This window comes from Euprymna scolopes, chromosome 9 (genome assembly GCF_053919585.1).
Source record: "Euprymna scolopes isolate OS-2025 chromosome 9, ASM5391958v1, whole genome shotgun sequence".
Taxonomy (NCBI): Eukaryota; Metazoa; Mollusca; class Cephalopoda; order Sepiida; family Sepiolidae; genus Euprymna; species Euprymna scolopes.
Window position 1 is genome coordinate 13,992,950 of NC_136490.1, and position 72,089 is coordinate 14,065,038.

The window sequence follows — 72,089 nt, forward strand, 5'->3', positions numbered from 1 at the left end:
AACTACGACCGGAATTTTTTACTTTTTGTTTTTTTTACACAAGCATTACCACATTATAAAGGCCAAGAGGCCACTCGAGAATTAGTGTTAAAGAGTGTACAGTAGAAATTGGACAATATAGTAATCATTAGTAATGGAAATTCGGTAAATTTATTAACTTATATGGAACGGCTCATCAAGAACTTGTTTACGTTAGACTTGAACACAACCATATTGTAGACAGCCGGAAAGCAGGAAAACGGAAGACAATTCCACAGGCGTGCAGTTCTAAGAAAGAAGCTTTGTTTATGGAATCTACGTTTAGGTTTAGGCACAGATAAAAAGTGGGAGGAATTATTGATAGTGTTTTCAGCTAGACGAGTGTATCTCGTGAAAGTTTGGCGAGGGGGGACCATAGACTGAAGCTCAGTCGAACACTTTCAATGAAAATAACGATACATCAGAGACAAACTCGCAACATCTCTTCTGTGAGATAGAGGTTGCAGAGAAGAGAAAAGGACATCTCCTACTAGGCTACGAAGTCTATTTTGAACTCTATCAAGGCAGGACAAGTCCTTTCTAGCAGATCCTGCCCAGATATGGCAACAGTATTCCATCCTTGGACATACTTGGCTTTTATATAAATAGAGAATTGCATCAGCAGTGAGATATCTACTGGATCGATAGAAAGATACCACCATTTTTCCAGCGGCCTTGGCAACAGATTTGATGTACGTGTTCCATTTATGATCAGGTGTAACGGTCATGCCCAGAAGCTTGTCAAAACTTGAGGCCTCTTGAAGACGAGAGTCATTCATTTCGATTAATGCCAGATGTGGATCAGAACGTTGATGATGTAAAGAGAGAAGCTTGGTTTTAGATGCATAAAAAGTAACCAGCCACTCCTTTCCTCATTGTACCACGTGCTCAAGATCAGAGGAAAGAGAATCGGAAAGAACTTGGTCGTTTACTCTCTTAGATGTGCTACCATAAATGGTAGTGTCATCAGCTTAAATGGCTACAAATGATGTAAGGATGTGATGTGGAAGATCATTAATGTAGATCAGGAAAAGAGTTGGGCCCAGGATGAACCCCTGAGGGACTGCAGTATTAGTACTGTGAGCTTCTGATTTTTGCCCCTCAACTTCTACTCTTATGAACCTATCAGGATTATTTGTGTTTTAACCCCGTGTATACGCCTTATCTCCAAGGCCAATGGAGGATAATTGTTCCACTTCTCATTCTCCTTCTCTCTCACATTCCTGTCCCAGGGTACTGAAATGTCTATAATCTGCCAGTTTTTTGAGACCTTGTCAATGACGACCAAATCCGGACGATTATGTTCCAATTGCTTGGTTGTTATGACACTTTTGTCCAACCATACCTCTACCTTGCCATCCTCGCTTGTTCTCACTTCATCAGGAACCTCCTCAAACCATTTTCTAGCACACTTCACCCTAACCCTCTTACACACCTCCCAATATATCCAGAGTCCCATGCGATTGTGTCTTTTGCGGTACTCTCTCTGGGCCAGTCCACTACACCCTGCTGCAAGGTGAGCAATTGACTCTGAAGTTGTACCACAAATCCGGCATTTTGCAGCAACTTCCTCTCCTAGAACCACTTTATTTAACAATCGTGTTCCTAATGCTCTTGTGCTGCACAAACAAAAACTGCAGTACTCTTAGCCAGATACCCAGCTCTAAGCCTTTGCCATTATCTTTCATCAGCTACTTCTGCTATATCCTGGAAGAACATGCATTTTCTTCCTAGCTAGTTCCTCTGCACTTTCTCTATCCATACGCTTCACATAATCAGCCTTGGTCTCACATACCTAATAATAATAATAATAATAATAATAATAATAATAATAATAATAATAATAATAATAATAATAATATTTGTCGTTTTATTATTCATAATTAATGGTTATCTTATTGCGTTAAATTCTATATTAGGCCTGCTTAATAGGTGATTGTTGCCCTGCATAAGCGCTGTTCTTTGGGTCCTCTTACTCTACCGTTCTTCTCAAACTATATATTTTTTACTTCGTTCCATAAGAATAGATGGTTTCCCCTTTTCCTTCCTATGTGGCCAGCAATACACGGCATTTCAATTTCTCCACGTATTATATTTTTGTATGTTTTTCTAATCTTACTTTTTGTGGGCGCCATGCCTCACCTTTGTATAGTTTTCCACAGTTGAATTTTCCGGGTGGTGTTCTATTGGTTTTGCGTCTAGATTTCATGGAGCTCTTGTAAAATATTGTTGTTCCTACATATTGGCTTTGTTCAGTGTTGTAGGAAACGGACACTTCTTTCTTTAGATTATATGGATGGTAGGAATTTGTCTTGTTAAAAACTGAGTCGTTTTGTTTTTTAAATATTTTATCAATCATCTCGTCCATGACCGATAAGTGCACCTTAAAGTTTGCTAGTTTTTGATTACTTGGCAATCGCATTTGCGTACACCTACGAGAAAGTCTAAACATATACACACTGTGACCTGGTCGTTTGCCGGGGAGTGTTTCTTTGTGTGTTCGTGTCGTGGGGACGTTTTTGCAACGATTTGTTCTGTTCTGGCACGGCACCAGTTCATCGGGTTAATAAAACTAATGAAACGATAGGCACATCCTCATGTACCAAAGGGTTGATATGGCGTCGACTATAATCGATTGGCAGCTATGGTCTTCAAATTTTCTTTGCGTCGTTACGGGCAGCATTTGCATCGTTGGTATTCTTCATCATAGGAACCGCTTCTCTTAAAATTGAACGCTTCACAAAATAGCGAACAAAGTAATTTTTATAAATAAAAAAAATTACTTTAATACGGGAGGAGCATATTAAAACAGACTTGACGCGTGCGTCACACTCTGCGTCCGACCTACTCGGCTCCCAATGTTTAACTGTTTTTCAATACAATTCAATTTTCCTCTCTTTCTACATTGAAAGGGAGAGAAAGAGAGAAAGACAGAGCGAGACATGCACACATAACACTAGAACTTTGTTTTGTTTTTGTAGGTTTCGATGAAGATTTCTTTTGGTTTTGACCATTCGAATTCTGGGGGCTCGGATCGTTTTGACACAATCGAGTTTCGTAAACAACTATCAGTCAAACCTGGTTGATATATTCTGACATTTTGAAAATCACACAGCATCTGCATGACATGTGCGTGCTTCTCCACTAGAGCAAGTTTGGCGCAAGGGCCGAAAATGTAGGGGGCTCAAAAGCTTCCCTGAAAGGTCTTTTACCACAGTGTTAACGGGGTGTTTTCGAGGGCAAGATAATTAGATCAGAGAGAGAGAGAGAGAGAGAGAGAGAGAGAGAGAGAGAGAGAGGGAGAGAGGAGGTAGAGAAAGAGGAAGAGAGGGAAAGAGGTAAAGGTAGAGAGAGAAAGATATGTCGAGGTAAACAGAGAAAGAGGTAGAGAGAACGATTGCAATTTATTGGATGAAAAATAAGACATGTCGATATTCTCATGAGATAGCCGTGAATTCAATTCTTAAAACTGTGCTTAGTATTCTTTATCGATTCAGGTCTCATTTTATTAATGAACAGAAAATATTCACCTATTATTCATGTACCTCTATAAAAATAGGGTAAATGTTATTTAAGAAGAAGAAGAAAACGTATTCATTGCAACGCAGTATTTCATCATTTCAATTTGTCTCCTTTTCTTAGAACAAAACAATTCGATCGCTTATGCCGTGATAATAAACACACCCATATTAACACGCATCGATCACCATTTCTTATTAAAAGATTATTGTCCTATCCGCGTCGTCGTCGTCGTCGTCTTCTTCTTCTTCTTCTTCTTCTTCTTCTTCTTCTTCTTCTTCTTCTTCTTCTTCTTCAAATGCACTCAATCAACCTCCGCACAAAAAAGGTGTATCATTGTCCGATTCGTGATCAAGGTATGGGGGGGGGTATAGCAAACACGATTGATCTGATAATTTATTGATGTACTAAAAGTTATCACCTATTCATTGTGTGAAGCTAAAAAGTCTCAGTAATCGTTGTGCAACAGTGACAAAATGGATACTAATTCGAACTATGGAATCGTCTATTCCTAGTTCGAATCTTATCGAGTTTAGTGTGGTCATTTAAATTCTAATATTCTTGCTATTGACTTTTAAGTCATGATAAAGACATGGAATTCGTGATGTACGGGAATGCATAGCGAAAATATTCTGGCTATTACACATGAGTTGCAGGCGGAGGGGAACAAAGAAAAAAGATAGGTGCATGGACTTTCTTCTCCAACGCCCGATAGAAAAAGTCACCCCTCTCCAATCTTTCATAAAAAACACTCATCTAGCCAAAATCACTATCAACACTGTCAGTGCATAAACCTAAACGTGGATTTCATCCGTGAAACTCTGTTCCGGTTGTCTGATTTCTAACTGACTACAATATTGTTGTCTTCAAGTCCAACGTAAACACGTTCTTATTGAACCGTCCTCGTAAATAATCCAATTATACCAAATTTCCACTACAAATGATTACAACGCTACTGCCCAAGGCTACAATGCACACATTAACCTTTATCCTTGAGTGGCCTCCGGGGCTTGATATGTAGTAACCCCTTTGTAAAAAGAAACAGAATAGACATGAAACAGCAAGACACCGCGTTTACAGATTAGCTTGAAGCAGCAAAACGAAATACTCAAAGAAGCAATAAAAATCAAAATTATTACAAAGTCTGCAATTTTTCTTCGATTAAATGTATACAATCAATGATTTATAATAGGTGTTGTATTTCTGGTATAAAATTGCGCCAAAAAGTTAATCTCTTCATGCGTTTTCGGGAAGCCACAAAACGACTAAATAAATATCATTGAAAATTCAACCATTAAGTTGGCTTGTAATGCTGATATAATCAACTAATTCATACTGACCAGATGATATAACACGGACAGTCTTAAACAATGCAAATTTGGGTATAATATCATAGTCTAAGCTTAATATCAAGTGCTTAATTCCATTTGAGTATTGATATAGTTTTACTGTCATGGAAATATCTGTAATCAAAACAAATTCACGTTTATTCAAAATTATTACGTCATATTTACAAAGATTTTATTTCTATAATAAATTAATATCAATATTGTATGCATTAAACATTCAATTTATGTTCATTAATTGTCGACGTTTTGCTTAACAAAACATCTAAGATAATGCATAGATCGCGCAAATAAAACATCTCACAATAATGCATGCATGGCACAATTAAAACATCTGAAATATTACATAAATGGCACAAATATTTGATATAATGCATAAATGGCACAAAACATTTGATATAATGCATAAATGGCACAAAACATTTGATATAATGCATAAATAGCGCAATCAATACATCTGAGATGATGCATAAATGGTACAATTAAGACAGCTGAGATAATGCATAAATGGCACAATTAAAACATCTGCGATAATTCATAAATGGCACAATTAAAATATCTGCGATAATTCATAAATGGCACAATTAAAACATCTGCGATAATATCTAAATAGCAAAATTAGATTATCTGAGGTAATTCATAAATGGCACAATTAAATTATCTGAGATCATGCATAAATGGCACATTTAAAGCATCTGCGATAAGGTATGATGAGCATAATTCAACGAACAAGTTTTTTTTTGTTTTTTTTACATAGGCATCACCACATTATCAAGGCCAAGAGGCCACTCAAGGATAAGGGTTAAAGAGTGTACAGTAGAAATTGGACAATATAGTAATCATTAGTAATGAAAATTTGGTAAATTTGTTAACTTATATGGAACGGCTCATCAAGAACTTGTTTACGTTAGACTTGAAGACAACCATATTGTAGTCAGCCGGAAAGCAGGAAAACGGAAGACAATTCCACAGGCGTGCAGTTCTAAGAAAGAAGCTTTGTTAATGAAATCTACTTTTAGGTTTAGGCACAGATAAAGAGTGGGGGGAATTATTGATAGTGTTTACAGCTAGACGAGTGTTTCTTGTGAAAGTTTGGCGAGGGGGGACCATAGACTGAAGCTCAGTCGAACACTTTCCATGAAAATAACGATACATCAGAAACAAACTCGCAACATCTCTTCTGTGAGATAGAGGTTGCAGGGAAGAGAAAAGGACATCTCCTACGAGGCTACGAAATCTATTTTGAACTCTATCAAGGCAGGACAAGTCCTTTCTAGCAGCTCCTGCCCAGATGTGGCAACAGTATTCCATCCTTGGACAGTATTCCATGCCGTTTTCTCAAAAAAGCTTTACAATAAAATAAAGCTTAACTTGAATCTTTTTATTATCGAATTTTATTTTCTAAATAAAATTTTTCAGCTATAAATTAAACTAGCAGGCCGCTCGGCGTTGCCTGATCGTAAAATATGCTTTTAAAAAAAATCAAGATTCTCAAATAATTGAAATTTGCCCAAATATTTGGAATCTGGATAATTCTGTGTTCATCCGTTATTCACTAATAAACTTTTTGAAAAAGGTAACCACCGAAACATTTGTTACTATATATAACCAACTCAGGTGATCCTACATTTGCTTTGAGGTGTTTCAGAAACGTCTTCAGAATGTTTCCTTTGTTTACTGTGTTTTATTTTTACTTAAAATGTTATCGGAATAATTTAAAAAAAACATTACTGTTAAAACTTACATTTTTTTAAGCTCGTTATGACGTTAAATTTGAAACTTTGTTTTGCTTTCAAAAAAAATTTATCTCTTTGGTTTAGCCATGTTGTTTGTGCTCGAGAGTTGATCAGAGACACCCTCTTTCTGTTATCACTAACCAATTAGCGCAAACGTGGACAACTATCATCAAACGGGACTTTGGCAAAATCTCTGGCAAGACACTTGTTGGTCTATGTCGTAGGAATCGGGACTGAGCTGTTATCTCAGTGAAGTTTGCGCAAGACCGCCGTAGTGTACTGCTATGATCAAAGATGCTGTGCGAACAAATAAAAGGGGTGGTCTAATTCAATGTATTCTCTGCTTATTATGCTATGAAACCCACGTGGAAAGGCGAAAACTGTGTTGACTTAATTATTAATTCGTCACGTGATTATTTAAAGTTGAAAGAACACACAGAATACCAGCATTATTCACATGTACTGCCGGATTATTTTCTTCCCTTCAGCAACAATAGCGACAACGTCAGTTCTTGATCTCGTCATCAGTCGTAGTTATCCTTTCTTCTCTTCACCGACAACCAAGACGTTCGCTCTTAGCATTAACAGTAACAATAATACTTATCTCTTCTTCTCATCGATAGAACTCCGAAAACAAGAGGTAACCGAAACCTGTTCAAAACACACGCGAACGACATGGCGTCCAAACACTGATTTTCAAATCAAATCAAGCAAAAAAACAAAAACAAAACAAACAAAACAAAAACAAAAACAAAAAACACAAAAAAACTAAAAAAACTAATTTCTTTTATTTAACTAGTTTAAACGGACAAATGCGATACATCTACATAATCACGACTATCGCCTTGAAATCAAATAGTTCTAGGTTCGCGCCTTCGTGCGGCTACTCTTTCATTGCAGCGGGCGCATGCTAATCTTGGCCGCTTATCTCTCGGTCTCTCTTCGCCGTCACCAAGCACACGAACTGACAGCTTGGGTGTCACAAATTAAAATCCATTTTGTTCTACAGAAAAAAAAGCAACTTTCACTGAAGGACGTTGATAACCTTCACGTTGTCCCTGCCAATATCTTTCTAGAAAGAATCCTTAATAGAAAGATATCGGGGAAACGAAGGCCAACAATATCATCATATATGATGTTCAACAACAACAAGAAGAGCAGCAGCATCGTGACCACTAACTTTTCAAAAGATCATAACTCATTTCATAATAAACTTTATTAATAGAAATAAAAACCATTAGAACTGACACAGTTTTGCCAACAAGAAACAAGTTTATTTTTCCCATTAGCAATCCGGAGTTCTCGAAGCGATGAAGACCGATTCGGCATCATCTCGGCTTTTGAAGGCCGATTCGGCATCATCTCGGTATTTGAAGCATTTTTCGCGCAGGAAGTTGTCGAGATGCTTGAAAAAGTGATAATCGGTGGGCGAGAGGTCTGGTGAATATGGCGGATGAGGCAGAGTCTCGTAGCCCAATTCATTCAGTTTATGCAGGATCAGTTGAGCAACATGCGGGCGAGCGTTGTCATAGAGGAGAATTGGTCTCTTCATATTGACCAATCTCGGGCACATACGTTGGAGCTTCTGATGCATTTCGTCAATTTGCAGATATTTTAATGGTCATCTCTGACTGCATATACCATGCATTGGATAAGGCAGAGCAAGCCAGGGCTGTAACCCTTGATATATCCAAAGCCTTTGACAAACTCCAGCATTAAGCTCCTAATTAAATATAGATCATAGGGTATTGCTAGACGAATGCTAAATATAATTAAATCAATCTTGAAAAAAAAAAAGGAAAATCTGGGTTGTTCTTGATGAAAGTTCATCCAAACAACATAATAATTATGCAGTAATGTCTCAGGTGTTGATTTTTGGACCAATATAATTCCTGATATTCATAAACCACTTCCTTGATAACGTTGTGCCTGGTATTGATATATTTGCCGATGATACAATGCTCTATAAGAGGCATGGAGGAAAACATATGTACGCATATCTAATGCAATTGTAGAATCCTTAAAAAACGACCTCCACTCGGTAGTGGAATGCAGGTGTAAATGGATGGTAACATTAAATTCTATTAAGACTACGCTTCTTTTCTTTAACAAGTACAAGAAGCCTTGTTAATCACCGACAGATATGGCTGCCCTATCTTAGAGCTCTTTTTTAAATTTCTCGGCTTAAGATTCACAGGCAACATGATTTGGAACAAATATATTGAGAACATTGCAAAGGCTGTTGCAAAGAATATGTGTTCCCTCTACCAAGCTAGAAAATTACTTTAGCTTATTACACATGGGGAACATGCGAAGAAAACAGAAGAGAAGAACAAATTAAAGCTTTCTCTTTCTTCTTCATAACCCGACAGAAGACATGGAACACTTTGCGATTTCAACTTAGCTTTTTTATTATTTATAAAGGAGTCACCACTTATCAAGGCTCATAAGCCACTCGAGGATAAGGATTAATGAGTGTACAGGGGTCAAAGGAAACATGTCGTAGTAATCGTTAGTAATGGAAATTTGGTAAATTGGATCACTTAAGGGGATGACTCATCAAGAATTTGTTTACGTTGGACTTGAAGACAACCATATTGTAGTCAGTTGGAAAGCAGAAAAATGGAACAGAGTTCTACAGGCGTGTACTTCTAAGAAATAAACTTTGTTCATGGAATCTACGTTTAGGTTTACGCACAGATAAAGAGTAGAGGAAATTATTGGTAGTGTTTTCAGCTAGACGAGTGTTTTACGTGAAGGTCAGGGCATGGGGACCATAGATTGGAGCTCAGACAAGCACCTGCCATAAAAAACGATAAAGCAGAGGGAGGCTCGCATCATCTCGTCTGAGGGAAAGAGGTTGCAAGGAAGAGAAAAGGGCATTTACTAGGCTACAAAGTCTATTTTGAACTCTGTCAAGGCAGGATAAGCTATTTCTAGCGGCTACTGCGTAGATGTGGCAACAATACGCCATCCTTGGACGTACCTGGTTCTTATATAAGTAGAGAATTACATCAGCAGTTAGATATCTGGAACGGTAGAACGATCTCAACATTTTTCCAGCAGTCTTGGCAACACATTTGAATTGCATGTTCCATCTCAGATCAGGAGTAAAGATCAGACCTAAAAGCTTATCAAAATATGGTGCCTCCCCAAGACTGTAGCCATTCATTACGATTGATGCCGGACGGGGATCAAAGCGTTGATGATAGAAAGATAAAAGCTTTGCGCAAGTCCAGCAGACAAACTAAAAAAACAAAAAAAAACAAACAAAAAAAAAACAATAGAAATTAAACCTATTTGTTATTGTTTTAATATATATATATATATATACATATATATATATATATATATATATATATATATATATATATATATATATATATATATATATATATATATTTCAAGTTCATCACGAGCAGAGAGTGCCGATTCAACAATTAAAAGTATATATTTCTATGATCGTCAGTGTTGAAATAAATATAAGCACGTTGGTCTTGTGTAATATAGTGAATATGATCACGTGGGAAAGTAGCAGTGAAGAATAGCTGGTTTGCGGGGAGATTAGCAGCAGCGTCACTAGCCGAAAAACGCGCATATACAAATTGGGAAGTGCGAGCGAGAAGGAGAACGAAAAAAGAAGAGAAAAATATAATACGCGCTCGAGATAGAAACAAAGTGAACGTCGAAGAAAATGGACATTTAAAGCGAAGGCGAGAAATGGCTGGCTGTGTCGGTGAGGAAAAGTATACACCGAGTGAGATGAACGATGGCGGGTGACTTTTAAGTGATATCGAAGCAATTAGAATGATAGTAAAAAAAACAAACTTTGTTTTAAAAAGAAAAAAAATACCGACCCGGATTTTATTTATTTATTTCCAGTGTTATTTTTTATGAATTGTAAGTAAAATGTAACGCCATGCAACGTTGCACTTGTATAGAAAGAGTTCCTATTTACAATGCCTCCCCACGGGACAGAGTTAGACACCAGGGTCGTTTTTTAAAGTGGAGAAAAGGAACAAAATTAAAAACTGTCTCAGTCGTGAAGGACTTCTCTTCCACTGACAGAGAACAAGAAATTGAAGTGCAGCATCTGAAGAACAGATACTACACTATGATAGCGTGAGCGAGTATCACAGAGTTGAGCGTCCTAAAGTTGATAGGATAGAGAATAAAGTTTTCATCACGTTATTATCGTGCGTCGATATTAGTTATCAGCTTTACGTATTATTTCATTGTGTGTTGTGTTGCTCGTGTCGATCCCGAATATTGTGATTCTGCTTGTCAAAAAGGACATTCCGCTCCAAACTTTCAGCTTCATTGAATAAACAACACGCTTGTAATTGTCCAAACTCAATCATAAAGTTCAGTTCATTTCCGACATCTAAAGTTAATGCGTTAAAAACTGCTTTGAAAATGACGTGATTTATAAAAACGTTATTTTATCTGTATTTTCATGCTGCTGTTGTTGTTGTTGTTGTTGTTGTTGTTTTTGTTAGAGTAACACATATTTTAGATTAAGTTACTGTGTTGGAGGTATGTGAAGCTTTTCCCAGGCGATTTCATGGATTTCGATGACAATAAAAATGCAAGAGTGTGAAATATTCGTTGATCATCATTCAATCCCGGGCAACGTCGAGTCTCCCCGCTAGCACTATATAGTTTTAGAGATCCGAGTAATGCTGTAAAAGATTTTATTAAAAAAAAAAATGAAAAAGTCATTTTTATTTTCTGAGACTTTCATAGATTTTGTAATTTGTATTGTTTCTCACTTTTTCATGATTCTCATTTTGTTTGTGATATTAAGTCCAAAGGTGATGCGCCTTATAATATAAAATTGCACGTTTAATCTTGTTGACACTTGTATCAAAGTCAATTTTAGTTTGATCTATTAAACCTTACGAAATAATGTTTTTAAAAGATGTGATTAATTTCTATATAATTTAGTTTTAAAGAGTTTTCTCGTTCTTGTTTTCTATTTTAATCCTCTATTTATGTTTATTTGATGACGCCAGCTTCTAGAACACCTAAATGTTCATAGATATGTTTGTCAAACGTCCTTATCGCACATACTTGCTAGCTTATAGCTTTCACTTCGCCATCTTAAGAAATACCTGCTATTCCTTTCCGAATTCCATTCGTATTTCCTAACTAAAGATTCTGAATATATTAAATTTTATAGCCTCATATTGTTTTGCAGATAGTTTTAGGTGGTTTGACATAGTTTATTTGTTACATCTGTAACATATGTTTGACATAGTTTATTTGTTGTATTATTACATCTGTAACTTTTTATCCGAGATTGCATCTACTGATTATGCTCTTGGGCAGCATCATTTCTATGCGAAAATGTAGTGATGATAAAATAGTCTCGTTGGAAAATGCCCCATCTCCCCCCCCCCGTATTCTAATCTCTGACAAGTGTTGTTCTCCAGCTGCCTGTTCCATATCCATGTTTCCCTTGCTTTCTCGAAAGGATGAATAATCTCATCAGATATCTCATACATCATTAAGAATTCACCATCTCTGCATGGAGGATTCTATGTAGGTTTCCTTACAAAGGGACACTCCGAATTTGGGACAAAATTAAAAAGTTGCCTTAGTCTTAGAAGGATTTCTCATCGAATGTTTGAGAACAGAACAGATAGTACACCTTGCTGATATGTGCGTGATTCTCCTCTTCCTTCTTCCCCTCCTCCTATTACTAATACTACTATTATTACTACTCCTACTGCTACTGTTCTACACTTATCTTCCTCAGCGTACCCTTTCTAATTCCCAACTTTTTTTACATAGGCATCACAAATTATCAAAGCCAAAAGGCCACTCGAGTACAAGGTTTAAGGAGTGTACAGTAGTCAATTGGACAATATAGTAATCGTTAGTAATGGAAATTCGGTTAATTTGTTAACTTATGTGGAACTTGTTTACGTTGGACTTGAAGACAACCATATTGTAGTTAGCTGGAAAGCAGGCAAACGGAAGACAGTTCCACAGGCGTGCGGTTCTAAGAAAGAAGCTTTGTTCATGGAATCCATGTTTAGGTTTAGGCACAGATAAAGAGTGGGGGAAATTGTTGATAGTGTTTTCAGCTAGACGAGTGTATCTCGTGAAAGTTTGGCGAAGGGGGAACATAGATTGGAGTTCAGACGATTACTTGCCATGAAAATAACGATAAAACAGAGACAGAGTCGTAACAAGAGAAAAAGACATCTCCTACGAGGCTACGAAGTCTATTTTGAACTCTATCAAGGCAGAACAAGTCCTTTCTAGCAGCCCCTACCCAAATGTGGCAACAGTACTTCATCCATGGCCGTACCTTGCTGTTATATAGGTAGAGAATTGCATCAGCAGTGAGATATCTACTGGATCGATGGAAGGATCCCATCATTTTTCCAGCGACCTTGGCAACGGATTTGATGTATGTGTTCCATTTAAGATCAAGAGTAAATATCAAGTTCAGAAGCTTGTCAAAACATGGGGCCTCCCCAAGACTAGAGCCATTCATTTCAATTGATGCCAGATGGAGATCGGAGCGTTGATGATGTAAAGATAGAAGCTTGGTTTTAGATGCATCAAAAGTAACCAGCCGCTTCTTTCCCCATTGTACCGCTTACTCAAGATCAGAGGAGAATCAGAGAGAACTTGGTCGTTTACGGTCTTAGATGTGCCACCATAGATGGTAGGGTCATCAGCATAATTTGTTTTAATTTGTACTACCAGAGGAGATTGCAACGATGCCTACCATCACATCCCCGTTTAAAGCGGCCTTGGACAAACATTCAGACTGTACGTGGATGTAGTTTCCACTTGTCTGCTTTTTTTATATGGCTTGTTGTACTTTGTTATTGGTTTTTATTTTACTTGGACTTTTACTGACTATGAAGTCTAACATGATTTATTACACATGATAGCTCACTCATAACAACACTTGTCCATGTTTCTGCTCCATCGAACAACCTGCCAGAGAAGGTCGTTGCAATGACTATTATATCCATGTTGAAAGCGGCATTTGGCTGTATTTGAACATCATCTTCATCCGTCTATTTACAAGGCTTGTTGCACTTTGCTTTTTTGTGGGAAGGGGGAGGGGGTAAATAAATTTAAGTTGATATTTTACTGCTATTCATTTTTTATCTATTATTTTGTTTACCTTCTTCCCATGAGGTTAAACACAAAATCATGTGTTGATTTTTGAAGAAAGTGTTTCTGTGGAACGACCTGGATTCAAACTGCGCACACCCGGGTTTCCAGTCCGTGTTTTTAGCCATCGTTACCCTATTTATTATTATTCAGTATTTCTTCCTTTTTTTCTTCCTTTTTTCTTCCTTTTTTTCTTTCTTTTTTTCTTTCTTTTTTTCTTCCTTTTTTTCTTTTTTTGATCTTCTTTTTGTTCGAACTCGTTTTCTGTTTTTCTGTCAATTTTTATGAATTAATATTTTTCTTTCTTTATCTTCCTTTTCTTCTTCTTTTTCTTTCCTCCTCTCTTTCCTCTTCTTCTTTCCTCTGGCTAGTCTTCTTCTTCTTCTTCTTCTTCTTCTTCTTCTTCTTCTTCTTCTTCTTATCCCATCTCTCTTTGTTTGTTTCTTTCTCTTTCAGAAATCTGTTCATCCTCCTCCGTTCTTTCCCCTCCCCTTCTCCTTCTTCGCGTAAAAGAACAAACATTATTTTCAGAGATATACGAACGATCAATTAATCTTTCTTAACAGCGATCGCACTGTTAACAAAGCGATTATGTAGCCCTGTGCCTTTTCCGCTAATGCCCTTATTGTCCCTTTGAATAACAACAACAATAATAACAATAGTCATAACAATAATAATGATATTAATACTAATAATAACGACATTACAGACAACAACAACAACAACAACAACAACAACAACAACAACAGCAGCAGCAGCAACAACAATAATAACAACAACAACAACAACAACGACAATAATAATAATAATAATAATAATAATAATAATAATAATAATAAAGAAGATCATTAAGATGTAGCGGAAAACCTTTGACTGTGTTATTGTATACGTTCATAGATCAATAACAACTCTGCAATGTTTGCTTTTATTGTGTGCCCCAGTCCATTAAGACGCGCCTCTCGTTTGTACAGTTTACATAGACCAGCCGCTGTAGCAAAACAGCAAAAATATACACTTCATTAAGAAAGAAAACAAAACAAAATCGAAAAAAGCGTAGACGAAACGTTAGTTTGGCCATTACGTTCGCTTCTAAATCACGATCGAAGTCCATCGATAAAAAAATACATCAGTTTTTTTTTGTTTATTTTTTGTTAAAGAAAAAAAATAAAAGTTCAAGTTCGATGTGCAGGGGACGGGGGTATAGAAGGCTAACAAAACTAGCGTAGAAAGACAAGTTACTGTGCGAGGTGATTCCGGGGGGAAGGAGATTGACAATTGTTTCCACACAGGTGAGATGTCGTGACAGCGTCTGATCTACAACAATATTTATTTGACGGATTTGTGCGCGCCATGAAAGCAAATTACGCTCCTCATTATTAGAGAGGTCACCCGGGAGGGAAGAATAGACGAAGAAGAAGAAGAAGAAGAAGAAGAAGAAGAAGAAGAAGAAGAAGAAGAAAAAAAAAAAGGATTAATTCAAGAATAATATTAATGCTATTTGTTAGTACGGATACAAGTATTTATTTTGTGAGATTACCATGTATTTTAGTCCAGCTTTAAATAGAAAAAAAATCGGGAGGGCGTTCAACGCCCTCCCGATTTTTTGTAACGCCGTTACACACACACACACACACACACACACACACACACACACACACACACACACACACAGAAGGAGAGAGAGAGAGAGAGAGAGAGAGAGAGAGAGAGAGAGAGAGAGAGAGAGAGAGAGAGAGAGGGGGGGTTAAAATAGCAAAGGACTAGAGCTGTAAGTGGAGGGGAATCTATCACAGTGAACAATACATAGATATAAGTAGGGAAAGAGGCGCTGTTACGTACGGTTATAGTCAAGATTGCCTGCGCTTTTTGACTTCCAGTTTCTGCTTCGCTGACGGGACGACAGTGATAAGCGAGATATCCGAGAGGTTCCTTCTAATTGATGATTATTGTCTCAGATAACGTGAAATTTTCCTCCTTTTGCCACGTTTAGAGTTGCTTTCTTGTTCGTTTTATCATTGCCAACCAAAATGGGCAGCAGAAACCGGAATTCAGAAAGAGACGATAATCTTGCCTATAAGCTTAAATACTATAACACGTTTATAAAAAGAAGAAGAAGAAGGTGAAGGAGAAGAGGAGAACGAAGACGAGGAAGAGGAGGAAGAATGGTAGTGGTGGGAGGAGAATAGATCATTATTATTTACTTACTAGGATTTCTCTGGTCTCATCAGTGATTACTCATTGACAATATTTACGGCATGATCACGTTGACACACCGGTTCCCGTCAGATCACCGAAGTTAAGCAACGTTGAGCCTGGTCATTGCTAAAATGGGTGACCAATTTGGGAAATCCAGGTGCTGTATGTAGGAGGACGTCGACACCTCCCTGCAAAAAACTTGCAAAAACCTAACATCGTCATCTCCCCTAACGGGGATATACATGCGACTGGGGACCGCTTGTGAATTTCATACTCCCATGAAACTTCCTCCTTCGGAGGAAGCCGGTTAAACCCTGAATAGGGTTGGTGCTGACTGCACACACACTCACTGACAATGATCGACGAGATTCTCCGAAGTCTGAGTGACAACAAGTCGACTCAGAGTTCCAGTACTCTCCATCCTTTTCGATAACTTTTGCAAATAAATTTAAGTCATCATTTGCACTCACTAAAAGTTCTCAAACAGGCCATCTTAAAAGATTGCTTACTAACAACAACCGGCGGCGTTCTTGGAGTCTTAGTGACAACAAGTCTCCCTATATTTCCAGTACTCTCCACCTCTTTCGATAAACATTGCAAATGAATTTGCGCTATCGCAACCACCGATTGCTATTGACTTCACCTGGCAATGAGCATTCGTCATCATTGAGATTTGGGTGGCAATAAACCTCCCCAAGTCTCGGTATTCTTCGCACTCCTCTAGTCGATGTCTAGTTAATACTTTCTCTCCTTGATCTTTCCACCCCCTTAACCATTCTCGACTATTTGGTATGATGCCTGTCAATGCCGACAATACACTATTATTATTATTATTATTATTATTATTATTATTATTATTATTTACTCACTAGGAGTAGTCACACACTTCTCTTTGGGAACAACTTTTAGTGTTCGCTAGAGTCTGAGTGACAGCAAGTATCCTCAGATTTCCAATACTCCACACCTCTTTTGATAGCCTTAGCAAAAGAATTTGCGTTATCGCAACAGCCACTTATTGATTTCTCCCCAGGGTCCCAGTCCTCTTTGCACTCATTCAGTGGAGGTCTGGCTAGTGTTATTTCTCCTCAGTCTTTCCATCCTCCTTGACCCACTTCACTTTTTTAATGTGGTACCAGTTTATAGTGACATACACACAAAAAGGGGCGGATCGCAGGGCCGTATGAGGGTACCTTACAATTATACCGTTTCACTTTTCATGATCCTATGTTATGTTCTTTTGTGTTTCGCATCTATAACCGTTTCTATGTTCAGTTTGTGTCTGTAGTTCAAGTGGGGTGTTAGTCTCCACAATAAAGAGTTTTCCTTAAATTTCTTCAGTTTTCATTACTGTTATCTGTCATACTTTCTCAGCCATCCCTCTGAATCCAATCTCTCCCATTTTGTGTCAAAGTTTGTCGGTGTTATTCCTAGCACTCCTACTGTTAGTTGTATTATCTTGACTTTTTTCATTTTTCAGATCTCTTTGAGTTCTCTGGCCAGTTCCGTGTATTTGTTCTGCTTCTCAGTCTCCTTGATCTTCATTCTGTAGACTGCTTGAATGGCAAAATCTACAGTCATTATTATTATTATGTACCCACTAGGAGTAGTCACAAAAGCCATCATCAAAGATTGCTTTTTGATAATAAATTGTGGTGTATCTTAGAGGCTGAGTGACAACAAGTCTCCTTTGACTTCCACTACTCTTAATTTCTTTCGATAACCTTTGCTAAATAATTGACGTTATCGTAACAGCCGCTTAGCATTGATTTCTTGTTGGCGGAGACAATTGGTATTCACTGGAATTTGGGTGGCAATTGTAACGGGACCCGAGCAACTCCAAGAGTCCTGCTGAGAGAGGAGGAGGTAGAGTTAAGGGGGTTCATCCTGACACTTATGTAAGAAAAACAGATGTCCATAAAATTTAGTCCATCAGGAAGATTTAGGCGAGCTTTGAGTTGATAAATGTAGAAATGATATCAGTTTGTTTTGGCAACAGGGTGACCCAGAAAAAACGGGCCCCAAACTCTAATTAGGTCCCGTTTCTTGGTTTTGCCCGAATGAAATGAAACTTTGGTCATAACTAGTTTATTACATTCAAAACATCACATCAAAACATTAGGGTCTTTGGACTTTATTTTCTCCGTTCTACAGCATTATTTCTAGATTGCCTCCATTTAGCTTTTGTTTTTTTGGGGCCACCCTGTAGAATTTCTTTAAAACAAGAGAAATAAGGGAAAAGATAGTTTTTTTCTGAGAGTGTTTGTAAAAGTGCATTTGAAGATAATTAATAAAATCAGACAGTTACAACAACTTGGATACAAAGATGTCGTCAAAGTGGTCTGTAGAGGACGATAAATCAAGAGAGCGGGTGACTTCGGTTTCCTAACTGTTGCATATCTAGACGGTTGGCTACCCAGACAGTTATGGACGGCGATGAATATCAATCGGGGAAGAATCAGTATTGATTTCACAAAAAAACTTTTTTTTTAACAAGGTGATCACCACTTATCAAAGCCTGGAAGCCACCCGGGGATAAGGGTGATTGTGTGTACAGTACGTTAGTATTGGAGATTTGATAAAGTGTCTTACTTAAGGGGGCGGTTCATCAGAAATGTGTGTATGTTGGACTTGAAGACTTCCAGGTTGTAGTCAGGTGGAAAACAGGCAAACGGAGGTGGGTGGACAGATAAATAAATTGACTTAGTATATATTTGGAGAGAAAAGAGAGTAAAGGTACAGGTATATATATATATATATATATATAGAGAGAGAGAGAGAGAGAGAGACAGAGAGAGAGAGAGAGAGAGAGAGAGAGAGAGAGAGAGAGAGAGAGAGGAGAAGAATAGAGAGGAAAACAGAATGATCCCGAAATGATGGGAGAGGATGAAACTAATTTCATAAAAAAAAAAAAACATGCTCTGGCCAAATCGGAGTTCTTTTTCCTCTGGTCAGCTGAGATACATGTACAAAATGCATAACGATTTTTTTTCAATTTTGATCTCGTTTTGACTCTTTTAAAAACTATTTTAACCAGCTAAAGACCCATAAAAGAACGGCACATAAAAATCCAACCATTTGAGGCGCCTAGCACTGCCCTGCGACTTTTAGTTTCGGAGGAGATAGAGTTTGAAAATATGGAGACAGACAGACAGACATAGTGAGTTCTATAAATTGGATTATTTACATATTTCCGACTATTGTCTTTATTATGTTTTTCAAAATGAGTTGTCCGTTATATATATATATACTTTTATTTATATTCAAATAAACATTTTACATGGTCACTACTTATTTGAATATAAATAAAGTCATGAGCGATGGAACGCTGAGTTGATTAAATAAAGGATTCCCAAGTTCGACAAGATACACCTGAAGAAGGTTGGAGGTTACATCGGCCAAAATTGTTTGTGAATAACATTCGAGATGAGAACGGTAGTCTGAATAATCCAAATAATGCAAATTATCAACCTCATCTAAAAATTCAGAAACATAATGTTCAAGTGGACAAACGTAAACTTGCGTGAACAGACATACCAACATTTAAAATTTATATATAACGAGATTTCTGTCAGTTTCAAATATTTCAGAAATCTTTCGAAAAGATTTCTGACAATTGTTCAGAAACAAGTGTATTTATCCTGTCACGAATGATGGAGCAAACTACAAAATATTTTTCGAACAAATCATGTGATACTATACGCATAAACAAGATTGGATTTAAAACTCGCAAAAAAATACAAAAGATAATATGTAATATATATTCTCTACATATCCGAATTATCGAATGAAATCGCCATTTTTCTTGGCTTCTGGATGCTCTAAAGAGAGTCGTCTCTTGCGCTAAACTTATAAGCTTCTAAATGTTTTAGTCTGACATTTAAATGCATGTAGAAGGGGGGGGCAAAAATAAATTATAATCATTTATCGAATATGTTTTTCATTGATTATTTTTAACCTTATATTGCAATAAATAGATTGTTACGGTTCTTTTGTTTTGCGGCATATGAATCTGTTGTATAGCTACGCACAGACACACGTGTATCTATATATAGATGTTCATTTACGAGACGCCAGAGATCTTTTTAAATATAGATGTCACATATCTGTACATTATGGCAATATTGTCTAGTGCATGTATACTAATCCTTATAATACATGTACAAATATACCACCGTCGTCTTTGTGTGATATACGGTGTTTAATAAACGTCTAAACAGACACCAAACGTGTTTCATCACATGTACGTATAAAAATCCTCGGTCTAACATTCACGGGCAATATGAATTGGAACAAATGCATTGACGACATTGCGAAGACTGCTGCAAGGGAGGTGTGTTCCCTCTATCGTACTACAAAACTGCTCACATCTAAGAGTATCCTATGCCTCTACAAGGCCAACATTCGCCCATGTATGGAGTATTGTGTTCACATATGGACTGGCGAATCTACCACTAGTCTCGCCCTCTTTGATAGTGTCCGAAAAAGAATCTTCAATCTAATAGGTCTCATTTTGTCAATTAAGCTCCAACCCCTGTCCCATCGTCGCAATGTTGCATCTTTATGCCTGTTTTACAAATATTTTAATGGAATGTGCACTTGTGCCCCCTCGACAAATTTGCTTAGCAACAAAATCGCACCCCTTCATTGCTAAGGTCCCTAAATACCAAAAAGCTTTCTACTCATAGTTGTTTCCCTCGAACAGCTAGACTTTGGAATTCCCTTCCTGCTACCTGCTTTCCTGACTATGCAGAAGTTTAAATGTAACGTAAACAAACATCTTGTTTAATCTTTCTCAGGCATGGCCCCTAACATTATAATGGAATGTGCTCTGATGAATGCGTTACACTTGTGCCCCCTCGACGTACATCTCCCCGACAAATTCACTTAGCAACAAAATCATACCCCTTTACTCTTGAAGTTCCTAAATGTCAGAAATCTTTCTACTCAAATAGTTTCTTCCATCGAACAGCTAGACTCTGTAATTCCCTTCCTGCCACTTGCCTTCCTGACTGTACTGTTTAAATGTAACGTAAACCAACATCTTGTTTAATCTTTCTTAGACATGGTCCCAAATAGTAGCCCCTTACATCTAAGTGACAATATACCATGTTAGAGGTAAAAATCAATAAAAAAAAATACAGACTTTTGTTCGTCCCGTACGTGAGTGCGCGCGTGCGTGTGTGTGCTTGCACATTTAAGTGCATATAGTTCACAAACGTGACAAAAATCAATTTACACACAGTTCTTAAACAACCGTTTTTATAACATCATCTGTGTGTGGCACAGACAAAGGGAAACATACCTTCTTCCACTGTTTCTTTTCTCTAGCGGTTGATACTTGACGAAGGTTTTGTAAAGGAAGATAACTCTATTCGAAGAAATCACCGTGGCACTCTGGTTATATTTTAGACAGCTTAATTTTCTTCGCTTCCATCGGAGTTAGCAAACGTCTCCCCAGATTGTACATCTTACTATATCGCCCGCAGACGTAAAAATGGTAATGAAATCGTGTTTGCGTGTATATATAAAATCTTATTTCTTTTTAGTTACGCATTTTATGTAAACCTGCAATTTCATGGAAACACTCGAAATCTAGCCTGTAAGCCCTTAATATGTAACAAACCGTTTGCACGTTATTTAATGCCAAATCCAGTAATTTTTGAAGAAAAGCTTTTATGTTTTAATTTCTCTATATATTTAAATATTTATTCTTGGTGTTTGGTTTGCTTGTTTTGTTTTACGGCATATCAGCATTTTCGGGTTATTTAATGCCAAAATGTAGTAATTTTGGAATTTTTTTTTTATATTTCAAGTTTGTTTTTATATCTTCAATTATTTATTCATGATGCATCGTTTAGTTGTTTTGTAGGGCAAATTTGTTTTTAATCCTTTGGGATGAGGCTTCATAATTTGTGTATTCATTTTTTTTGCGCACTGTTATACTCATCTTCATAATTGTTGTTGTTTCACCCCGTTTCGACCAACTCACCTTCTGGTATTCTTCAGGTGCAGTAAAATTGTTGTTTTTGTTTTTGACTTTGCAGAACATGATTGAGTTTTGCAAAGGGAAAAGAAAAAAAATAAAGCAATAACATAATCGTTTGGTGCATTTGAGGTCAGGAATCCAGTATTTTCAGACAGCCTGATCTGGTAGCACGATAGAAATGAATAGAAAGGAGGAGAATTAAAGGGAAGGCAGTTAGTTCCAAATAAATGAATATTCATTGGATATTTGTTTTTTATTTATTATTTGAGGAGCATAAAAAAGTCCGACTTTTAGTGAAAATCATTCGTTGTATGGAATTAATAAATCTGAAATCTTTAATCATAAAAAAACACACAAATGTTGTTTATTGGTTTCAAAAGCGATAAATTCATCAAAGAAGGACACAGAAGTGCCTGGCCCTATCGGTAATAGACCAAATTTGGGCGTGTCTTTCGAATAAAAAACCCAAATCGAGACTTAACACCTCCCATATATTGAAAATAAATTGAAACACGAATTTCTCTTCATTATCTTCTTGGATTTGATACTGTAAAGTCAATCACATAGTTTTTGTGAACCACAAAATACAATGAAACTTTTTGTTGGAACTGGGTTTAAAAAAAAAACTATTTTTATTATTCTTATTTATTTTATTATATTTCAACGTCTTTGTGTGTTTTTTTGGTTGAAAGGTGTTATGGGTCTCCCTCACTTCTATGTATTCGTTTTCACATGAGATTGATCGGATTTGATTGGATGGAAATATCAGCTGATATGGATCTAAGAACTGGTTCCTAAAAGATGTTCAACAATCTGTTCATGGTTTCCGCCCGGGAGGAGGGTACGTCTGTGCTCTGCTACGGGTGCAGACGCTAATAAAGAATGGGTTAAGTGACAAATGCGCGTTGATTAATAGATACTTGCTGTCGACCCCTACGAATGAAAATAAGACGGGAAAAAGGAAAAAATAAGCAAGGGTTACGTAATCGGGATCTAAGGAGTACGTTGAACACCCCGCCCCTTAAAGAAGAAAATTACATGTTTTTTTTTTTTTAAAATACTTTTACGTCTGTATTTAAATTCACTTTTTAATGTTCCTACATTTATTTTAGTTCATTTTCTCTTTCTATCCTATATATCTCTTTCTATCTCTCTTTCTATCTCCAGTTCTCTCTCTCTTTCTTCCTCTCTATCTCTTCCCAATAGTTAGTCGTCTGTTGTTATCCTATTTGCATGACACCCGCCCTTTTGAATTTCCTATCTTTATCTCCGTTTATTTTTCCCTCTCTCCCCACTCTCTCGCTTTTTCTCTCTCACGCACTCGCTCTTTCTTTTTCTCCCTTTCTCTTTCACGTAGTTACTCTCTCTCTCTCTCTTTATACGTGTCTTTCTCTATCTATATCTCAATTTCTCTCTCTCTCTCTCTCTTTCTCTCTCTCTCTCTCTTTATACGTGTCTTTCTCTATCTATATCTCAATTTCTCTCTCTCTCTTTCTCTCTCTTTCACACTTTCACGCCAGATCCCCAAATAGTTAGTCGTCTGTTGTTATCCTGCTTTGCATGATGCCCGCCCTTTTCGCTTTTTCGATTCGTACTGATCAGGACTGCACCGGAGGGTTAGGCCACAGGCGCAGCAGCAATACCGAGACAAAACCCGTGGTTTTTGCGGTTAGAAAGAAAAAGCGTAAAAACAAAATGGCCAGCATTATGTTTCTTTAAATATGGCAACGCCCACTTTCTTTATTCGTTCTTTGTCATTCGGAAGACGTTAACCGCTAAGCTAAGAAACCACAAGCTCCGATACCAGTCATATTACCGGGTTCACTTCAAAGAAGAGAGATAGAGAGAGAAAGAGAAAGAGAAAGAGAGAGAGAGAGAGCACAGAGGAGCAATAAAAAAAAAGAAGATTTCTGCATTTTTATCAAGATATAATTCTGCCATATTGACAAGAAGCTGATCACTATCGCCAATTACATTGTTTTCTGACTGACAACCCCGGTTGGAGGGTCGGGTGGCGAAGAATGAAGAAACAAAACCAGTTTTGAAATCTTGACAATTAACAAATCTGGGTGGGCCCCTTCCTTAGTTGAATCTTTAAACGTTATCTGACCACACAAAACGATTACTCCGCAGTTGTTCGAGAAAGGTGCAAAATACCCGGTCGTGAAAACGCAAAAAAAAAAAGCCCAAACCCCATCAGCGTTTCACCGCAAATCATAGCCTTTGCGATAGAGACCTATTATTTCCCGCGCTTGACAGTCGCGTCGAATCGAATGTGTTAAAACCACATACAACACACCATGGATAAAGAAAGAAAACTAAAACGACGAAGAAAAAAATACTTAAGAATAAATAAACAAAAATAATTAAAGGGAAAACGAAATTAAAAGTTTAAAAAAAATACACGCAAAGGAGTTTAACATCACGACACATGGATAGAACCGATACATTCTATAGATAAACGCTTGATGGTTGTTATCAAAAACTGGATCTTTAAGCAAGTAAATCGAAAAAAAAAAAAAAAAAAGACGAAGAAAAGAACAGAAGAAAAGAATTATTATTTTTATCAATCAAGGTGTAAAACTATTTTTTAAAGAATCGGCTGTGACCAAATTAAATCTTTTATTCTATTGGATATTGTTCTTGTCTCCAAACCGCAAAACTTTATAAGTGACCGCAAATTTTTTTATTTTTTTATCTTTCAAGCCTTTCATCTTCTTTTTTCTCCACTGCAGGAACTTTTGCGTGGTTTCTTCCATTCGATTCTAAAGGATGTCATATTCGTTTTAATAAGGAGAGTCCATTATTCGATTAGTGACAATTTCTACACCTCAACAGCAGGTTCCATTTTCGTAGCGCAGATTCGGCAATTTGTCAACTTTTCTTTTTTTTTTTTACACAGTGATCACCACTTATCAAGGCCCGGAAGCCACTCAGGGATAAGGGTTATTGCAAGTACATTACGTTAGTGTGGAGATTTGATGAAGTGTTTACTTAAGGGGGCGGTTCATTAGGAATTTGTTAACGTTGAACTTGAAGACATCCAGGTTGTAGTCCGGTGGGAAGCAGGTAGACGGAACAGAGTTCCACAGGCGTGCAGTTCTAAGAAAGAAGCTTTGTTCTTTGAATCCTCGTTTTGATTTAGGCACAGATAAAGAGTGTATTCAGCTAGGCGGGTGTTTTTCATGAAAGATTGGCGAGGGGGGACCAGAGATTGGAGTTCAGACGAGCACCTGCTATGGAAATAACGATAAAACAAGGATAGGCTCGCAACATCTCTTCTGTGGGAGAGAGGTTGCAGAGAAGAGAAAAGGGCATCCCCCACTAAGCCACGAAGTCTATTTTGTACTCTGTCAAGACAGGATAGGCTGTTTTTAGCAGCTCCTGTCTAGATATGGCAACAGTATTCCATCCTTGGACGTACTTGGCTTTTATATAGATAGAGAATTGCATCAGTAGTGAGATATCTTCTGGAGCGGTAGAAGGACCCCACCATCTTTCCAGCGACCTTGGCAACATACTTGATGTACGTGTTCCATTTCAGATCAGGAGTAAAGGTCAAACCCAGAAGCTTGTCAAAACACGGGGCCTCTCCCAGACGAGAGCCATCCATCCCAAGTGATGCCAGATGGGTATCAGAGCGTTGATGATGTAAGGATAGGAGTTTGGTTTTAGATGCATTAAAGGTAACCAGCCACGTCTTCCCCCACTGAACCACGCGCTCGAGATCAGAGGAGAGAGAATCAGAGAGAACTTTGTCATTTACAGCCTTTGATGTGTTGCCGTAGATGGTCGTGTCATCAGCATAGATGTCAACGAATGATTTAAGTATGTGTTTAGAGAGGTCATTGATGTAGATCAGGAAGAGAGTTGGGCCCAGGATTGACCCCTGAGGAACTCCAGCATTTATATTGCAGGCCTCCGATTTTTGTCCATCTACTACTCTTATGAGCCTATCGGAGAGAAATGATTTAATGATTGAGAAAACATTTCCAGTTATACCGTAGCTGGAAATCTTGTGAAGTAGGCCCTTATGCCATACCTTGTCGAAGGCCTTTGATATGTCAAGAGCAATTGCCTTAGAAAGGAAGCCTTTGTCAAGAGATTCACTAATCCTGTGGGATATAACCGTCAGCATATCTGCGGTAGATCTTGCAGAGCGGAAACCATATTGTGTGTCACTAAGAAGGTTGTTCCTGATGATGTGGTTGACTATTTCTCTATTTAATATGGATTCCAGCAACTTACTCATAACACACAGGAGACTTATTGGTCTGTACTGAGAGGGAGATGACTTATCACCTGAATTCTTAAATACAGGGCAAACTGATGAGACCTTCCAGGGAGTCGGAAAGCACTTCTCCTTAAGGCAGCGCTTAAATAGTTTCGTAAGTATGGGAGCGAGTTCTGGTTGAAGCTTTTTTTTTGTCTTTTCTGCATAGTGCACATACGCACTGGTTAAATAGTCGATTTAAACATATAAAAGTTCATGTTTATTAAATTTGGATTATTTGGATTATTATTTAGTAACACCACATCTAAAACAAAATTAGGTTTAAGCCCCTCACACGGACACGTGGTATAACGGATCACAATTTTAGTAATAATCAATACAGAGTGACACTTTTCTGGAGGTTGAAGTTCTATCCTCACTAAAGGCAATACTAAGAAGAACACGAAAGCTTAAAACTCGCTGCGTCTACCGGCGTTGTAGTGAAGTCATGTCAATTTATTTGCTTGCATAGTTTACAACTTAACAGTTAGACACCTTATATTCGATGCCTCCGTTCAGGTTTCAAAGACATAGGATACCCTCGTAGAGGCAGCGGTGCGTGTAATTATGAGGTAAGGGTTGCACAATCCCATCCACACCTCTACTGAATCGGCACTGCTTGAGTCCAGTAGCAAAGAGAAGACCAGGGCGCCCGGAAACAATGCCGAGATCTTATATTATATTCTTCTATTTAAAAATAAGTAATCTCTCTTGATTTTTATTTTTAGGTGATTATTTAAAAATGTTTCATGCAGGGATCATTTCACTGTAAGGACCTTAGGTGCAAGAAAGTTTTCTAATTTAATAGTTTCTTTTTTTCAAACCGTTTATCTTTGAAATTTCTTCCCTTTTCCCAGTCTCCCCCCCCCAAGCTATACCAATATAACGGATCATATTTTAAGTAATAATCATTTTTTTATTTTTTTTAAATTCAATTTTCACCCCAAATAAGGCACAGTGCCACTTTGAAGCAGGGGGCTACTATCGGGGACTTAATTAGCGGGGTCATTATGAAGGGAGATGAGTAGAAAGATGTTTGTTAACATTACACTTGAACTTCTGCATATCATTGCAGTTGGGAAAGCAGAATCCCGGAAGGGAGTTCCAAAGACCCGCAGTTCTGGGAAAGAAACTATTGGAGTAAAAGGCTTTCTTGCACCTAGGGATCTCTACTGTAAAGGGATGAGACTTAGTAGCTTGTCGGGTTTGTCGGGGGTAGTTACGTCGGGGAGGTACCAGTGCTTGCAGTTCGTCATAGCATTCACCATTAAAGTATTTGTAGAACAGGCAGAGGGATGCAACATCTCGTTGATGGGACAGAGGCTGAAGCCTAGATGACAGTTCAGGACCTATCAGGTTGGCGATTCTCTTTTGAACCCTGTCCAGGAGCGAGAGACAAGCAGTAGATGCACCAGCCCAGATGTGACAACAGTACTCCATACATGGGCGAATGGTTGCCTTATAGAGGTATATGATACTGTCAGGCGTAAGTAGCTTTCTAGCACGGTAGAGGAAGCCAACCTTCCTTGCAGCAGCCTTTGGATTATCTTCCTTTCTCTTTGTTCTTTCGGTTATAACAACATGCAGAAATTTATATGTAACGTTAATAAACACCTTACTGGCCAACTCTTTATTCATTATAATTAAGACCCCTATCATAGTAGCCCATTACGCTTCAGTGAAAATGCATATATCCAAAGTGAATACTATCTTAATGCTTAATGAATACAACCTTGACAACAGATTTGATGTACGTATTCCATTTTAGCCTAGTGTTAGATGCCCTTTCTCTTCCCTACAACCTCTTTCTCACGAAAGAGACATTGTGAGGCTGTCTCTGTTTTATCGTTATTTTCATGGCAAGTGCTCGTCTGAGCTCCAATCTATGGTATCCCCTCGCCAAACATTCACGAGAAACATTCGTTTGGCTGATAACACTATCAATAATTTCCCCCACTCTTTATCTGTGCCTACACCTAAACGTAGATTCCATGAACAAAGTGTCTTTCTTAGAACTGCACACATGTGGAACTCTATTTCGTTTACCTGCTTCCCAGATGACTACAATATAGCCGTTGTCAAGTCCAATGTAAACAAGTTCTTGATGAGCCATTCTCCTTAAGTAATCCAATTTAACAAATTTACACTTCTAACGATTACTATGATATTGTCCTTTTGACCACTGCACACTCTTTAACCCTTATCCTCGAGTGGCCCCTGAGCCTTGATAAGTGGCGATTCCCTTGTAAAAAAATATTCCCTGTTTTAAGTGAACAAACAATAAACAAAATCAGTGGCAAAAATAGTGTTGGAAATAAGCTGTTTCAAAACCAAATGTACGTCTATAAACGAAACCAATTTAACTCTGAAACAAACGACAAAGAAACTACTTCAAAAATTGATGAATCTTATTAGTTAGCACACGTACTATTATTGTTTTATATTAGGAACCTACGTATGTAGGTAAGGATTATGTTAACTAGTGTAATATGATCCACGTTTACACACGGAACCCACACGTTGTATGCAATCTACGTCGCAAGGAACATTGCACAAGTAATAACTGAACTCCTTTTTTTTTGTAACAACATTTATTGCCTCATTCTCCCGCCACGTGTCACTTCTCCTTATTTATTTATTTATATATTATAAAATTATCGTTACGGTTATGGCGTCTTTAATATGCTCTCGAACATGTTCTCGAACGTGCTGAACGTGATCGCCGATCTGTGTACACGCTCTGTTTATAGTCTTTTCTCTTTGCATACTGTTCGGAATTTGCATACGTGCGTCCGCGCTCTGTTACACTAGTATGGATTTACACTAAGTGTATGTTAAGACAACCTGGCGGCAAACGGAAATACACCTAGTGCTCATAGGTAGTAAGGAGATAGAGGTAAAGTGTTAGCCCCCTAAACAAAACACACTTGTGAAAAATTTCGATTTATTGAATAGAAATTACAGCACGTGAAATTACACACAATTATTCTCTCTTCGTGTTATGCGAGTTACAGCCATTTCTAGCAATTCTCACAAGGCTAATAAGGCTCACCTCGAGTTCAGCAATTTGATTTCGACTGAATTTTCGTTTCAAATCGATTATTATATTTCTGCATTTCAACCTTGTGCCATACACGAAGAAAATTTTCTGTTATCATTACAGCAACAAATTGTATTCATACCTTGCTAGCTGCATGTTCTTGCACTTCTGTGCGATTCTTCAAGACCGAGGGCTTACTGTCTTGAAAGCTAGGCTGCTTATTTACACTTTCAGGTGTTCGAAGTCAAGAAAAAAAAAACTGATAAAGAAACTACTTCACAGGTTAATGTGTCTTACATTTTGTTATGACACGTGATATCTGTTACAAATAACATCGATGAAGCATTACAAGATGGCGTAAGTATTGGATGACCTTTTTTTTACTCCTAAAGTTACAGTTTCGCAAGGCCAATATCTAAACGAGAACAAGAGTTAATGAGAGAGAAACGGATGCTATCCATAAGATGAGGAACACTATAAGAGTATTAACATTGGTCAATGGTGTGGATAGGTTTCGAATTACTAGATAGAAATTACAGCACGTGTTCGACACTCGCCCTCTCTTTGTGTCAGGAGGGTTACATCCATTTCTAGCAATTCTCACGACTTAAACAAATGTGTTAATTCCGAAAAAGAAAAAAATGAAGTAATAAATAAAAACAATCAAACAAACAAACAATAATCTCCAATGTCGCGAGAAGGATTGTAGGGGAAGCTGTCGTTTTCGAGGTATAACGAAATAGTTTCAAAACAAACTTTTGAAAAGTAAAGTCGTTCAACCGTGAAGGAAAAACGAGATAAACCACCACCACCACCAAAAAAAAAACAACATGTTTCGTTTATCAGAAACAACGTAAACAATTTTTGAACGAGCTTATTTTCCTTTTCATTCGTAGGTTACGAAATTATGTCACAGCTAGAAAAAATCTACTAACTGTAGTAATTATATATATGTATGTGTGTGCGTGCGAGTGTGTGTGCGCGCGCGTGTGTGGTCCCGTAAGGGGCCGGAAAATTAGAATATGTTTTCTGATGTATCTTCCTTGTGTGATATATTTAATATTTAAAGTCTTGTTTAATATATAAAAATCTTTAGAAGTCTTCAGCTAAGAATTTTAACGTTAAATTTGATTCTAATTACAACTTGGTGAGCAATATTCGTCTGATTTCTACGTCTTTTGCAAATAAAAGTCTTTGCACGAATATTAATCATTTAACCTATGCTAAGTTCTGAATGTTTAAAATCGTCATACTCTTTATTCACGATTGATGCGAACATTAAGGAGTTTTCGTTGTTGTTTTTGTTAAGTTTAGAAATTTCCACTTTTTGTAGAACAGGAAAGTTTTAAAGCTAAAAAGTTCAGTTAAAGTTTGATTGCTTCAACAAAATCAAGTCATTTGTTTTTCGGAGAACTTGTTATGTTCGGTGATCCCTAATTTTCGGAAGGATTTAAGAATCTGCCTATTATTCACAATATATTTTACATAGCTTTTCATATATTCTAAAATATGAAGAGTAATTTATATCTTCCTCTGTGGAATAATGAAAATTGCCAATTCCATCCTAAAAGGCATTTAAGAAAAGGATTTTCATTCTTGGTATTTTTATCCCAATTCGACACTGTTTGTAATAATAACTCTTCAAACTTTTGGCGTCTTTCTTGGTTGTTTTTCTGGTCTTGGAGTAGTCTTTCTTAGTTCTTAGCTGTTGCTGCACTAATCTTTTTTCGGTTTATTATGTTGTCATTCTAATAGTTTTGGAATTTTTCATTGTATTTTAGTTGCGGATTTAACCAATTCGAGTATTATAGTATAGAGTCTTCCCTGTTTTTTTGGGATGTATGTAACGTCAAAGTTTTACGGTTGAACTTTAATCAGCAGTAAAACACGAGAGGAAAATACTATATTCTTTTCTTCTTAAGAGTTAACGCAACGTCGGAATAAAATCAAATCATTGACTTCTTTGAAAGAAAAAAAAGAATTAACTTTAGTTAAAACAGAATCCAATTAAAGGGTTTTAAATCCATCGATTGTTTTCGAGGTTGTTGAGAAATTTCGTCGTCGTTTCCCCACGTTTATTATTGTTAATATTTTCGAAAAAAATCCTTAATAATCCTTGTTGCTCGTAATGTGGTATACTCATTAAAAATTTTCTGTCGCCAGTGATGTGGGGTAACATAAGTTTTGAATTATTTATTAATCCCTCGGTGCTACTGTTGTTTGTGACAAAGATTTAAGTTCCTTAATTCTCCTCTTCATCAGTGTTGTAGATCAGAAAGCTTCGAGATCTTGTTTCCTCGTTGCCAGTGTTGTTATAACGTAAGGATCCGGAAGTAAGACACAACTCAGTATTTAATAGAAACAAAATATTTTGAGCAGAAAATACAACAAATACGTCAGCCCAACTGTCATGAGTGTAAGTCTCGTACATTACTGTGTACTAATGTCGACAGACATATTCCCCCGGTTTTTATAGTAAGTGGGAGTGTTCATTATTATCTGTAGGGTGGACACACGACAACAATATATATACGAAAAAGTTAGTTATTTGCAGTAACGAACTAAAAATAAAGGATTTCAAACACACATTTCTAGATGTTCTGAGGTAGAAAAATAAACGGGTGTAATCACGGAAACCAACGACAAACCAAAGAAAAAAAGGAAGCAGGAAAATCGGAATTACTGAAAAAACTGTTGGTACAAAATGAAAGATTCATTCAGACTCAGTTGCAACAGGTTAAATTATTCAAAAGGTCAAATAGACAGTAAAATTATCCAGACAAAAGCGTGTTCGCCCAGAACACAATTTAGAACACCATTGATAATTTCAACTAATATCCGGAAATTTAGGTTACTTTTGTTTCGCATTTAAGGCATCGTGAAAACGTGAAAGGTGCAAGAAGGTATGAAATTTGTAAATTATATTTTACCCCCAAAAACAGCGATCCTAAAAATTTAATGAAGCCATCTCTTTTTCATAAAAGGTGAAATAACATGAACTTTACAAGAAAGTTTAATAAAGAATACATGACCTTCGCAACTATATTAAATAAGCAATGTGATTTTTTTTATTCAAGTTATTGAAAGTAAGTGTTAATAACTTAAATATTTGCGCAAGGATTGGTGTCGAACACAGAAATTGCAGAAATTCTTAAGTCATTAACAAACTCAACATGAGACAAATTAAGTACTTCAATAAATAACTGAGAACTGCAAACGGTTTATTAGCGTGCACCAGAATTCAATATTCAAGTTGTATAGGTATTTAAATTGTCGTAGACTTTTAAAAATTCAATATGTTATTGCTATACATCTTATGACATGACTATCCAATTATTATGATTTCAGGTTCAAATGAACAGCTACAGCAGGAATTGGAATGCACCCTACTCAAGCCTGGTTGTCACAACTGGTGAACTGTTTAAGAAATCGAGATTGTCGATACAAGAATTGAAAATGTGCTCTACATAATGAAAGGGCAGAATTTTATCGACAAAACTGCAAAGTAAGAATTAAATAATTACCGAACGTATAAAAACAGTCCCGTTCAGTCCTGTAAGACTTTGGCTATACACTGAAGGGTGCCTATGCGTGAAATTATTGTGGCAGGATTGTACAATCTCTTCACCCACACCTCCCTTGATTCGGCACTGTTTTAATACTTACTATATAGGTACACTTAAGTTAGCATTGAATGAAGACATACCGTCATTAAAAAGGGACCTAAGTACTTTTACATCTGCATTTCCCGATAAAATAACATTTTTACATGTATTAACTGTATATATATATACATGTATAACATGTATTTACGTTATCATTAAACCATACACTTAAAAAATTGCCTGTCATTTTGTTCAAGCTAAGAGTGGGGCATCTTTCCGGATGTCAGACATTCACTCGCTATTTAATACATTCCAACCGAGAGATCTTTTAAAGATTCTAGCAGTCCCTTAAATGCAGTTGTTTGAATCTCTCTTACACTTGGTTCACCTAGTATATTTGCCAGGCTGCCTTTGAAATTCTTTTTCAGGCGTCAGGTTGCTCCTATAATTACCGGAATTGTGATAGCCCTGTTGAAAGGTTACAAAGAAAAACAAAACGCCAAGATAAAGTAACATGTATTGCAAAGCATGCAATAGTTGCAGTATTTGTCGTAGCCGACGAACGACCTAGGTTGGTCCACTGAATATCGACTGGTTATTTATTTGTTTCCTACGAAACAACATGTGATACAAGGTCGGTTTAATGTGGGAGATAACTAGATCCCCTCAAAAGGGAATTCTGCAAAAATAAAATTGCCTTAGTATTAGGTTTTCCCATCCATTGACCAAGAACAATTAATTTCAGTGCAGCATCTGAGCAGACACGACACTTTAGCCACCAATCCAGTACGAGTATCGAATATTGACTGGTTATTTATTTGTTTCCCACAAAACAAAATGTGACACATGGTCGGTTTAATGTGGGAGATAACCAGCTCCCCTCAAAAGGGGATTCTGCAAAAATAAAATTGCCTTAGTATAGGAAGGTTGCCCCCTCCATTGACTCAGGACAATTAATTTGAGTGTAGCATCTGTGCAGACACCACACTTCAGTGACCATCCCAGTACAAGTACCGGGTGTCGACTGACATCTTACTACTTAATCTTCCGGTATTTATTGAGATTGGAATAGTCTATTAGTAGGTGACATAGGTTAGATCCACAACGACACCCGTCTCCTAAGCTGATAACTCCGGACGGTTTATCAGTATTTATTCCTCTTAGGGTGGACCATGAACGGCTCGGTTTATTTTCTTTTTCCTGCTGAACATCGTTGTTCTGGTGTGATTTGAGAAGGTTCAATATCAAACATGTCTTAGACGATTTCAGTAGCCTCTACTTCTTGGGTGATTCATTGTTTAGGGCGAATTTTTTTCTTTTGACCAGTAAAAAACGTTTTATTCCCATTTTCTAATGTATTAATCGCAAGAATTTAATAAAACAATCAATTACTTGCGTGGATAGACTTCGCCACAAGTAATTATGGGTCAATAAGCCTTAGATAGGAACCCGCTTGTAATAATCCCTCAGACGAGGGGCGATATTGTCCAAGAGGTTTCTACTAGTGTTGTTAATCTAATGAGCTGTCTATTTTGTAGAACGGCCCGGCAGTTCTTCCATATTATGGAAAAACCGTTTGAGTGCTATTATTTTGACGTAATGTCTTTGAGTGACGTTCTCGCTCGGTTAATGATGTTCAAATACTTGGAAAATAGAGTTGCGTCTGGTACATGTTGCGGTGTGGCTGAAGTTCTCGTATCCAGTAAAAAAATCACCTGCAGTCACACAGACATTCACGACTAGGTCGGTTGGCGAGAGTGTCATCACGTTAGGACTAGCGATAGAGTACCCCGAATGATTTTATTTTCTTAATTTGTGGTCAGGTGCTGTTCTCGTTAGGGGAGAGCTACTCTTGTTCGGTCTACCACAGTATCAGTTTGTTTGCACCTTGGCTTTTCGGGGTATAGAACAGATCATGTTTTATTTTTAATTTGTATTTCAATGCATGGGAGTCTGTTTTATTAGGAAGAAGATGTGAGTTTCAAAACTGTTTTGCAAAATATATTGCTTGGCTGGTTCCATAAATTAAATTCATGAATCCAGTCCGAACCCAGTAAATCAGTATTCCTTAATACATAAGTTTCTACCTTTTTCATCTTTCTCAATAATGTGACGTTTGCTAAAAAAATCACTTTCGAAGTAAATTTGCGTACCGTTAACGGCCTTTGCTCTTTTGCGTGTTCTCAGCATCGTTGGTTTATTCAGTTTCTTCCGTGCATACAAATTTACTATCGAAAAGTCTGAAGCTGAATCGAGTTGCATTTTTATTTCTTCATCATGATTTTTATAATCGCATATTTTTGCAATCCTTATCCGTTATTTTCAGTCTCCGCCAAACACACTCGGTTTTTGTATTTAATTTTATTTCTGCAATTGAGTACCTTTGTGCTCTTTTTTTTTTTTTTACATATTAAAAGTTTTGATATATATGAACTGTTCTTAACCCGATGCAAATTATCACATCGATTACACGGAGACGGAATATTTCATTATTCAAATTCTTTCTTAGCTATGTGTGTCCTTTTCCCCTAAATTGTGTTCAATTTTTTATGTATTTTTTAAATTGCCTGCTTTTTTTACCAGCGCAACTCCAGCTTCGATATCCATCGGATCTTTTTAATAATTTCTATTTTCTTGCAGTCTTCTGTTAATTTTTTGGAAGGTTATGTTTGGTTAATTTTCTCATTTTGTTAGAACACACTTCCTAATTTCCGCATTTCGACCAAAAGTCAGTCCTTGCGCAAATACTAAACATTTAAAATTGTCTGAACTGAGGTATGCAAGTTTGAATTCGTTGCAATGTTTATTTACCATGACTGTATACGTTAATTCCGATGTTTTATGTGGTAAAATAAAATTCCCAAACTTGCTTGGCCGTCTCTAGTTTCCGTAATAGTAAATAACCCTTTTTCTAGTCCGACCACTGTTTGCAGTCGATACCAAAGAAATCTTTATACCGACGAAAATAAGCTTCAAATGATTTACCTTCTTCAGGTCCGTAGCAGAAATTGTAAACCGCATTCCATATTGAATCTTTTTGAAAATGCGATAGTATTATCCATGGACGTATTATTTTTGATGACTTGAGTAAGCAGCTGTTTCATGTGTTGTTGATTTTCATATTACTGCGCTTTTAGCCATATCAGTTGTCATTGTTGTTGTTGTTGTTGTTGTTGTTATAGTCATTTTCGTTGTTGTTGTTGCCGTTGTTGTTGTTGTTGTTGTTTTTGTCGTTGTTGTTTTTGTCATGTTCGTTGTTGTTGTTGTTGTAATTTTCGTTGTTGTCGTTGTTGTTGTCATTGTTGTTGTTGTTGTTGTTGTTGTTGTCGTTGTCGTTGTTGTTGTCTTTCATCTGAGCGTTGTTGTAGGTCAATTTGCAGTTTTAATAACTGTTTCAATGTATTTTGTGAGGGGTCCATATTTGTATAGGTAAACACTGACTTTACAAAAATTTTACAAAACCGTGTTCAGATAAATCCGTTTTTAGCATTTTTTTAGAACAACTGGAGGAAAGAGAACAATGTTTCGTTTCCTTCAATCACTTTGCAAACGAACTTGGAAAAATATTTCTTCCAAAAAGCATATCTTTTCATAGACGAAACAAAAAGATATATGTCGACAGAAATATACACTATTTCTTCAAAGCAAATGTCTTTTTCTCTATAGAACATAAAAAAGATGTTGACCGTGATGAAAAAAGCCGAAATATATATATATATATATATATATATATATATATATATTTATATTTTTTTAGTAAAAAATGTTTGCTGACACACTTATTTAATGACGCGTTAAAAACCACAAATAATTTATATTTCTTTTGTACTTGCGGGTGCATCAAGATTTCGAAAGAATGTAAACAGATTAAAACCAACAATACGAGCAAAGGGAAGAAAAAAGAAAATATTCTTACTTCCCACGAGTTTGCAATTCAAACTTTTATGTCCACACACGTATTTGCTTTTCGCGAGTTCCTCTCTTTCTCCTTTCCTCAGTGTTTTCTGAACACTTGTTTGGTTTAATTCAGCTTTCCTCAGTGGAGGTATTTTATATTCGAGTGATCTCTGTGAGTTCGAAATCCGATGTCGCCACTGTTATAGTTCTGATAAAAGGTTACAAAGAAAAACAGAACGCCAAAATAAAGTAACATGCATTGCAAAGCATATAATAGATGTGTTGCTCGTCGTAGCGATGAACGACCTAGATTGGTCTACCGGATATCGACTGACACCTTATGGCTTAGTCTTCCGGTATCTATTGAGACTGGAATAGTCTATTAGTAGGAAACATAGATTAATTCCACTACAACAGGAATGATGGAGATCTTCTAAGTTTATTTTCATGTAGTACATAAAACCTTGGTATGTCGTGGTGCTCCACTGAAATTTCATCATTGGTTGTGTTCTAGTTGGTTAGATCTTTCAGAGAGGCTTAATTCAGCTTGTACTGTCAAGCACTCTCTGCTCTGATCCCCTCATAGTTACCAACAACAATGCCACTATGCTCGATAGCTCCCCATCCACATCAGAGACATGGTATCCTTGGAACAAGCTCATCCCACATTGTTCTGTGAATTCCAATTTGGAAAGTTTGTGGTCCACAAGACACAGGGACTTTTCTGGTATAACCATTGACCAAGCCCATTAACAAGCTAATGCAGTGGTAAAAGGTGATGGGTGCTGCCATTGGCATTACTGAGGATCCATCTGCACTGAGGCGATGGATGGTGTCTGGACCAGAGCTTAGCGAGCTGGTTCATCGATATGAGTTGACTTCCAAGCCAAACTCGAGAATGAGGATATCAGACATGATGAGCAGAGTAGCCAGTCTCAGATGTCCTTCACTGACAAGGTCAATAAGTTGTTTAGTGCAATGAAGTATCTAGGCAATCCTTTCCAGGAAGAGTCCAAAGATATTCTCACACTGGACACAAAGATATTTGCACATCCCAGTGCTGCAGAGCTTGTCAGAACTCACATTGATAAAGGTCAAACCGCCTTCAAAGACTTTTTGCATAGTCTTGGTGATGAGGCTTCCTTCTACAAGCCCACCAAAAAGAACAAAACGGACTTCTTCCACCAGAAAGCAGCTGTAGCTTTCATTAACAAGAAGAATCAGGTACTGAAAAGTGACTGCAATCAGTTCTCACAGCTTTTCATATCTTGTCAAACACGAGAATATGATTTGTTAGAATTCTTGAAGCATGATAATCAGTTTTTTTTCCTGCAGCACTGAGTGACACAGGGAATCTCTATCCTGGAAAGAAGGCTGACCTTGTTGGCATTCTGGAAGATACCATTGCTCTACTTGATTCTCAGCCAGAATGTGATGTCATCATTATTGATGGTACGGCTCTTGTACACTCTCTCTCTCTCTTTCTCTCTCACTCTCTCTCTCTCTCTCGCCAAAGACCTCAAAGACATTTGAGGAATATGCTGTCCGTGATGTAGTGCCAAAGATTCGGAGTTACTCATCGAAGTATGAGCGAACAGACATTGTGTTTGACGTCTACATGACTTCAAGCCTCAAGGCTGAAACAAGATCAAAGCGAGGCAAAGAAAGTCGGCGTAGAGTGACAGACAAAACAAAGCTGTCACCCATCTGGTCCAGTTTTCTGAGAGACCGTGAAAATCAGACATAACTGTTTGAGTAGCTATTGAGATTGTATCCATGTGTCCCGACAATGTCGTAGTTGTGACCAAAGAAAAGAAAGTCTTGTCAAACAAATCCATCAACTTTGAAGGTTTACAACCTTGCAATCATGAAGAAGCTGATTCGAGGATTTTCACACACGCATTTCATGCAGCCAAACAGAAGACAAAGTCTGTGTTGATTAAGGCACGTGACACAGATATCTTTATCATAGTAGTTGGTGTCTTTGCGAGTCTTAAGAATGTTGGCTTAGAAATGCTTTGGCTTGAATTCGGCCAGGGGCAGTCCATTAGATGATTCCCAATTCATGACTTGGTGATAAACCTCGGCCAAGAGAAATGTTGTGGTATATTCTTCTTTCATGCCTGCACTGGTTGTGACGTGGTCTTGGCTTTTCGAGGTAGAGGGAAGACAACTACATGGCAAACATGTGCAGTTTGTCCTGAAGTGGGCCCAGTGTTCAGCAAACTGAGTCAGTACCCACCTACCATATAAGATGCTGATCTCAACATTCTCGAGAAATTTGTTGTCATTGTGTATGACAAACACGGCAACGCTAGCAAGATTGATAAGGAAAGACTGTACCTGTTTGCTTAGAAGCAAAGATCCTATTACTCCATTCCAACTAGTGCACCTCTCATTCAACATCTTAGACGATCTGCATTCCAAGTTGCTTGCATATGGGGTCAGTCAATAGAATGTACAATGCAACCTGAAAGCTGGGGCTGGCAAAAAAGGTGAAGTTCTTTGGTCAACCCTCCCACCCATTGCTCAGTCCTGTCAGCAGCTGACAAAATGTCGTTGCACAGGTAAATGTCGTTGCACAGGTAAATGTCGGGGACCATGAAAATGTTATCGCTACACCCTGAAGTGCACGTTAATGTGTAGCTGTAAATGCAAATGGTAAAAGAATGATCCAGGTTAAATTCAAGCAAGTCACTTCAGTTTGTTGTAGTATATAGTGCTTTGGAGACACCACATCGGTAACTTCACTGAGACAGTGCAGTGCTAGTTCATATAATTGTTATCATATCACTATAACGCTTAATTATATTGACATTTTAAATTCCAGAATTCGATTCCTCGTGTCAAAAACCATATATTTTGATGTTCAGATCATCAAAATGTAATTACTTTGACAATATTTAGTGCAAATACTGTTTTGCACTGGTACGAATGGCGGCCATCTTGGAAAATAACGGCCAGTTTGGTCTTGAAGTTGGCTAACGTGCTTTTCTGAAAGAAAGAGTTCTGAAGCACATATGTGCCAATTTAGATGCTTGTATCACCAAGTGAAAGATTGTTTCAGCAATCTGTCCCACTAATAAAGACAAGTGCACCGTTTGATGTCAATGTGGGAACTGTACGCACCAGTATTTCACGAGGAACTAAATATGCGGAAGATTTGCGCGAAGTTTGTCCCAATGGTGCTCATAGAAGATAAGAAACAAAGAGACTGTCATAACCAAGATGAGCATCAAGACAGTCTCAAGCCCTCCCCATAGTCCAAACCTTGCTCCCTGTAACTTTTGGTTATTCCTTAAGCTTAAGAAAAACCTTAGAGACTGTCGTTATGAGATAATTAAGGAGATAAAAGAGGCTGTGATGAGGGTCATTGACATGATCACATAATAGGACTTCCATGGAGCTTTCCAGATATTGTATTATAAGTGCATTGCAGCAGGAGATGATTACTTCGAAAGGGACTGCATTTTTATGTGAGTACTATCAATAAAAGTGCCCATGCGAAAAACGTCTGTAAACGTTTTACAGACACCTCGTATAAAGTATTTTATCGAAAGATATTAAGAATTTTTATACTCACAGACAATGGTGTTTCATACTTACGAAATTAGGTGATAATTACTAACAGCCGAACAAAATGAACGTTCGTTTTGCAGGTGGTAATAAGGAATTAACATTTAAATGTAACTGAATTAAGTTACTTATGAAACCATCTAAGCGGGCTTGACATAATTCAAACAGCGATAAGAGTATTCTAGCAAACAGGAAGTTTGTGAATGTTGCACACAGCAAATTGATTATATATAATATATATGTATATCAAAATTGATTATATATAATATATATGTACATAAAATTGATTATATATAATATACATGTATGGCAAATTGATTATATATAATATACATGTATAGCAAATTGATTATATATAATATATATGTATAGCAAATTGATTATATATAATATACATGTATAGAAAATAGATTATATATAATATACATGTATAGCAAATTGATTATATATAATATATATGTATAGCAAATTGATTATATATAATATATATGTATAGCAAATTGATTATATATTATATATATGTATAGCAAATTGATTATATATAATATACATGTATAGCAAATTGATTATATATAATATATATGCATAGCAAATTGGTTATATATAATATATATGTATAGCAAATTGATTATCTATCTATCTATCTATCTTCTATCTATCTATCTATCTTCTATCTATCTATATCTATCTATCTATCTTCTATCTTCTATCTATATCTATATATCTATAAAAACAGAGATATGTGTGCCACAGACGATTTCTGATTGGTTAATCCAATAATCGCATCTCCTAAAAAACTATGGTTCGTAGGCTCTTAACTTTACCATAAAATATTATGGCTTTATTTATTGTCCATCTTGGAAGGGTTTAATTTTTTCCTAACTTGCGATTTACAAATTACAAAAATACGAAACTAACTTACAATCTAACAATCGAACCTCCGACACGACATCACGGCCGCCATTATGAAACTAAACTAAAAAAAACAAAAAAAAACGCGCGTTCACTCGTGGTCTTTACATTTCGGGTTTGGGTACTTGTGCAGTTTTCCATTGACATTATAAAATGGAAATATTTAAAAAAAAATATATTGTACGTACTCGTCATGGGATAAAGTTTTCCTACAGAAAAAAATCACGTAATTTCATCAAGTAGTTATTTTTTTATAGCGAAAAAAGAAAAAAAAATCAACGCTACAAGCGAAATTAAACAGAAAGTTCAAGTAGGGGGATTTCCCTTTTTTTTTTTTTTTACAGCGAGGCCAAATTTCGCGAATTTGGCCTTTTTTTTAAAATCAGTTTGGCCTTCAAAATTTCTGTTTGGCCATTTTCTTCACCGATGAAATAAAAAAAGCAAATAAAAACAACGCAATAAAACTTTTAAAAATACGGCACACTTTTGTTGTTCTTGTTTGTTTTTTTTGGTAATTTTCCTTATTTTTTTATTTTTTCAAAATAATACTATTAAATGGACACTATTATGCCAAATTAGCCCCCCCCCAAATAAAATGCACAAAAATTCGAGATTTAAGGTTTTGACGAGATAATTTAGCGAATTGTCCGGACTATTGCGAGATAACCATCCATTAGTCTTTCCTGAAATTTTGCCACAAATTGTATTTCATTACATAGATGTGCATAGTAACAACATTTTTTTTGCCGAAAATTCCCGTTGCGTCTCCAGATTTCATCGGTGAAGAAAAAGGCCAAACAGAAATTTTGAAGGCCAAACTGCTTTAAAAAAAAGGCCAAATTCGCGAAATTTGGCCTCGCTATCAAAAAAAAGGGAACTCCCCCTACTTGAACTTTCTGTTTGGTTAAGAATCAAGATGGCTAAATTATTAATTACTCGCTTATAAGACTATCATTACACACACACACAAAAAATATAGATTTATTTTTGGGTAAAGTTCCCCCGGGTTTTCCTTTCACTTGAGTAAATAATGGTCTTTTGTTATATTGATCCATAGTCGTTTCGACTGACGGATGCCACACACATGTTTATATATATATATATATATATATATATATATATATATATATATATAAGTGTCTGTGTGTGTGTCTGTGTGTCTGTGTGCATTTCCCTACGCTAAAACTCTGTCAATTTTAAGCATAGAGATTCGAAATTTGATATACAGGGTACTGAGATTTGGGAAAATCGATGTGATAGGTTTTCGACAGAAATTTGGCGATTAAGTGGTCAATATTCAACGATTTGACCTTTGAGAACTCTACCAAACTCCTCCTACAATTTTGGGTCTAAACAGTAAACACGTGATATTTTAGATATAGATTCCTTGGACATGGATCTAACTTATTAACTTTACTTGATCCCTAAACAATAAATGTTAAGAGGTCATAATAGGGGCCAAAGTTTAAAAAAATTGACCGTTTTTTTTTCTCGGCATTAACCTCAAAACACCTGGGCAACGCCGGGCACCGATTGCTAGTATATAATATATATATGTATAGCAAATTGATTATATATAATATACATGCATAGCAAATTGATTATATATAATATATATGCATAGCAAATTGATTATATATAATATATATGTATAGCAAATTGATTATATATAATATATATGTATAGCAAATTGATTATATATAATATACATGTATAGAAAATAGATTATATATAATATGCATGTATAGAAAATAGATTATATATAATATACATGTATAGCAAATTGATTATATATAATATATATGTATAGCAAATCGATTATATATAATATATATGCATAGCAAATTGATTATATATAATATATATGTATAGCAAATTGATTATATATAATATATATGTATAGCAAATTGATTATATATAATATACATGTATAGCAAATTGATTATATATAATATATATGTATAGCAAATTGATTATATATAATATACATGTATAGCAAATTGATTATATATAATATATATGTATAGCAAATTGATTATATATAATATATATGTATAGCAAATTGATTATATATAATATATATATATAGCAAATTGATTATATATATATATATATATATATATATATATATATATATAATTATTTCCTATGTTGCAATTCACAAATATGTCAACTTTAAATATATATATATATAAATTTATATATATATATATATATATATATATATATATATATATATATATATAATAATCTCCTATGTAGATGCCACATTGAAATGTTTGCAACCGAGCTCCCTAGCCCCTCTTCTGATGAGTAGCATTATGCTTCGAAATACCTAGGTATAAAGAGCGTATATACTCCAGTTACTGTGTTTTCTTATTACATCCACCAATAAATATATGTATACCGACATATGGCTTTGTCTTGTCTATAATTGCTATTCTCTTTACTATTATATAAAAGTCACTTTGTGTGTATATGTGTGTGTGAGTGAGTGTGTGTGTGTGTGTGTGTGTGAGTTCCTTCCTCATAGGTTCCGAAACGGCCGAGCCTATCTTTTGCAAATTTCACGTAAAAGTAATTCATATGTCTGGCAGTGTTCTTAGACATGTTTTGTAAAAAAATCCGATCCTAAAGAAGTATTTTCTCTCTTATAGATAAAATTCTACAGGGGAATATTTTACGTTACACCGGCCAAAGGAAATAATGAAATCTCAGCAAATCATTTCTTCTTAAAAAAACAGATTTATTGTCATATGGAGATACAGCTTAGTGGTAAAGCATTTAAGTACAGATCGAATGATCCCCTGTTGAAGCTCGAGTGTACCCACCATTTTATTTTAATTATTTCTTATTAATGAGTTTAATTTACGATACAAGAAAAGGTACCATTTAAAATCGCCGCAAACAATTTATTCGTTTGCATATTTTAAAACTAAACATTAATCAGAAGTGACTTTTCCAGGGCATTCATAGTAAAGCCCTAATGTCAGCTGACGTGATATTGTAAACAAAGACTGACGCAATTTGATGAACGACATTATCATTATTATTTTTTAATTAAAAAAAAATTGCGAATTAGTCTACCGGGGCAATTAATCCTCCTAATATTTAATAATCAATAGAGGATTGATTCTATAATAATACATCTGTATAAATTAAAATATCATGTTTAAGCGTATTGTACGACAGAACAACGCTGGGCGGCCAACTCGTAATATATATATACATATATATATATATATATATATATATATATATATATATATATATGTGTGTGTGTGTGTGTGTGTGTGTGTGTGTGTGAAAAATAAAACAAAATAATAGTATATAGAACACTCGCAGCTGTGTATTAGATATGTGTTTGTGTGTATGTGGGTGCGCATATATAAACTCTTATACAGCACTCTTACTTCGATAACTGGGATAGATAAATACTGTGTAAATATTGTGGCAGGATTAGAGCTATGATAAGCCTGGGTCTGGTGTTGCCTCACACTATAGCAAACTACACAAAGATATTCCATTACACATATAGAACAAAATCACAAAGTTATCCGAGGATTTTCCAAACACTACACATACACACACACACACAATATATATATATATATGTATGTATATATATATATATATATATATATATATAACACAATCAGCCGGTCACTGAGGGGCGACTGGCTTCACATATTATACTAAATGTCTTAGAGTGGACTCATGAAGATATGAAGATGGCCAGTCATTAGGGTCTTTAAGAAGAAAAGCATACCTGAGATGTTGAATGTGCTGTGTGACTCCTTCTCCTCCTTGGTGGCGTTCTGGTTGGAATTTTCTTTCTTCGTCCTCCGGACCGCTTCATTGTTTCAATGAAGGAATTTATAGCAGACACAAAAAAAAAAAAAAAAAAAAAAACGACACGCGACACAATTGTAATATATATCAAATATAACTAACTATTTTATTTTACATTATGGATACAATATATATTACAAAACCTTTTACAATTTACACATCTTCAAAACTAAACTAACTAGCCTTACTAGTATTGAGGGAGGGGGTGCTCCCCCCATTTTCGGAGAGAGAGAATTATGCGTGCTCACCTCATGATGGTCCGTGCAGAAAGAGCTAGAAAGGGAATTATGGGAATGTATTTCTGTGTATCTCTACGCCCATGGCCAAATCACCAGTCAGCCATGCTGTAGAGTGTGTTAGAAATCGTGGCACTAAGAAATAGTGCCATATATATATATATATATATATATATATATATATATATATATATATATATATATATATATATATATGTGTGTGTGTGTGTGTGTGTGTGTGTGTGTGTTATAGTGGTCAAACGATTCCAATATTTTACACGATTCCGATACAATTACCAATTCTGTTCTAAATTTCAGATTGCAATACAATTACTGATTCCGATTGTTTTAATTTCTAAATATCTTACTACTTTTTAATCTTCGGATAACCATAAAAATCATGTAATGTGTGTATATATTTTGAAAAACGTAAAAATATACTTGTGTGAAGAGTGACTTAGATTTTAGTCAAAGTAGCAAATATTTATTATTTATAAATATTTATGATTTTATCATTTATACCAAACATAACCAAATACATAAAAGAAAAAAAGCATACAAACAAACAGCAACAAGAACAACAACAAAACAACAAAAAAAAAAAAACAATAAAAAAACCCACCAATTTTCCCGATTCCTCCAAAACTTCTGATTTTTCCGATTCTTATTAATTATGATACATTTGTAGATTATTATAAAAGTCAAATACAGTAAAGAAACTCAAAAGTGTTTGTATTTCCGAAAAGTACACATAATGCCATTTTTTCTAAAAGATATAATTCCATTTTGTTTTGTTTCTTTATTGTGTAATTGTTTTTTGTTTCTTTTTCAGATGCTGACATGAATTGGACTGGTGAACATCGCGTTTTCATTGTGGAAATGTTTACAAAACAAACGAATCAGTAACTGCAACGAAATGAGCTTCCCGTTTGCATTTCAATCTTGGCAGACATGATCCCGTACCAGCTTGAAACACCATCTTGTTATTGGTTACTAACTTCAAAGATACTGGATTTGCATTGAAACGAAAATTAACCGGCCAACCTTTGAGAACACCTTCGATAGGGTGTGGACAATAACGCATCCCATGTGACCGATTTAATTTTGACACCTAATGGAACAGAATGACATTGTATGTACTTTTCGAAAATAAAAATACTTTTTTGGTTCTTTAGTTTATTTAACTGTTATTAAACCTAAAAATGTGTCCGATCATTTAGACTATATATATATATATATATATATAAGTAAATTTTTGGTACAACAGAATGGAAGGATAAATTTTAGAGGAAACATCATTTAATCTAAATACCAAAAAACAAGAAATGGGCAGATGAAAATAAAATTTTTTTTTTTTTTTTCCTTAAGGCCTTATCGTCTGACCCTCTAAGAGGAGACGTCAGAATGATAGATTAAAAAATATATACACACATTACATGATTTTTATGGTTATCCGAAGATTAAAAAGTAGTAAGATATTTAGAAATTAAAACAATCGGAATCAGTAATTGTATTGCAATCTGAAATTTAGAACAGAATTGGTAATTGTATCGGAATCGTGTAAAATATTGGAATCGTTTGACCACTATAACACACACACACACACACACACACACACACACACACACACACACACATATATATATATATATATATATATATATATATATATATATATATATATATATGTTTTAGAGGAAACATCATTTAATCTAAATACCAAAAAACAAGAAATGGGCAGATGAAAATAAAATTTTTTTTTTTTTTTTTTTTTTTTTTCCTTAAGGCCTTATCGTCTGACCCTCTAAGAGGAGACGTCAGAATGATAGATTAAAAACTAAGAAAAACGAATGAGGGAAGTGGGGAATTTTGGTTGCAGTTGGAAGAACAGTGAGAGAAAAAAAAAAAAAAAAAAAAAAAATTAAAATTCTCACTGTTCAGGTGGTTTTAAATCAATGAATATCTCCAACTGATGTCTAATAATGTTTTAGACATCAGTTGGAGATATTCATTGATTTAAAACCACCTGAACAGTGAGAATTTTAATTTTTTTTTTTTTTTTTTTTTTTCTCTCACTGTTCTTCCAACTGCAACCAAAATTCCCCACTTCCCTCATTCGTTTTTCTTAGTTTTTAATCTATCATTCTGACGTCTCCTCTTAGAGGGTCAGACGATAAGGCCTTAAGGAAAAAAAAAAAAAAAAATTTTATTTTCATCTGCCCATTTCTTGTTTTTTGGTATTTAGATTAAATGATGTTTCCTCTAAAATTTATCCTTCCATTCTGTTGTACCAAAAATTTACTTATATATATATATATATATATATATATATATATATATATATATATATATATATATATATATATATAGTCTTTGAAGTTTTTAACCTTTAAAACTATACAAAAAATATTTTTTATCATTCGTTAGAAAACCATCTAGTCAGTAAGTCATTTAATGACTTGCAATCACTGCATCAACTCGCTCTCGAATTTACTATAATACCAATAATTTATTTTTAAAGGGATCATCAGTTGTTTACCATGAAACACTGTTTCGGGGATTTAAAAACAAAACAGTATATTACATCATGGCTCCCCAGCAGTGTTGATCAAACACCACCACCCTTAATCTTAGGAAGAAGACATGTTACAAACATTTGATCCAATTTCCTATTCTTAATTGCAATTACTAACCTTTTCATACTATAAAAATGAATTTCTTACCTGTGCGATTCATCAATTTCCACATTTAAAATGGATACATTTTTTTTTAAATTTATCAGTCTTGTATTTATAAGATTAGGATTAATCCATTTAACTACTTATTACCCCCACTATGATTAGTATTTAGTATATTTACATTCTTATTTAAAATTAGATATATAAAGGTTAAAAATATTTTTACATATATACAATTTTTTTATCATTTTTTAATTTAATTTTTTTATTTTTATAATATAAATTTATTATATGTAATTATAAATAGATTTTATACATTGCTAATATAGTTTTGGATTTCCTTTATTAATATAGTCCCGTTAATCTTAAACGATTCAAAAGCATCAGGATAACGAACAAATGCTTTATTTAACTGTTTAAATATTTCATTTTTATCCCCACATTGTTTTATCATCCTTATATATATATATATATATATATATATATATATATATATATATATATATATATATATATATATATATATATATATATTTCTGTGGAAATATATTTTATTTCCTTATAATATACACCAATCCTTATTTAAGAAGCTCATATAATTACAGAGCAATATAGTGAATAAATAACAAAAAACTATATTCCAAAGTTCATGATGTTGACCATCTTATAATTCATTCCTTTTATTGAGTTGTCGTTTACAATTCTTGACAGTATCTGTTTCGTAGCGCAAAATCAATCACTTAATTATTATATCAATCAGTGAATCTTGGTTGCGCTTAACTCATCGTAAGAAATAGCAACAATCAATCCGTCAAAGGGAAATAAAATGCGTTTTGACATGATTTAAATTCGAAAATTGGAAAAGAAGATTATAATATGTTTCCATTACGCCATTTTGAATTTTCGAAATAAAGCCACTAAATCCATCTATTCGTAATAGCATGTTCTATTAATCTAGGAAAATTCTTCCAAAATGTTCCATTTAATAATTAGTAAATTTATTAATTCTAATTAATGTCTGCATACTTATGAAAATAACATTAATAATTATAAACTATTAAACATGTTTGCATATACGAAACTAAACTAAACTAAACTAAAAAACAGTTTACAATTTACGGTTATATTAAATTATTTATTAATTTTTAATTTGAAACCATACATAATTAAGCTCACTTAATTGTTATAATCAAGTTTATTACTATTTCAATTATACTTCTTAGTATTAGTTAATTCTAAACCTATAATTAGGTTTGGTTGAGATTTATAATTTCGCTAAATACTCAATTGTTTACCTTAAGAGTAAAAAGTTAAAATTAATTCAATTTTAAGTATGATAGAGTTACCGCCTCCAGAACAAATTCATCGATATGTAAACTTACTTTTTTTTTAACATTCATTCTTTTCTGATACATAACTCATTTCCATCCATATTCCTTTAATAAATAATGTTTCTAATGTCTTTCATCTAATACTATTCAATAAGTTATTCCGTATATATTATAAATTAATTAACTAATATTTTTAATATATATTTTTAGTATTAAAGCTATTTCAATTGATAGTCATAAGTTATAATCCATTTCCGCTTAATATCTAATTATAAATTAATTAATTCTTACATTTACCTTTATCTTTATTTATTTATTATTTTTATCAATATTATTATTATAATAAATTATTTTGAAAGGACTATTTTAGAGTTCACATTTCACATACATGCACTAATTCAATATTCGACAATCTAGTATTAATAAACATTTTCGAACTAGTTACTTAGTTAAGTATAATTTTAGTTTAACATTGAATAGGTCCTAATTTATTAGGTGTCAGAGTTTCCTAATGTCATAATATGTCTTTTAGTTTTAATTAGATAGATGTATATTTAAGTGAAAACTTATTCTAATTTTACTTTAAGTCATTTAAGAATTATTAAAACATTACGTTTAATTCTGGTTTACTTTTATATTAACCCCTCCTACCATCTGCATTCTTTTTTCACCTTTAATTCCGAAATGAATTTATAGACGTTCAGTTAATGTATATATATATATATATATATATATATATATATATATATATATATATATATATATATATATATATATATATATACGAGCAAACAGTTAATAAAACATGTTAAAAAACACTTTGAAATGAGTTAAAAACATATTTAATCTGAAAAGGAAACACTAGATAAGTGGACAGTCCTTAATCCGCGGAGTTTCGAAGAAATACTTTCCTTCTCATCAGAGGGTAGGAATCAGCAAAATGCGGGATCGGATTTTGCATGCAAAAGTATTTGATGAAACAACAAGTAAGTCAAAGATCTTACTTGATAACAAAAAAGTGAAGCAGAGGGAATATGGTGAAGAAAAAGGTGATTACACATTAATGGATATTCTGGTGGAAGATAAATAATCCAGTGACGGTAAAATCCAAATATATAACTTATTTTATATATATATATATATATATATATATATATATATATATATATATATATATATATATATTTATATATATATGCATATATATGCATATATATATGCATATATATGCATATATATACAGCTTATCTTAATTGATATTCAAAAGTTATATCTTATTATAACTATAAATATATATATGCATATATATATATACAGCTTATCTTAATTGATATTCAAAAGATATACCTTATTATGACTATAACATTGTTAATGTATATATATATGCATATATGTAGTTATAATAAGTTATATCTTTTGAATATCAATTAAGATAAGCTGTATATATATGCATATATATATGCATATATATATATATGCATATATATATATGCATATATATGCATATATATATACAGCTTATCTTAATTGATATTCAAAAGATATACCTTATTATAACTATAACATTGTTAATGTATATATATATATATATATATATATATATATATATATACAGCTTATCTTAATTGATATTCAAAAGATATACCTCATTATAACTATAACATTTTTATGTATATACACACACACATATATATATATATACAGCTTATCTTAATTTATATTCAAAAGATATACCTTATTATAACTATAACATTGTTGTACATTCATTCTAACAATTAACACATTTGGCTCATATATTGGAGTCTACACATCAATCGATTAATAGTCACGTTTCAACATATACAGTTTATTTTTAGATCAATATCTGGAATCTTATTACTATAAATACATTTGTAATATTACGATTATTACAAATTTATCATTTTTATCTATAAACTAACTTACTTGGAAAACTGATGTTTAACATTTCTAAACATTACGATCAATCTAGAATTTATAATATTACGATCAACTACTATTTCCTATTCTAATTTAATATTTAATTTTTCTTCCACATCTAACTATATAATATAGCTGTATACTATTTTTAATCACTCTACACTAAAATACTATATCATGTGAGATATATTATCGTATTTATCTTCATGGTTCATTTTAAATATTAATTTAGATATATCTTGCCATCATATTTGCTATCATTATCTTAATTCATTTGGCCTATTTATTAGTTTATAAAGTTTTACCATTGTTATTCTGTTTATCTTTATTATTATTATTATTATTATATTATTATTATTATTATCATTATCATTATTATTATTATTATTATTATTTTATATATATATCTTTATTAGCTAAGTATATTTTATATACCGTATGTATCTCCATAGAGAAATACTTAAATTATCACGTTATGATATTTTATTCTGATCTATTTTTCAAAACATGTTATATTAAAGCCAATTGGCTACTTATTACATCTAATTAAACCAATTATAAATTACTATTATAGAATTTAGTACTATTTATTCTATATCTTATCGTAATATCTTGAAATCATACAATACAATAAAACATCAAAAATTCATATTTTTCTTTTTATTTTATGTTTAATTTATCATTGAAATTATTGTTATACTTAATTTAGATTTATTTGTTATTTAAATATTATTATTACTTTATTTTATTATTTTCATTCATTTTCGACCTTATTTATTTATACATTAATCAATATAAATTAAAATTAAAATTTCATACTTTGTATGTTTCTAATCAGGTTTTAGTCGAGATAATGTATACTTTGATCTATGTAAGCAGTTTTGAATTACTTCCTGGCGTTTATTAAGAAGGTTTACATTGGATATTATTATATGATACGATTCAAGATTTCAAAGGTTACACCGGCCAGACTTGAATATATATATATATATATATGTATATGTATATATATATATATATATATATATATATATATATATATATATATATATATATATATATATATATACAGGGTGACCCCCAAAAAATAAAAGCTAAATGGAGGTCATCTAGAACATATGCTGTAAAACGGAGGAAAAAGGTCAAAGACCCTTGCATTTTGATCTGATGTTTGGAATATCATAAACTAGTTATGACCAAAGTTTCATTTCATTCGGACAAAATACTAAGAAACAAGGCCTAATTATAGTTGGGGCCCGTTTTTTTGGGGTCACCCATTGTATATATATATATATATATATATATATATATATATATATATATATATATATATATATATATACGGGGTTGACAAGGAAATTCCGGCGGTTTCCAAGTTTTAAATTCAGATGAACATATCTCCACTCAAACAAAAATTTATTGATCAAAATAAGCACCATCAGAATCAACACACTTTTGCCAATGCAAAACAAATGTATTTATGCCAATAACGTAAAAATCTTGCGTTCTGGTAACGATGAAGTCGCTGAAGGTTTTTTTTTTTATATCGCTTAAGCTTTTGATGCATTTCTCACGTAGAAAATTTTCGAGATGCTTGAAAAAGTGGAAGTCGGTAGGTGAGAGGTCTGGAGTTTCGTAGCCCAATTCGTTCAACTTCTACTGGGTCGATTTAGCAACGTGCAAGAAAATTAGAATGCAGGGTGTTGTTGTCGAAGTTTCTGATGCATTTCATCTATTTGTTGACAGTACCTTTCCGCCGGCATGGCTTCGCCTGCACTTAAAAACTGTGAGACCGGTCGCATACCCCTCAAACAATCAGTATGATCTTTTTTTGGTGCAACTCTAACTTGATAAATTTCGTGGAGCTTCGTCGGCATCTAACCACGGAGCTAACTGTCGCCGGTTGTTGTAAAGAACCCATTTTTCATTGCAAGTCACAACCTTGTCGAGAAATAGATCGTCCTTGTTGTGTAAAACGAGGAAAGATGACATTTCATAAGGGTGTTTCCTTTGTTTGTTGTTCAATTCGTGAGACACCTACATATTTTTGCCTTTCCAACCACTCTCAATTGGTTGGAAATCGTCGTATACGTTACATCTAATTCAGCAGCAAATTATCGGACAGTTGTGCTTGAATTAGCTTCGACTAAGGCTCTTAATTAATCGTTGTCAACATTCGATTACCTACCACTACGCTCATCATTTTCAAAACTCTCTTCGTCGCCGCCACGAACTGTAACCACCATTGTGCTGTGCGTGCCAAACGCTTCGTTGATATCGCGAACTATTTCAGCTGCTTTTCGGCCTAGCTTGAATTAAAATAAGAAAGATTTTGTGAGTTTGCTTTTTTTCATCTTGTATTTAAACTTCTTTAAAACGATTAAATAAAGCGAAAAACTGTCTTTCAAATGATATACAAATTAAAGGTATTATAACGAAAACCTATAAAACACATCATTTGGAATATAAATTTAAAATTTCGATGATATTAATGCCTTATATAAATTATAAATCCGTAAGTACAGAAATGATCCATCGAATCCAATAAAGGTAAATATTAAAATATACAGCATGTCTAACATTCTCCGAGAAAATATTTTTCCGATTGAAAGGTAAGTACATTATTAAATATCCAGTTGAAATTGATCTTTGATTATTAACTTCGATACCGTTTGACTTGAAAGATAATTTAGACCATTTTGATTGGTCCATTCTCGATGTTGGGGTGTTTATCATTTTGTTCTTTTACAAGTCGAAGGCGTTATTAAAAGCCTCGCTTTCCTTGACGAAATAAGTCAATGAAATTAAAACGAACCAACTATTTCTCAGGTTACGTCTATTTGATCATCACCTTTGTAATTAAGCGTGACAAACCGACAACCTATCGACGGGCAGAACCGCCTATACAAACGCATGCGCACATCGATAAAACAATTTCAAACTTACAATGTAAGCGACAGATACACAAGTCTTTTACGGTGACGCTGTCTATGGTGACAGAAAAACGATAATCCTATTCATGACAGACCAACTTAGTGAGATACTTGGATTGATGATGGGAATATTATAATATTTTTCCTGATTCTGGTATAATTTCCGATTCTGTTCTAAATTCCCGATTCCGATACAATTACCGATTCTGTTCTAAATTCCCGATTCCGATACAATTACCAATTCTGTCTGAAATCCCAGATTCTCATCTAAATTCTCCATCCAATACAATTACCGATCTGTTCCAAATTCCCGATTCTGTTCTAAATTCCCAATTCTGTTCCAAATTCCCGATTCTGTTCTAAATTCCCAATTCTGTTCTAAATTCCTGATTTCCATATAATGACAGATTTCGATTCCGATTCTTTTAAAATGTCTAAATAGTTAGCTATAGATTTTTAAAAATGTTCAAGTTATTTCAAAAATCCATGCAATATGTGCATAAAATTTTCGCAAATGTAAAACTACATTTCTGTGATAGGTGAATGATCTAAAGTTTTAGTGGTGTTTTACGAATCAATAAAGATTCATCGTTTTGTCATTTGTACTCGCAATGCAAAATTAAGTTTTAAACAAATATAAATAAATTAATAAAAGAATCGTTTTTTGCATCGAAAAATATGCACAAAGTTTTTCGATTCCGAGACTCAAAAAAGTTTCGATTTTTACGATTATCGATCCCGATAAATCATCCCAACACTAATTTGCACACATTTAAACTAAAATGCGTCCGTTTCATCTTGCGCGTTTAACGCCCTAAACTGACGACGAAAAACAAAACTAACTATATCCGAAATAGGTTGACGAATGTATAGAATTCTATTCGAAACTGCCTTGACAGGGTTCAAAATAGACTTTCAAAACCTGGTAGAGAATGCCTCTTTCTCTTCCCTGCAACCTCTTCCCATAGAAGAGATGTTGCAAGCCTATGTCTGCTCTATCGTTATTTTCATGGCAAGTGCTAGCCTATGGTCCCCTGTTGCCAAACTTACACAGAAAACACTATTTCGCCCACTTCTTATCTGTGCCTAAACTAAACGTGGATTCCATGAACAAAGTTTCTTTCTTAGAACTACACAACCGTGGAAAACTCTTCCGTTTACCTGCTTTCAAGCTGACTACAATATGATCGTCCTCAAGTCCAACATAAACAAGTTTTGGATGAGCTATCCCGTTAAGTAATCCAATTTACAAAATTTCCACTACTAACGATTACTACGATATTGTTCCATTGACTATCGTACCGTCATTAACCATTGTCCTCGAGTGGCTCCCAGGCTTTGTATTATGGGGTTAAATGGTAATAAGAACGAAGGAACGCAGGATTTTTAGGAACGGCACATGTATACACATATATTACAGGCAAAGCGAGTTGAGCAATACCATTCTTCAACGCTAGCGCGTTTGCACACGACCTCCTTGACTGAGGGCTTATCTCTGACTGCCGGGCACCGATACTCGATACCGGAAGTGACATCACTAGAGGAAGTGACGGCATCTCAAACACTTTGAGTGGTGACTCCTTTGTAAAAAAAAAAAAAAACTGAAAAAAAAAAAACAGAGAGTGGCTAAATTGCCGTTTTCGATCACGTTGACAAACTTGCTTTTAGACTAATGTTGCCGTCTCAGCAGTTTTTAATCTACCCCCTCCCTTCGTCTATTCGTCTGACCACTTATTTCCGTTTCACTCCAACCCTTTACTGTAAATGCTATATCTTTATATTGTTTTAACGATGTAGAGGGATAAGTGAAAATAGTAAATAGCTTATATAAGCTTGCATCTTTTTCATGTTTTGGAATTTATTCCAGAATTAAACAGAATAGAAAGTGGAACCTCGTAAGTCTCTCTTCCTTTATTTTCACATTTAGTCCTTACCATTCCATCGATGATATTTCTGTTAAAGGGGGAAAAGTTGTTGTTTTTTGCGTCGAAATTTATTCATCAAACGTTTATCGTTGGATAAATTTTGACCTTGAAGTAAATTTTTCTTCCTTTCCTTTGTCTTCATCTATTGTCTACAACAATTTCTATAAAATAAAGATAAAACCAAATGCGATTAATTCACCTTCGCTGAAGTCTATTAAAAAACCAGAAGGCTGAACGGAGAAGAAAGAGACTGGTTTAGGATCTTTTTTTAAGTTAGTTTGTCTTGCATGCTATGTTTGAGGTGACAATAGCTATTTATCTCTCCTCCACGGGGAGATAAGCGGGATGATGGGACATAAAGGTCCAGAAGTGGAATTAAAAAAAAAAAAATAACAGCGTCTTAGAGAAAGAGCACTCTAGACTGTAAAACATGCCAGATCAGCCTATTGACATTCCCTGGAAAGGGCACCTCAGGCAATTAGCTGTAAAATAACCCCTTCTTAAAAGGAGAAGGCAAAGTCTGGGAAGATGAACCTCCTAGAACTGCACTAAACCAAAGACATGCCTCAGTCATCAGGGAATAGGTCATCTTAACAATAGCTTAGACTCTTTTGGCTTTGGTACTGAGGGAAATATGAGCGATATACGCGGCAATTTATAACAATCGCGGCTAAAGAAGAACGCGAGAAAAAATATGTTCATGCATTAAAACTAGCTTCATGTTGTTATAGAATTTTTAATGTAAAACCATTTCCATTAAAAATCCTGTTAGGATTATGGATCTAAAATTGAGAAAACTGTGCTTGAAAAGTGACTATGTTATGTGAAGTAGCCGAAAAACAGCAACATAAAACTACTTTTAATGCCTAAAACGACTTTTCCTTGGCGTTCTTCCATAAATTACCAGATAAGCCTAAAAGCAGAGTTGTCTAATTAGTCGTAAACGGCAGCATGGCCACTTCGTTCACGTCCTCCAATCCACCTACAAAAAAAGGACACAATATTTAGAACTAATGCACGACAGACTGACGGACAGAGTCTATTATGGTAATGCTTTGACGCGTTCTCAAGAATGTTATCGGAAAGTGAGAGGTTTCGCCGGCATGGATTACTCACTGTTTTGATTTGGGTTAATAATTAAGGTCGAGGATCAGTTATTAATTTTAAGGATTCTAGTGAAGAAGAAAGAAAGAAAACGAAGAAAGGAAAAGGAAGAAAGAGGGAAAGAAAGAGGTCATTTTTTTTTTGGAAGAGGAAATGGTTTTGTCGCGTTTATTGACTTGATTCTGATAATGATGGGTAAAGAAATGGGGCCAGGGGAGGGATTGAAGAATCACAACCTTTGTCATTTTGAAGCTCTAGGGGCAGAGGCCAGGTCAAGGTGAGGGAGGGATGTGGCGACCTTTTAGAATTATAATAAGGACGAATATCTCAAAGATGCGTTCATTCAATCGACGTATTATAAGACGTGTATGACTGACGGAAACGCTATTATAAACTTACTACACTTTTTTTACTTGTAAAAACGGGGAAAAGTTATAGCCGTTGACTTAGGATGAGTGCTTTATGTTAAACTCATGATCCAATATGCTTAAATTTCTGCTCATTTATGCTTAGTATTTATATAAATATTTTATTATTAAAATTTTGGTTAGTATTTATATCAATATTTTATTATTAATATTTTTATTAATATATATATTAATACTTTATTATTAAAATTTTGGTTAGTATTTATATTAATACTTTATTATTAATATTTTGTTTAGTATTTATATTAATATTTTATCATTAATATTTTGTTTAGTATTTATATTAATACTTTATTATTAATATTTTGTTTAGTATTTATATTAATACTTTATTATTAATATTTGTTTCGTATTTATATTAATACTTTATTATTAATATTTTGTTTAGTATTTATATTAATATTTTATTATTAATATTTGTTTAGTATTTATATTAATACTTTATTATTAATATTTGTTTAGTATTTATATAAATATTTTATTATTAAAATTTTGGTTAGTATTTATATCAATATTTTATTATTAATATTTTTATTAATATTTATATTAATATTTCATTATTAATATTTTGTTTAGTATTTATATTAATACTTTATTATTAATATTTTGTTTAGTATTTATATTAATATTTTATCATTAATATTTTGTTTAGTATTTATATTAATACTTTATTATTAATATTTTGTTTAGTATTTATATTAATATTTTATTATTAATATTTGTTTAGTATTTATATTAATACTTTATTATTAATATTTGTTTCGTATTTATATTAATACTTTATTATTAATATTTTGTTTAGTATTTATATTAATATTTTATTATTAATATTTGTTTAGTATTTATATTAATACTTTATATATAATATTTGTTTAGTATTTATATTAATACTTTATTATTAATATTTTGTTTAGTATTTATATTAATATTTTATTATTAATATTTTGTTTAGTATTTATATTAATATTTTATTATTAATATTTGTTTAGTATTTATATTAATACTTTATTATTAATATTAGTTTAGTATTTATATTAATACTTTATTATTAATATTTTGTTTAGTATTTATATTAATACTTTATTATTAATATTTGTTTAGTATTTATATTAATATTTTATTATTAATATTTTGTTTAGTATTTATATTGATATTTTATTATTAATATTTGTTTAGTATTTATATTAATACTTTATTATTAATATTTGTTTAGTATTTATATTAATACTTTATTATTAATATTTGTTTAGTATTTATATTAATACTTTATTATTAATATTTGTTTAGTATTTATATTAATACTTTATTATTAATATTTTGTTTAGTATTTATATTAATACTTTATTATTAATATTTGTTTAGTATTTATATTAATATTTTATTATTAATATTTTGTTTAGTATTTATATTAATACTTTATTATTAATATTTGTTTAGTATTTATATTAATATTTTATTATTAATATTTTGTTTAGTATTTATATTAATATTTTATTATTAATATTTGTTTAGTATTTATATTAATACTTTATTATTAATATTTTGTTTAGTATTTATATTAATACTTTATTATTAATATTTGTTTAGTATTTATATTAATATTTTATTATTAATATTTTGTTTAGTATTTATATTAATACTTTATTATTAATATTTTGTTTAGTATTTATATTAATACTTTATTATTAATATTTGTTTAGTATTTATATTAATACTTTATTATAATTATTTTGTTTAGTATTTATATTAATATTTTATTATTAATATTTGTTTAGTATTTATATTAATACTTTATTATTAATATTTGTTTAGTATTTATATTAATACTTTATTATTAATATTTGTTTCGTATTTATATTAATATTTTATTATTAATATTTGTTTAGTATTTATATTAATACTTTATTATTAATATTTTGTTTAGTATTTATATTAATACTTTATTATTAATATTTGTTTAGTATTTATATTAATATTTTATTATTAATATTTTGTTTAGTATTTATATTAATATTTTATTATTAATATTTGTTTAGTATTTATATTAATACTTTATTATTAATATTTGTTTAGTATTTATATTAATACTTTATTATTAATATTTTGTTTAGTATTTATATTAATATTTTATTATTAATATTTTGTTTAGTATTTATATTAATATTTTATTATTAATATTTGTTTAGTATTTATATTAATACTTTATTATTAATATTTGTTTAGTATTTATATTAATACTTTATTATTAATATTTTGTTTAGTATTTATATTAATACTTTATTATTAATATTTGTTTAGTATTTATATTAATATTTTATTATTAATATTTTGTTTAGTATTTATATTAATATTTTATTATTAATATTTGTTTAGTATTTATATTAATACTTTATTATTAATATTTGTTTAGTATTTATATTAATACTTTATTATTAATATTTGTTTAGTATTTATATTAATACTTTATTATTAATATTTGTTTAGTATTTATATTAATACTTTATTATTAATATTTTGTTTAGTATTCATATTAATACTTTATTATTAATATTTGTTTAGTATTTAGATTAATATTTTATTATTAATATTTTGTTTAGTATTTATATTAATACTTTATTATTAATATTTGTTTAGTATTTATATTAATATTTTATTATTAATATTTTGTTTAGTATTTATATTAATATTTTATTATTAATATTTGTTTAGTATTTATATTAATACTTTATTATTAATATTTTGTTTAGTATTTATATTAATACTTTATTATTAATATTTGTTTAGTATTTATATTAATATTTTATTATTAATATTTTGTTTAGTATTTATATTAATACTTTATTATTAATATTTTGTTTAGTATTTATATTAATACTTTATTATTAATATTTGTTTAGTATTTATATTAATACTTTATTATAATTATTTTGTTTAGTATTTATATTAATATTTTATTATTAATATTTGTTTAGTATTTATATTAATACTTTATTATTAATATTTTGTTTAGTATTTATATTAATACTTTATTATTAATATTTGTTTCGTATTTATATTAATACTTTATTTTTAATATTTGTTTAGTATTTATATTAATACTTTATTATTAATATTTTGTTTAGTATTTATATTAATATTTTATTATTAATATTTGTTTAGTATTTATATTAATACTTTATTATTAATATTTGTTTAGTATTTATTTTAATACTTTATTATTAATATTTTGTTTAGTATTTATATTAATATTTTATTATTAATATTTGTTTAGTATTTATATTAATATTTTATTATTAATATTTGTTTAGTATTTATATTAATACTTTATTATTAATATTTGTTTAGTATTTATATTAATACTTTATTATTAATATTTGTTTAGTATTTATATTAATACTTTATTATTAATATTTGTTTAGTATTTATATTAATACTTTATTATTAATATTTTGTTTAGTATTTATATTAATATTTTATTATTAATATTTGTTTAGTATTTATATTAATACTTTATTATTAATATTTGTTTAGTATTTATATTAATACTTTATTATTAATATTTGTTTCGTATTTATATTAATACTTTATTATTAATATTTGTTTAGTATTTATATTAATACTTTATTATTAATATTTTGTTTAGTATTTATATTAATATTTTATTATTAATATTTGTTTAGTATTTATATTAATACTTTATTATTAATATTTGTTTAGTATTTATATTAATACTTTATTATTAATATTTTGTTTAGTATTTATATTAATACTTTATTCTTAATATTTGTTTAGTATTTATATTAATATTTTATTATTAATATTTTGTTTAGTATTTATATTAATATTTTATTATTAATATTTGTTTCGTATTTATATTAATACTTTATTATTAATATTTGTTTAGTATTTATATTAATACTTTATTATTAATATTTGTTTCGTATTTATATTAATACTTTATTATTAATATTTGTTTAGTATTTATATTAATACTTTATTATTAATATTTTGTTTAGTATTTATATTAATATTTTATTATTAATATTGGTTTCGTATTTATATTAATACTTTATTATTAATATTTGTTTAGTATTTATATTAATACTTTATTATTAATATTTTGTTTAGTATTTATATTAATATTTTATTATTAATATTTGTTTAGTATTTATATTAATACTTTATTATTAATATTTTGTTTAGTATTTATATTAATATTTTATTATTAATATTTGTTTAGTATTTATATTAATACTTTATTATTAATATTTTGTTTAGTATTTATATTAATACTTTATTATTAATATTTGTTTAGTATTTATATTAATACTTTATTATTAATATTTTGTTTAGTATTTATATTAATATTTTATTATTAATATTTGTTTAGTATTTATATTAATACTTTATTTATAATATTTTGTTTAGTATTAATATTAATACTTTATTATTAATATTTTGTTTAGTATTTATATTAATACTTTATTATTAATATTTTGTTTAGTATTTATATTAATATTTTATTATAAATATTTGTTTAGTATTTATATTAATACTTTATTATTAATATTTTGTTTAGTATTTATATTAATACTTTATTATTAATATTTGTTTAGTATTTATATTAATATTTTATTATTAATATTTTGTTTAGTATTTATATTAATACTTTATTTATAATATTTTGTTTAGTATTAATATTAATACTTTATTATTAATATTTGTTTAGTATTTATATTAATATTTTATTATTAATATTTGTTTAGTATTTATATTAATACTTTATTATTAATATTTGTTTAGTATTTATATTAATATTTTATTATTAATATTTGTTTAGTATTTATATTAATACTTTATTATTAATATTTTGTTTAGTATTTATATTAATATTTTATTATTAATATTTTTTTAGTATTTATATTAATACTTTATTTATAATATTTTGTTTAGTATTAATATTAATTCTTTATTATTAATATTTTGTTTAGTATTTATATTAATACTTTATTATTAATATTTTGTTCAGTATTTATATTAATACTTTATCATTATTTTTTTGTTTAGTATTTATATTAATACTTTATTATTAATATTTTGTTTAGTATTTATATTAATACTTTATCATTATTATTTTTATTAATGTTTTTATTAATACTTTATTATTAATATTTTGTTTAGTATTTATATTTATACTTTATGATTAATATTTTGTTCAGTATTTATATTAATACTTTATTATTAACATTTTTTTAGTATTTATATTAATACTTTATTATTAATATTTTGTTTAGTATTCATATTAATTCTTTATTATTAATATTTTGTTCAGTATTCATGTTAATACTGTATCCTTAATATTTTGTTTAGTATTCATATCAATACTTTATAATTATTATTTTGTTTAGTATTTATATTAATATTTTATTAATAATACGTTGATAGGTGTTCATATTAATACTTTATTATTAAGTTTTTTTTTGTATTTATATTAATACTTTATTATTAATATTTTGTTTCGTATTTATATTAATACTTTATCATTAATATTTTGTTTAGTATTTATAATTATACTTTATCATTAATATTTTGTTTAGTATTTATATTAATTCTTTATCATTAATATTTTGGTAAATGTTCATATTAATATTTTATCATTTATATTTTGTTTAGTATTTATAATTATACTTTATCATTAATATTTTGTTTCGTATTTATACTAATACGCTATTATTTATATTTCGATTCGTATTTATAGTAATCTTTATTAATCCTCAACTGTCCATCAAACGGGTATCATAATTCTTAGTTCACTGCATCTTAGCATCTTATAATAACAAAGATGCATACAAAATATAAGCTAGATCCTCCAGTAGTTACGGATAAACTCTTACAGCATATGTGGTATTGTGATGACAAATCCCTATTAATTCCCTACTGTGCATCGAACGGATACTATAATACTTTATTCACTGCCTCTTAGCATCTTAGCATAGAAAATATCTATACAAAATTTCAGTGATATCACCAGTAGTTTCATAGAAAAAGTCGAAAGGATAGACAAATTAAGGGTAATCTAATATAGAAGTATGACAGACCAACAAAATTGCTATATCAAACTTAAACGTCACAGATGACCGACGGACAATGCCTCTAATAACGATCGGGAGACGCAGCTAATGAATAATGCCCATGTCTTTCTTCTTTGTCGTAATTCTTCAGTGGATAACGAATTTGGGAGAGGAAGGCTGAAAAGGAGAGTAAGGATGTCGCACGGAGAGCAGATGATGAGACACGGGTGTTATGATAACGAAGCGTAAAAAAAGATAATGAATCGTAGAAATGATGATGATGATGATGATGATGATGATGATGATGATGATGATGATGATCGGAATAAAATACAAATAAAAAAAAACGAGTAGTAAAGAAGAGAATAAAAATGGAGGTAAAAAAAAGAAATACAAAGACACGTGGCGCAGTGGATGAATTACTTTGTAAAATTCAGTTATAAGTTACACTCTTCTGTAGGTTCAAGATTCAATTCTCAGTGCGGGCGACACTAAAACTACAAATGATAATTACGATGACTTCTACTTAGTCATGACGGAACGAGAGCATAATTCCTCGGTAGATAAAAATATAGGGTTCCGTTCGGAATTCCGTGCAGATTCCCGAGTTCGAAAATATACACCTGAAGAAGGTCGGAGGGTATATCAACCGAAACCTTAGGTGAATAACAATGAACACGACAACAATAGTCCGAATAATCCAAAGAATGCTAAGAAATATAAGAATAACAAAATTTAGGAATAAGCAAAAAAAAAAATGAAACCAACAAGAAATCGCGTTAATTGTATTTTTTCACCATTATCCCACACCAGAGAGCACACTATATTTTTTACAAAGCCACAATTCGCCCATGAATGGAACATTTTTTTTCACTACATCGGGATTAGTGCATCTACCACTAGGCTCTCTCTCTTAGAGAGTCTCCCCCCCCAATCTCAAATCTGATAGAGCTCACAATATCAAACTCCAACCTCTTTCTCATTTATATTGTTCAACTGACTACTGTACACTCTTTAACCCTTATCCTCGAGTGGCCTCTTGGCCTTGATAAGTGGTATTTCCTATGTAAAAAATATCGCTCCAATGTTGCATCCTTGTGTCTGTATTACAAGCACTTTAATAGAATGTACTCTAACGAACTCATAGCACTATAACCTCCACAAGAAGCAAAATCCCACCCCTTCACCGAAGTTCCTAGATGCCGGAAAGCTGTTTGCTCTGATAGTTTCTTCCATTGGACTGCGAGACTTTGGAATTCCCTCCATTTCCTAACCTGCTAAAGTTTAAATATAATGAAAGCAGGCATCTCGCTGCTCAACTCCCCACAGTTCGTCTCCTGTAAGACATGGTCCGAAATAGCAGTCATTTACATCCAAGTGGCAAAATTTAAAAAAAAATGCAGCTAAATTCTTTTGAACAAATAAATCGTGCAATCAATTAACATATATTTTATTAAAAACTCATCCATATAAGATTACGCTTGTTTTCTTCCTTAGTAAGCACGTTACGCTTTGAAAAAGACTAAATATAACAATTTGAAAGTCAAATTTCTTTTAAAAAAGGCCCAGATTCGCTAAATAAGTCTTTAAATTAGTCAATCCGGAAACCCTGGACAAGAATATGAGAGTGATCCCACCTTTCATGTAGCCTCGTTTTCGAATATCATTATAATAATATATGATCATTGTTATAACGGTGTGAGAAAAGAACTCGTAGAAATTTTGACCTGCAGCGGTTCTCCACCGACGAAAAAAAAAATGGTGTAACGTGAAATATTCCCCTGTAAAAATTCTTCTTTCTTATCTATAAGAAAGATCGTCCAGTTTAAATGGCTCTCGTCTGGGTGAGGCCCCGTGTTTTGACAAGCTTCTGGGTTTGACCTTTACCGCCCCAGAAGATATCTCACTACTGATGCAATTCTCTATCTATATAAAAGCCAAGTACGTCCAAGGATGGAATACTGTTGCAATATCTGTGCAGAAGCTGCTAAAAACAGCCTATCCTGTCTTGACAGAGTACAAAATAGACTTCGTGGCTTAGTGGGGGATTCCCTTTTCTCTACCCTGCAACCTCTCTCCCACAGAAGAGACGTTGCGAGCCTATCCTTGTTTTATCGTTATTTCCATGGCAGGTGCACGTCTGAACTCCAATCTCTGGTCCCCCCTCGCAAATCTTTCACGAAAAACACCCGTCTAGCTGAATCCACTGTGAAAAATTTCCCCCACTCTTTATCTGTACCTAAATCAAAACGAGGATTCCATGAACAAAGCTTCTTTCTTAGAACTGCACGCCTGTGGAACTCTGTTCCGTCTTCCTGCTTCCCACCGGACTACAACTTGGATGTCTTCAAGTCCAACGTTAACAAATTCCTAATGAACCGCCCCCTTAAGTAAACACTTCATCAAATCTCCACACTAACGTAATGTACTTGCAATAACCCTTATCCCTGAGTGGCTTTCGGGCCTTGATAAGTAGTGATCACTGTGTAAAAAACAAATATCAGCTGACGTCATATTGTAAACAAACACAAACGAAATGTGATGTCATACATTATCATTATTATCTTTTTTTATTTTTTTATTTTTTGGCAAATTCAGCGTAATATATAATAATTAATAGAGGATTGGTTTTACATATGAGATCCACATAAATTAAAATATCATGTTTAAGCGTATTGTACAACTAAGAGAATAAAATATTTAATCCTATTAAAAAAAAACGTATATTTATGTTTGGTACGTCGACGATATTTTTATTTTTGCTGACAATAATAAGAAAATAGAGAAACTAAAAGATCATTTTCAAACAAACTTCGTACTAGCTTTTACTTAAGAATTAAATTCAAACAATCGTATTCCATTTCTTGACGCTTTCATTCACTCCAGCAAAAGGGAATTCATTACTTCTACGTATAAAAAGACTATTGCAACCAATTCCTGTATCTTAAAGTTTAAAAGTGAATTTTCCTACCAATACAAGACCGCAATTATATATATATATATATATATATATATATATATATATATATATATATATATATATATATATATATATATATAAAATGAAAATTACAACTGAATTCACCAAAATGATCCAAGATGGTAAAATTAAAGTAAATTATAAATATTAAAGAATTAATATTTATAAACTTATCTCAGCCAGATATAAAAGCTCGATAATACCAAATAGGAAATAGAGCTTCTAATATGAGCAAACAGTTAATGAAATATGTTTAAAAAACACTTTGAAATGAGTTAAAAACATATTTAATCTGAAAAGGAAACACTAGATAAATGGATAGCCCTCTAACTCATTTCAAAGTGTTTTTTAACATATTTCATTAACTGTTTGCTCATATATATATATATATATATATATATATATATATATATATATATATATATATATATATATATATATATATGATTTTCAGAATGTGAGAGATTGTATATAATAAATTCCACAGCCAAACAACGTCGCAGCCCACAAGAGCCATGACAGTCAAAGAACCGGAAGTCCAAGACTCGAGTTTCGCCCTCATTTGGGCTCATCAGTTAGACACATAGACATATATATATGGGGGGGGGGTAAAATATTAATTTATATATATATATAAAACGTATTATTCGAGCCAAATTAATCTAATCAAATAATAAAACACTACTACAGGAAATTAAAGAATATTAAACAGGTCTTGATTAATAACCAATTCCCTAATTCCTTAGTAGGCAAACAAATTAAACTAACAATTAGAAACCTAGACCAAACTAATAATTACCAAGTTAACAATCCCCACTCCACCAATATATTTTATCGCAACCAGCTACACCACAACTTTAAATCAGATGAAAAGGTACTAAGGAATATAATAAATCGATATATATCCCCAGTCAATAATACTAAGATTCGATTTATCATTTACTACAAGAAAGTAACAACTGTTAGTCTTATAATTAAAAATTACACTTCTCGGAGAACAAAATCAGTCTATGAAAACAATGTAGTCTACCAATTCAAATGCTCCTTGGACGAATGAATCTCAAACACCAATAGCCACATTGGACACGACTAATACATTTTCCAGACGATTGACCCTACACCTTTCCGATACAGGCTCGATTTCCCAACACCTAAAACAACATGACTGCCCACATTCACAGTTTGGAAAGGTTCTAGTTGAAAACACAAAAATCATCCGTATGGATTCAAACGTTAAAAGATTAAAAATACTGGAGGGACTATATATAAAAACTAAACAACGAAAAAAAAATAAACAATGTAAATTTTGAAAATAGTAGTCACATTTTGAAGTGCCTAGGTACGTAACCATCTAATATATATATATATATATATATATATATATATATATATATATATATATATATAGTTTTGAAAATAAGCGGAAGTTTCTCAAGAGCTCTTTCGGCTATCATCTCATCAGGAGAAAATCGATAGCGTACAAAATAATATTATGTCGAAAATAAAGAGTTCTAATGGGGAACTTATTGAATGTGCCAAAAGTACGGGGACACTAAAATAAATTTATTAACGTTTAAAAACGATTAAAATATTGGCACAACGAAGGAGAAAAAAAAAAAAAAAAGAAAAAAAAAACGGGAGAAAAGATTCAAAATTCCCTAAAGAGAAACAATGCGTTGGATGTTTCGTTTTGCCGGCACAAAGAAAGTTGACGCACCGCAATAGAGACAGACTCCAAAATCTTTAAATGGTTTTTGGAGTCCGCTCTATGTAGCACCTCGAACCATTCTATTTTATATCTATCGGCACAGCACGGGTTGTCAACCAACTGCTAGCCAATAGCAGAGTCCAAGGCTGCAGAAGGAGGGAGACCACCAGACCCCATCCTTCCTTGTCTGATCTTCGATGGAACATGCTGGTTTATACGAGTCAAAAGGTGCAAGGATGTCCGCCCAACATAACCAGCATCGCACTGGCATTTAAATTGATATACAATGTTGCTATTTTGGATGTAAGGCAAACTATCCTTGCGAAAAGACGGAAAAGCAGGTCTCGTAGTATATACCAAACGCAAGGACAAAAGAATAACAGCAGTCGTAAATACTTCTGCCTAATCTTTTCCCTAATCCACGGTAATTTTAAATAAACCGGGCATTTCAAGGGTTCAAACTTTTTAGGGGATTTAAAATCCGCAACCTTTTTGAAAATACAGTCATCAATAAGGTCAAGAGGATAACCATTATGGGTGAATATTTCCCTGATCTTATCGAGTTCGGCGTCTAATCTGTTAGGCGAACAAATCATGAGGACTCTATGTACCAAAGTATTAATTAGGCCGACCTTACGTGATTTTGGTACAAAAGACAACCAGTTCACATATAGGCCAGTAAATGTCGGCTTTCTATAAATTGTAGTGAGAAAGCCCCCCACCCCCACCCCCTTGAACGTTCGACAAGAACATCCAAGAAGGGAAGCGAGTTGTCCTTCTCACTTGCATGGGGCTCTTAAGTTCACTATGGAAAGTGAGAAGGACAACTCGCTTCCCTTCTTGGATGTTCTTGTCGAACGTTCAAGGGGGTGGGGGCTTTCTCACTACAATTTATAGAAAGCCGACGTGTTTATAGGTATAAAAATAATTCCGATGTCTCCGTTCAGTCTCGAAAGACAAAGGATACCCCAAAGGGGCAGTAGCGCGTGTACTTGTGAGGCAATGGTTACGCAATCTTCAACCACACCTCTCCTGAATCGGCACTGTTTAAGTCCAGTGGAAAGGAGAAGTCCAGGACGACTGGAAACAATGCTGAGATAAGCGGAGACCACATACAGCACCTGGAAGTCGCAAATGGTCACCCATCAGATACTTGCCAGGTTCATCGTTGCTTAACTTCGGTAATCTGATAAGAACCGGTGTGTCAAACGTGATTATGCCGTATGCGTGAAAATAATTATTTGTAATTATTTAACCTTTTTAAGAAGAATGGTTTTAAAGTTGAGCACTGGCTGGAAAATAAAGTTGAATAAGTTTAGGATGTAGGAAAAGCGAAAAGGAAGAAAGAGGAAGAAATGAACGGAAAAAGAAAAACATGTTGAAAAAGAAGAAAGAGAAGATGATGAAGAAGATCAAGAACATTAAGGAAAAGAAGAAGGAGAAGAAGGGGGAGGAGAAGAAGAAGGAGAAGGAGGAGGAAAAGATAGCAATAATAAAAAGAATTATTGTAAAAAAAAAAAAATAGAACAAATGCAGATAAAACGTAATGGTAATTATGACGTCATTGAAACTGCATGAAAGCAAAACTGAAAGAGAAAATGTCGAAAAAAAAAAAAAAAAACTTGAAAAAATAAACACCCCCCCCCCATCACCCCTAAAATATAGCAATAATAACGATGGTTCGGTGGGGATGGAACTCCTTTTGTCGGATTTAAATTCCGGGTTAATCGCAAAGCAAATGTCATTTGGAAAAAAGGCGTTGCGGAGCAGAAAATAAGTTTCGATCTAATGAAAAAAAAAAAAATAATAAAGTAAATAAAAACAGACAAACAAAACAAAACGACAAATTAGTCGCCTTGGAAATTACAGAATAAAAATGGCAAGTAAAATTGTAATTTTATTTGATTGCATTTTTTCCCGTGGATTTCATTTCTTCGTTAATAAAAGCCGGCAATTAAGGGTCACAGCTTTTTGATCTGATTCTGGCGGGATTCTGTTTTATCATAAATGATGTCTTCTTCATCATTGACTAACGACGATTAAGTAGGAGTTGGGCGACAGGATGGCAAAAGAAAAGTAAAGACAGTGGAGATACAGAAATAGAGAGAGAGAGAGAGAGAGAGAGAGAGAGAGAGAGAGAGAGAGAGAGAGAGAGAGAGAGAGAGAGAGAGATGAAAAGAAACAACCAGAAAGCGAGACGCTCTTCAAGGTCAGATAGGGGAGAATTAAAGTCAATGAGGTCGAGAGGGTGAGTAGTAAGATGATGGGGGTGTATGGAAGAGGAGCAAGACAAAACGGTTTGTTAGACATTAAAACAAGTGAAGAAATCAGATCAGAGAGGGTCATGGAGGAGAGAATTTGAAGAGAAAGGGAAGTGTGCAAAGCTAATCAGGCCCAGCCGGAAGTCAAACCCGGAGACTACAAGGCGGTCACGTGTCCCCCTGTCTCTTATCATTAAGAGTTCATCAGTGACATCCCGTTTGAACCGAATGTCGAATCAGGGAGGGGGAAGAGGAGGAGGAGGAAGAAGAGAAGAAAGAACAACGGAAGATGATCCGACCAGTTGTTATGCGACAATGATTTTAATCTGATAAAACAGCATTTGCGACCCTCGAAGCCTCTTCAACAAACAAATATGATTTATAGGAGTAAGGCCGAGTATATATATATATATATATATATATATATATATATATATATATATATATATATATATATATATATATATATATATATATATATATATATAGGGGGTAAAATATTCATAAATACATTTGAACATCATCAGGAGAAAAATCGATAGAAATTTAAATAATATTACTCGCGAAAACAGAGAGCCATAGGATATATATATATATATATATATATATATATATATATATATATATATATATATATATATATATATATATGTTATAAAATATATATGGCGATTAAGCTACACTTAATATTCCGCGTTTCATCCACTCTAGGATATAAGGTGTCAAACAGACAATTAAAATAAACAATTTAATTCAATGGAGCGAGTATAACGCGATCAAAGTGGCATCGCGAGGGAGCAAACAAAAAAGACCCCCCCTCCCCCCCAAAAAAACATACAAACAGAAAAAACACACAAAAAATACCCCAAAAAAACAGAAGGGAGGTGATCAAAGTTCCCCGAAGAGATTTAACGTTTTTAACAATTCTTTCTACTGGCAGAAAGTTTACGAATCACAAGAGACAGAGTACAAAATTTTAAAATCATTTTTTATAGAATCCGCTCTATGATATTTATACAAGTCTGCAAATACAAAGAAGTTCGCCCAACATAACCAACGTCACACTGACATTTGATAAATAATATTACTATTTTGGATGTAAGACAAACTATTCTTGCGAAAAAAAAAAAAGGAAAATATATCTAGTAGTATATACCAAACGCAATGAAACAGAGTAGAAGCAATTAATAATACTTCTATCAATCTGTTTAGTTAATTTTGTGCCATTATCTCCTATTCATAGCAATTTTAAATAAACAGGGCATTTTAAAGGCTTAACTATTTTAGGGTATTTAAAATCTGCAACTTTTTTGTAAATACAATTATTAATAAGGTCTTCAGTATATTTGTTATTAATGAAAAGTTTCCCTGATCTTATCCAGTTCGGAGTCTACTTT

General features: G+C 32.7%; 1 pseudogene; it reads left to right on the top strand.

Annotated features, from left to right (window-relative positions):
- Positions 1 to 16,008: 16,008 nt before the first annotated feature.
- LOC145285462 (5S ribosomal RNA) lies at positions 16,009 to 16,127 on the top strand (annotated as a pseudogene).
- The last annotated feature ends 55,962 nt before the right edge of the window (positions 16,128 to 72,089 follow it).